The sequence below is a fragment of the Urtica dioica genome, chromosome 12, assembly GCF_054948205.1.
Source record: "Urtica dioica subsp. dioica isolate 48M chromosome 12, U.dioica_male_clone48M_v1_H2, whole genome shotgun sequence".
Taxonomy (NCBI): Eukaryota; Viridiplantae; Streptophyta; class Magnoliopsida; order Rosales; family Urticaceae; genus Urtica; species Urtica dioica.
The window spans coordinates 12958953-13031041 of record NC_142767.1 but is presented as its reverse complement, the minus strand read 5'-3'; the positions used below and the strand labels follow the sequence as shown (position 1 = coordinate 13031041).

The 72089-nt window shown below is 32.9% G+C and overlaps 3 protein-coding genes, 3 long non-coding RNA genes and 1 pseudogene across 6 annotated transcripts; 6 read left to right on the top strand and 1 right to left on the bottom strand.

Moving 5' to 3' along the window:
• The first annotated feature begins 4321 nt into the window (after positions 1-4321).
• On the top strand, positions 4322-10640 carry LOC149379256 (WAT1-related protein At2g39510-like). Its single transcript, XM_089603489.1, has 7 exons — positions 4322-4539; positions 4642-4704; positions 4823-4939; positions 8473-8713; positions 8801-8962; positions 9702-9850; positions 10103-10640. Exons 1-7 carry the CDS (start codon positions 4328-4330, stop codon positions 10245-10247), a joined length of 1089 nt encoding a protein of 362 aa, XP_089459615.1. The 5' UTR covers positions 4322-4327; the 3' UTR covers positions 10248-10640.
• Positions 10641-15316: 4676 nt separating this feature from the next.
• Positions 15317-16341, top strand: LOC149379255 (uncharacterized). The gene is made up of 3 exons (XR_016294053.1): positions 15317-15491; positions 15587-16016; positions 16093-16341. It is a non-coding gene; the product is annotated as an uncharacterized LOC149379255 (long non-coding RNA).
• Positions 16342-24477: 8136 nt separating this feature from the next.
• Positions 24478-25077, top strand: LOC149379254 (WAT1-related protein At5g13670 pseudogene; annotated as a pseudogene).
• A 12405-nt stretch (positions 25078-37482) lies between these two features.
• LOC149379253 (uncharacterized) lies at positions 37483-38132 on the top strand. The gene is made up of 3 exons (XR_016294192.1): positions 37483-37613; positions 37779-37878; positions 38070-38132. It is a non-coding gene; the product is annotated as an uncharacterized LOC149379253 (long non-coding RNA).
• A 3478-nt stretch (positions 38133-41610) lies between these two features.
• LOC149379252 (uncharacterized) lies at positions 41611-44198 on the top strand. The gene is made up of 3 exons (XR_016294193.1): positions 41611-41758; positions 42403-42463; positions 43340-44198. It is a non-coding gene; the product is annotated as an uncharacterized LOC149379252 (long non-coding RNA).
• A 5903-nt stretch (positions 44199-50101) lies between these two features.
• Positions 50102-53533, top strand: LOC149379251 (uncharacterized). The gene is made up of 5 exons (XM_089603979.1): positions 50102-50464; positions 50535-50627; positions 50699-50800; positions 50875-51346; positions 53487-53533. The coding sequence occupies exons 1-5, from the start codon at positions 50180-50182 to the stop codon at positions 53531-53533; spliced, it is 999 nt and encodes a 332-aa protein (XP_089460105.1). The 5' UTR covers positions 50102-50179.
• An 8371-nt stretch (positions 53534-61904) lies between these two features.
• On the bottom strand, positions 61905-65661 carry LOC149379250 (uncharacterized). Its single transcript, XM_089603263.1, has 6 exons — positions 65493-65661; positions 65191-65307; positions 62884-64281; positions 62702-62770; positions 62422-62620; positions 61905-62333 (listed from the first exon to the last, which is right to left on the bottom strand). Exons 2-6 carry the CDS (start codon positions 65191-65193, stop codon positions 62263-62265), a joined length of 1740 nt encoding a protein of 579 aa, XP_089459389.1. The 5' UTR covers positions 65194-65307; positions 65493-65661; the 3' UTR covers positions 61905-62262.
• Between the last annotated feature and the right edge of the window lie 6428 nt (positions 65662-72089).

Genomic DNA, 72089 nt, shown 5'->3' with positions numbered 1-72089 from the left:
GGTGCAAACCAATTAATAACGCGATTTTTTTTAATAATGACATTAATTTCCTATGCTTTGATACTCATATCTTATTTTTATACTTATTTTATATATTTTCCACCATAAGGTCCGCCATTTACATATATTTTTACACTAGAAATGGCACTAATTTAGATACCAATTTAAAATGATACATAGATACCTCTAGAAAATATACGGCAACCGTATCCAAATCCCACAATTATTACATATCTTAAAGAGAACATGTCGTTATATCTCCGTGTTTTTATCAAATATTGTGTTTTTATATAGTCGAGTATAAGTTTTCATGTTCTTATTGTTTAATGCTTAATAAATCCAGTGTAGTTCTTGTGAATAAATCCGAATTTTTTATTTCCTTCCACGACTATTCACGGAACCGGAAAATCCGCTCTGATGGTTAACATAACTGGAATTTCTAGTACCTTCCATTATTATTTATCCATTTTTTTTTATTTTGGATAATAGTATATATATATATATATATATATATATATATATATATTAGTTTTTTTTATTCCGTGAATAGTGGCGGAAATGACTGGAAGGAAGCTTCCAATTACGATAAACCGGAATTCTAGTCCATAATGATCTTAAGCCTTCCTTCTGTTAACTAATGACCAAAATTTTCTGTAATTAGAAATGGAACTTCCACTTCCAACTGATGCCTAGGATTATCCTTGGGAATAGGGGACTTAGAGTTGGAGTTCACTAATGATAAAACTCTAAATAGAGTTGGACTTCGTCAATGGTAAAACTCTAAAACTTTATAATTGGTATATTTTTTACACCAAATGAATAGTGTTGCAACAAATTTGGTGTAACAATATTACTTCAGTGTAATTTATTGTAAAAATTACATTAAATGTTTAAGCATTAATTTATTTTTATTACTTCATAATCCATACTTAAAATATATATTTAGTTAATCCAAGTTTAATTAATATGTTTCTAATTGTTTGAAACTTTATTTATACTCCGACTTATTTTCTTTAATACAAACTTAAATAATTTAGTATGCTTTATTGTTTTCATAGTAGTTATTTTTATTTGATTAATTCAATTAATAATAAGTAATTTTCATATTTATGTATTTTTTTTGCTTTTTAATGGGGTATTGTTGCGCGTTGTAGCGATCTGGCCAAATTAAAAAAAATAAGATTTGCAATCTATCCTTAGTTTGATTAATTTATGATAATTAGCGATAGCATGTTAGTCTTTTAGTCATATACCATTAATTGTCTATTTTATTTTAAGAAATTAAAAAATAAAAAAGCAAAGTAATTTGAGTCCCAAAAATTAAATAACTGCCTCCTTAATAATGCAATTAATTATTACTCAAATTTTAAAAAAAAATCGTGACTCTCCATTAACAAAAAAATCGAGAAGAAAAAAAAAATTGGTTGAAGAAGATGAAGACGTGAAGACGAATATTAACAACTATTAACGACTATTAACTGCGCAATTTTGAATAGAAACCTATTAACATTTATTAACGATTATTACCTACGCAATTTTAAAAGCAAACTCAAATACCCAGAAATCCATAACTCTATGAACAATTATTACCGATTATTAACTAAACACGATTTAGAAGAAAAAAAATTTGGACTTGTTATTGATGACCTTTGCGCCTATCTTCGAACTCTAACCCCATCCCTGATATTCGATTGTGAGTCCTACAACTAGCAACTAACGAAAAAAAAACAAAGAAATCAAAAGCCTTAAATTTGAAACCCTAAATCGGACACGATAGAGAAAATTTAGAGGTTTCCAACCTCGTGACGATATGAAACTCCGGCCACATCTTCAACGGAATCACAACATCTAAACCTTGCAGAGAACACAAAACTTGAAGTTGAACACAAAAAATTTAGACGAGATTGAAGAAGATGAACGAGGATTTAAGAAAAACAAAGAAGAAGAAGAAGAAGAAGAAGAAGAAGAAGAAGAAGAAGAAGAAGAAGAAGAAGAAGAAGAACGAAGGGGAGAGGCGAAAATCTTACCTCCACGCGTTATTCCGGTGACTTGAAGAACCACTCCGACAAAAACCTACCCTCGCGTGTCTCTCTTTCCCTTGCACATCTCTCTCTCTCTCTCTCTCTCTCTCTCTCTCTCTCTGCGATTTTCTCTATTATTTTTTTCCTTTTGTTTCACGCTTTGAGGGGGGTAGAGCAAATAACGTGAAAAGAGAGAGAGAGAGAGAGAGAGAGAGAGAGAGAGAGAGAGAGACGAAATAGAAAAATAGATCCTATTAATTAAGGGGATTTTATATAATTATTTAGGTATTTTTTTAATTTCGTAAATATTTTTTAATCCTAAATTAATAAGGGTAATACGGTTATAAAAACACCTGCCACGTCCACCTGATGGTTATACTTTTAAAGAAAACTAAATCATTGTTTTGGATAAAATCAACATGTTTCAAGTGGCTTACTTCATAACAATTCTCTTATTTATTCTGTTAAAAAAATGCAAAGTATTGATTTTAACTTTTTTTTTATAATAGTTATATTTTTATTTTTTATATAATTTTTATTAATTTGTAGTATATGCTACCCATAATTAATAGATAATAACAGATAACTGTATTATTATATATATATAATTAGGCATATAATTAATAATGAATGAATTTAAGAAACTTAATCTAGAAGAATATTCTTAAAATATTATTTTAAGTGCAAAATTTGATGTAGTATAATTGGAGCAAAATAAAATTCGGTGAAATATTACACCATATAATGTAAAAATCACACTAAAATAGTATTAAGAAATCACGTAATCTTGGTCAATAATACCACTTAAACCGCTTATATATCATGTAATCTAAACCAATAATGTCACTTCTCAATATACTCCCTCCTCCCACCCCCAAATATCAGTTTTTAAAAAATAGCCCGCCTCTAAAAAAAATTAAATCAACAAGCCGCCTGGTACTCTTATGAAGGCTCCTTCTCAGTATTACCTATGAATTGTACAAAGTATAGAACAACTATATATAATAGGTAAAGAAAAATAGCACAGTGTAACATTCTTCTATTCTTTAATTTAAACAAAAAGTTATTTTTAGAGATTTGTAAGTAATTAGACCACTTTAAACATGTGATTTTAGATCTAGCTTATGTTCGACAATTTTTAGGGATATAGCCAAATGGCTTATGTGGCAATAATTAAGATCTGATTTGCCCTTATTTATTAAAAAATTCGTCACTTTCTCTCTCTTATTTTTTTTTCAAATATTTTTTTTCGCATCAAAACTTCAAAAATTCGTATCTTTCTCTTACGAACTTGAAATTGAGTGATTTCAGATCCTACAAATTCGTGGCGTCGAGATCTTCAAAAATAGACCCATTGTGTTTGATGAAAAATTATGTTTAATGCATCATAGTTACGTTTTCATTTATTTTTTTGATAATTTCAAAAATTTCCAGTTATTTTCATATTTAAGTAGTAACGTGATTTTTCTACATCTATGGCTTTAAAAATGATTTTTCATCAAACACAATAGATCTATTTTTGAAGATCTCGGCGTCACGAATCCGTAGGATTTTGAATCACTCAATTTCGAGTTCATATGAGATAGATATGGTTTTTTGAAGTTTTTATGTAAAAAAAGTGTAAGAAAAAAGTAGGAGAGAGAAAGTGACGAATTTGTTAATAAATAAGGGTAAATCAGACCTTAATTATTGTCACATAAGTCTGTTGGCTATTTTCCTAAAAATTGTGAAACATATGCTAAAAACAAATTTCATAGTTTCATTTTGGTTATTTCGCTACACTGCCCATATTTTTATTGCATTTTAAAAGTTTTTCAACTCTACAAAACGTAATAAGCAGAAACTAAATTCTCTACTTTGTTGCTGCACACAAATAGAAAACAAGCTTAAACACATTGATCACAAAAAAGTTCATATAATTAATAAACTTTCGCCAACTAACATTATTAATAACTTGCTATATAATTCAATAATCTGTTTCAAAATACTAGCAGGCAATCACTAAGCTGTTGATGATTATATGGCAGTGCGATTTTTTTTTTCTAATATAATTTACTTCACAGTCCATTGTTGAAGAAATATGGAAATAACTTCTCTTTTGGGCAGTGTTCCATACGTTTACATAATATGAATTCTAGAATTAAACCAATGCCCCAACAAAATTGACTGGTATTTATATGAGCTTGACCCAAAAAAAAAAAAAATCAAATAAATTAAATACATCAGCCTATATATAAGTGGCACAGCTAGTATTGGATATCATAATAGTTTCAGAGCAAATTCTTTTTGAAAACTGTATAAGGAAAATGGAGATAGAGAAAATGGTGGGTGGTCTAAGCAACAAGTTTCAGCAAGTGAAGATTCTCCTAGCTGTGATCTTCGTTCAGAGCAGTTATGCCGGACTGTCTATCATCACAATGTTTGCTCTGAAAGATGGAATGAGTCACTATGTGTTCGTTGCGTATCGGATGGCCATTGCTACAGCGATCATCGCTCCGTTCGCCATTATTTTGGACAGGTTTTCTTTCTTCTTAATTTCATTTTCATTGACTCTTCAAAAAAAATGTACATTTTTATGTTTTATCACTATTTTTTTTTTCTTTTTTTTTTTTGTGGGCAGGAAAACAAGGCCTAAGATGACCTTTTCAACTTTATTAAAAATAAGTTTACTCAGCTTATTTGAGTAAGGATTCCCTTTTAAATAAAAATATTGAGTTTATGTATGTATTTTTTTTTTTAATTTTTATTCAACTAACAAAATAATTAAGCTCGAATTTCTGGGTTTTTTTTTTTTTTTGCAGCCCGGTTCTAGATCAGAATTTATACTACGTCGGAATGAAGTACACGACGGCGACTTTCACATCTGCTATGTGCAATATGCTTCCTGTTTTTGCCTTCATAATGGCTTGGATCTTCAAGTAAGATGAATGTATTTTGTACGCTGTGGAAAAAAATTGAAGTGTTATTTAACTTGTATAATAAACCAAATTACTTGATCTCGAACCCCTACGTGATACTTGGCCAAATAAATTTAGCCGTTATATATTTTCTATAGATGGTGATTATTATTTTTATTTCACTACTATTATCTTTTTCAAAAAAAAAAAAAAAACTCACTACTATAATCTGAATAATTTACTCTTTTTAAGAAAAAGAATTAAACATGATGTGTAATTTGGACTAGAAATTAACAGTGATATTTGGACAAAGACTAATAAGTAAAGTTCTAAAAAACTTAATCAGAAACAGTTAAAACACCGTTACTTTTGAGCATAAAGTCAGAATAAAACAAATTATATGGATTTCGTGATCTGTATACTGTGAAAATGATCCGACCTTTAAGTAGATGGTGTGATCACTTTTTGATTGATTGAGTTCTCACTTACTTACTAACAAAAGAAAAAAAAAACAAAAAACAAAACAAAAACAAAAACAAAACAAAACAAAAACAAAAACAAAAAAAAAAACAGTCCTATGTTATTTTATTTATTAAAGAAAAAAAATATGACTGAAGTTGTACAACAACAATAACAAAAACTAAACTGGCGTATGAGAAAAGCTTTTATGAAATGTAGGGATAAGAAAGTCGCTTTAATGTGGTCCTGAAATTCTATTTTTTTGAAAAACTCAAATATCGAAAACTTTTGTTTTATAGTCATTGTGTTTAAATTATCAAATTTCGTCGAATTTAAACCAAAAACTCGAGCTAGAAAAGTGATCTAAATGCAGATAAATAGTTTCTTCTTTTTAGTATTTTTTTTTTTTAATAATTTTCATATCAAATGTAACATTTTTTTAATGATCCATGTCTTCTGTTGTCACGTTATCTCATCTCTAAAGTTTGGGGTTGTCATTTCCCATCATATCTGCATCAAATGTAACATTCAAATCCTGTGTTGTAGTTAGTGTTCAAAATACTGCCAATATATCTTGCGATTCTTTGAATCTCGGTATATTATCGTGTCGTTTTATGTTTTCTCGAAAAAAATTGCAATAGTTTGCTTAAAACTGGTAACAACGAGATGATGAGCATGTTTGAAATTAAAAAATATCGCTTCTTACCCTCAAAATTAAAACTAAACTTGCACACACTATTAGCATGTAAAAAAAAAAAACAAATTATTATACTCAGAAACTATTTTAAAGTTTGAGATCACAAAATTAGCATGTCGCATAAGATTCTTCACTTTTTGTCGTGTACAAAAAAAAAACAAAAAACAAAAAACAACAAAATCAACTTCTTGTACAATGGACTCAAACCGCACCGAAATTAGGTTGGATGGAAGAAAAAAAGAGTACAGGAATATAAGGGTGTGTTTGGTTGGAGGTAATATTAATCACATTTTTGAGTATGTTAAAAATTATCTTGTTTGATGTGAATTAATGTTAAAAAAAATTTCATAAATGTGATTAACTAGGTAATGAGATTTTCTAAACCTGAGATAATCTTAATACCACAAAAAATGTGTTATTCAGATTACCATCTCACCGGAATCTTCTTTTTATTACTTTTTTTTATATACGTATATGTTTTTTATACGTACAATTTTTTCAAAGCCGTATATATATATATATATATATGAGAATTATTATATATTGTATACGTACTGTATACGTATATATTATATATGATATTATATATTATATACGTACATATATATATATATATTCTATAATATTATATATATAATGATATTATGTATGTATATATGAGAATTATTATATATTGTATACGTACTGTATACGTATATATTATATATGATATTATATATTATATACGTACACAGTGGCGGACCCACGTTGAAGGCCCAAGAGGCCTGGCCCCCCCCTCCCCCCCCCCCAAAAAAAAAAATTCAGGCTTAAATTTTTTTTTTTTTTTTTTTCCGGCCAAAATTCAGTTTTGGCCCCCCCGCCCCCCCCCACCGCCCCCCCCCCCCCCGCCTTCCGAGTCTGGATCCGCCACTGTACGTACATATACATACTATATATAATTCTATAATATTATGTATTATATATGTAGATATTCATATAATATATTATATTGTTAGTCAAAGTTCTATATGTCAATAATAATGATTAGTAAAATATAGTTTTTATATTAGTAATATAGGTCTTTGATAAATAAGTGTTATTATTATCTTTACTTTAAACATAAAATAAGTTTTTTAAAAAATAATTATGCAGGATAAAAATGTATGTTGATTGTCGTTTTGCTTTTGTGGTACATAATTCTATCATTTTGTCTCGTATTTATTACGTAAGGGGAGAAAATTTTCAATCACCCTAAATCTTAAGCAAAATAAAAAAGACATGGATTTGTTTTATACGTTAGCTAGCAAGTACAAATATAAATTTATTAATACGAAATTGAAAAAAATATCGGGCGATCAAAATTAGATAAGGTTTATATTTTTAATATTGTTTTATTTTTATTTTTTTCAGAATAATTTATTTTATTTTATGTTTGTCTATTTATTATTCATATTTTTTATTAGACATTACTTCACCTTGTCAAACCAAACACCGTAATGTCGTATTCTTATGAATCTGCTTAAAACATTAACTTTCATAACCAAACATTGTAATCTTACATTCTCGAGAAATGTGATTACATTGTACTAGTCCAACCAAACACACTCTTAAAGTATTCATGTTAATATCATACTTTAGAAAAAAAAAAAAAATCAGTTAATTAGAGAGAGAATTAAGGAGCTCAAAGCCAAATAGAATCTTAGTCGTAGGGATTATTGAAATACATTATTTTCAAAATTAATATTTGAATGGAATACATATTCAAGGTTACAATCAGGATTGAAATTTTGGCTGGAAAATGCCACGTAAGCGAAATTAGCTATATTGTTAAAAAAAAAAAAAAAAATATTGGTTTCAAGTGCCCTAATTCATATAATTTTTATAATAATATACGTGGCGATTTTAAACATGGGACTCTAAAAGTTATAGTTTGTCGCGTCGGCCCACACTAATTTTTCTGTGGAAGTTGCTTTTGATAGTCATTTTTTGTACTTTATTACGAAAATAGCATGTTTAAAGCTTTTATCACGAAGATAGTTTTTTTCTTGATTTAGATTTTTTTTTAATAAAAACTTGTTTACTGTTTTGGACTCTATTTAACTTTATTCAGTATTTACAATTTAATGTGAACAATTTTCCATTTGAAAAATAGCTATTTTTTAAAAGATTTGAAATAATAGCTATTTTAAAAATCCTACACTAAAAAAGTGTTACTTTTGCAATCTCTCCATATTTTTCACTGTCAACTGTGCTGTATACAATATTGAAACTTGGAAAAATATGATCATTAACACATGGTTAGTTTTTTTCTTGATAGTGTCAAACATTTGAAAAAGTTAAGAGTTATTAAAGAAAAATACCAATACATACCTATAATTTTATTATTAAAGTTATAACCCAAAAAATGGTATGGATACAGGTTTGAAAAGGTTAACTTTAGGAAAAAAGAAAGCGTCGCAAAAGTGTTAGGGACCGTGGTGACAGTCGGGGGAGCCATGTTAATGACTTTGCTCAAAGGACCTCTCATAGACTTGCCATGGACGAGAACCCAAAATAGTCGCTTTCAATCCCAAAATGGTGAAAACCAACACGACATTGTCAAAGGCGCGCTAGCAATCACAGTCTCTTGTTTCTGTTGGTCGTGTTTCATCACTCTACAGGTAACAAAAATAGACACAAAAAATTATTTTAAAATTGTGATCATATAATTCCTCGAGTAAGTGTTAAAATGTATGTTTGAAATGTAGGCTCATACGCTGAAAACGTATCCAACTCAACTCTCACTCACAGCCTTGATATCTTTCTCCGGGCTGATTGAGGGCACTATATTGGCTCTCGCAATGGAATGGAAGAATAATGCAGCGTGGTCAATACAGTTTGATTGGAAATTATTAGCAGCCGTTTACGGGGTAAGATTTGCTTTATAACAGTTTTAGCTGCTTTTGCTGTTAATTGTTAGTTTTCACTGTATTTGTTTACAATATACATGTGATTTTAAAAGCAGAGAGATATTTATTATAAATATAAATTAATATTTTTACATTTCTTTATAATAATTATTATTTATTTTATTTATTATTCTGAAAACAAGACATGTCCATTTTTTTCATTTATAATACTCATCAATTTTACCAAAGACTAAACCTCCTTCCGCTAAAATTAAATTAAAAACAGTTTACCAAACACTTTTTTTTTTCTTTGCATGGGTTTTTACTACTACAAAATCTAAGCGCAGCTATTTTCTTGGATTTTTTTTAACCAAAAATTAATCAAACTTATTTTTTCCCTCATTTAGCATAAAACTTGTCCCAAAATACTGGATTTCGTGTAAAAAATTATATCTTAAAATAAAAATAATTAGTTCCTGAATTTCACCAAAAAAAACAAAAAAAACAGCCTAGGGTTAAATAATTACTTATACCAAATCCCATTTCAGGTTTTTAGCCAAAACATAATCAAGACCATTAATTTCTAAATCAGGGCTTCATATCATTCAAAACGTACAAGATCAAAGTTGTAGAAATTAGCGTTCAACATTGTAGAAGTTGGGTAATAACAATGTATTACATCTGTTGTCTCTTCTATTTTTAGGAGTGATGTTATACTCTACATAGCATATGAATGTTATATTTCAACTATTTGAAACAGGGGATTCTCTCTGGAGTAGGGTATTACATAATCGGATTGGTCATAAAGTATAAAGGGCCAGTTTATTACACAGCGTTCAACCCTTTAACCACAATAATTGTTGCTGTCTTGGCTTCCATAGTTATAGCCGAGAGAATGTACATGGGAAGGTATGTCTACTCTTCCTTAGTCTCAACACACTATTTTAAACTATGCTTATCTGAAAATAAATAAAAAAATAAATAAATTATGCGTAACGCGAAAATTTGGTCCTTATATTATATCTTTGTAGTATGAATTAAATTTGATTGAGTAAACTTTACATATAATGCGTTGACTTTTGTTGTATGCCAATCAGCGTTTTGGTTTTAATAAATTAAAAACAAAAAGTGTTGACTAATAAAAATTACGGATTTTGACAGGGTTATTGGAGCAGTAATAATCGTGGGTGGTCTTTATATGGTTTTATGGGGAAAGAGCAAGGATAAAAAGCAAGCTTCTCTACCAGTTACTGAATCACACGCAACAAATGAGCAAAGTAAAGATGTACATGAAACAAGGATGTGAGAAAGATACACTCGACTATTTAGGACGCCCAGTAGATTTAATCACGAAATAAATATACTTAAGTTAGGTAGTTTTGCGATTTTCTCTTTTCTACACTTTCTTTCACACCACTTGTGTTCCTCTCACGAATCAGTTTAGACACCACTCATAATGCTCATATCCGACTTGGTGAATTTTGAGTGAAAACGGCCAAAACACATCGCTTTGCCATGATGTCGGACTTTTTTGGCCTTCATAACCGCACTTTTCTATTTTCTTGTAGTTTTTTTTCTTTCTGTTTTAGAGAAATTTATTATCTTAGCTTTTTATTTACGACTATATCATTGCTTTTTATTCGGGCTTTAACTTTTCATTTGTTTCCTTTTTTTAATTATAATTCCGGGTACCACGACTTTATAAATACAAAAATTTAGCGATATAAGACACATAAACATAAATGTTTGCGTTTTAGCCAACGTTTTGTAAATAGCCAAAAACTGTTAGAAATATTTCGTAAATAACCATGTTTACTAGAAATTTACTCTGCATTTTTTGTTATTTTTATAACGTAAATAGATTTATGTGACTATTTACAAACAAAATTAACGAAACGTTGGCTATTTCAAAATTCTAACCTTTCATATGGTTAGATAGCCACTGGACCCTTATAAATACCTTGCATCCTTTGAAGAAAATAAAATCAAGCACCAGAGTTAGTTTGTTTCTCTACTGTGTTTGTCGTTGTCCGTAGCCTACACTAGTCGATTTCTCTATTGCGTTTATCTTTTCTTTTTCTTCCGGAAAAATGACACATATATGCCATGCGTTTTATTGAAATATCGATCATTTTATTTTCAAAAATATCGAGTTCATATCATATCATATGTACATGGGAAGATATGCCTACTATTCCCTTAGTCTCAACACACTATTTTAAACTATGCTTAACTACCTTAAAAAAAAAAAAAAAAAAAAAAAAAAAAAAAAAAAAAAAAACACGCTTAATGGCGGTACAAAATTTTGGTCCCTATATTATATCTTTGTAGTATGAATTAAACTTGATTGAGTAAACTTTACACATAATACATTGACTTTTGTTGTAGCGTTTTGGTTTTAAATTAAAAACAAAAAGTGTTGGCTAATTAAATTTACGGATTTGACAGGGTTATTGGAGCAGTAATAATCGTGGGTGGTCTTTATATGGTTTTATGGGGAAAGAGCAAGGATAAAAAGCAAACTTCTCTACCAGTTACTGAATCACATACAACAAATGAGCAAAGTAAAGATGTACATGAAACAAGGATGTGAGAAAGATACACTCGACTATTTAGGACGCCCAGTAGATTTAATCATGAAATAAATATACTTAGGTAGTTTTGCGATTTTCTCTTTTCTACACTTTTTTTCACACCACTTGTGTTCCTCTCACGAATCAGTTAAGACTTAAGACACCACTCATAATGCTCATATCTGACTTGGTGAATTTTGAGTGAAAACGGCCAAAACAAATCGCTTTGCCTTGATGTCGGACTTTTTTGGCCTTCAAAACCGCACTTTTCTATTTTCTTGTAGTTTATTTTTTTTTTCTTTCTGTTTTAGAGAAATTTATTATGATAAATTACATAAATGCCCCCTGAACTTTTGACTATTTAACAACGTGGTCCCTACTTTTATTTTTCTTACAACGTCGCCCTTGAACTTTGACAATCTTACAAACTTAGTCCTTCCGTCAAATTTTGGGAGTATATTCCGTCTATTTTAACTTGTGTAATAACTTGAATATTTAAAATTACCTATATATCCTTTATTTAATTATTTTATATTTAAAATTAAAAAATTAAAATTTTTCATTTTGTTTGTTGTCTTTTTTTAATACTTTTTTTTTATACATTTCCATTATACTTTTTTTTACGATAATAGAAAATTAATAATAAATAATAATTCATTTTTATTAAAAATTCATATTTTACATAATTATTTTATTTTTATTTATTTTTTATATAATAAATAATAATTTTTAATAATATTAAATCATTATAAAATCAATATTTTTTGTTATTTTACAATTTTGTCCCTGTTTAAATAGTCACATGCCAATCACATGGGAAAAAATGGATGGATTGTTGAGAAAAATAGACGGAAGGACTAAGTTTGTAAGATTGTCAAAGTTAAAGGGTGACGCTGTAAGAAAAATAAAAGTAGGGACCACGTTGTTAAATGGTCAAAAGTTCAGGGGGCATTTATGTAATTTATCCAATTTATTATCTTAGCTTTTTATTTACGACTATATCATTGCTTTTTATTCGGGCTTTAACTTCTTTCACTTGTTTCCTTTTTTTTAAAAAAAATTTATAATTTCGGGTATCACGGCTTTATAAATACCTTGTATCCTTTAAAGAAAATAAAATCAAGCACCAGAGTCTAGTTTGTTTTTCTACTGTGTTTGTCGCTGTCCCTAGCCTACACGTTGGTTTCTCTATTGCATTTATCTTTTCTTTTTATTTCGGAACTGCGTTTTAGTGAAATATCGAATTTAACATTTTTTTTTTTAAAATGTCGAGTTCATTTTAACTAAAATGACGAAATTATATTTTAAAATAGATAACAGTGCCACAATTATCTTTTATTGACTTTTCATTGAAGTTGACTATAATATTTATATGTAAACACCAATTATCTTTATTCATTCGCACCATATATGTAATTTATTTAAAAACGAAAAGACAAACAACAGTCTCTGAATCGTGGAGAACACAGAAAAAAAAGGCAAGAGGTACAAATCGACAGTGATGGTCATCAAAATTACAGATTCGAACAGAGAATCCAGGATTCAGAGTTGCAATTCGAACACGGAATGAAGTTATCTCTTGTAAGATATGAGTTATTATTTAATTTTGATTTAAGGCTACTTTTTATTTCAAATTTGGGAATTTAAAAATTAGGGTACTCGTTTGGATTTGATTCGGTTTTTTTATATAAGAGTTAACATCAATGAAAGCGAGATTTGTAATACTGTTATCCATTTTAAAGTATAATTTCTTCATTTTAGTTCAACAGATGGAATGAACTCGATATTTTTGAAAATCAAAAGTTAAATCCGATATTTCATTAAAACATAGGGTATATATGTGTGTTTTTTTTTAAGAAACAAAATATCCAACAAATAAAATCTACCACGAGATTCCTTCTCACTGAGGTAGATTCACATCCTAGTATATTAGAACCCTGAAATTCAATTTTGAATAGGCTCTAAGCCCATTTTATATATATTAAAAGAGAAAATAGCGGCATAAATACCTAATATTTTCGTGGTGTTACACTTATATACTCATTGTTTAAAATTGATGGGATAAATACCTAACGTCAAGTATTTATGTCTACGTTGATACCAGGGTCGTCAGTTTGGATGTCAAAACACGTGGAAGACTGAGATGTGTTAAGATTTTGAAAACAATATTTCGGTAATAAAATGTTGGATTTTATTTAATATTTTGAATCGAAAACGTAAAATAAATGAGAAAATAAATAAAACATAAAACAATAACAGAAATGTAAAAACATTTCAAAACCAACTGACCCAAACGAACGAAAACCTAACCTTAACCTTCAAATTCGCCATGGAAGTAGAAGAGTTCGAACAATTGACTGAGCAAGAAGCGGATGAGGCGGGATTCGAACTACACTAATCGAAGTACGAAGACGACAGAGATGACGAAGAAATATCTTTTCCACAGCAATGGTGGTATGTCGTAAATGACATTTGCAATGAGGCTACAGTCGGTGATGACGGCTCTGATGGAGTTGGCGATGAGAGTGACCTCGACAGCATCTGTAGTGACGACGAAGACCAAAGCACGAGGAGGACCAGGAGAGAGTACAACACACGCAGAAATTCCACTGATTTCAGGTTCAATTTGGGTATGGAATTCCCTTCTATTGAGCACTTAATAGAAGTACTTACAGAAGAATTTATCAAGGGTGAACGAGAATTTCATTATGTGTTCAATGACAAGAGTAGACTAAGAGCAAAATTAGAGAGTCTTGGTTGCAAGTGGATCTTATATGCGAAGGTTAATGGTTCGGACAAGAAGACAGTGAGAGTGAACATATGGTTAGAGACATGCTTGAGAGATCTATGAAAGACCAATTTGTTGTGCTTGAGGATTATTGTAGGCAGTTGACAAGCAATAACCCAGGTATATTTATTGACATGTTGTTTAATTATAGGTATGTTTAAGAGGTTTTGGTGTATTTGAATTGGTGTCTTGGTGAATGAACATAACTGATTTTAGGTGTATTTGAATTTGGTTTTGGTGTATTTGAATTGGTGTCTTGGTGAATGACCAATTTATGCAGGTACCACGGCTGTACTAAAGACTTCTCTTATTGATGGTAAGAGAGTCTTTGAGAGAGTATACATATGCTTGAAAGCATGTAAAGACGGGTTCAATAAAGGGGTGCAGACCTGTGCTTGGCTTTGATGGATGCTTTCTGAAGGGATATTGTAAAGGCATGTTACTTGCTGCTATCGGTATTGATGCCAACAACTCCCAACATCATGTTGCCTTCGCAGTAGTGGAGAAGGAGAACACAGCCACTTGGACATGGTTTCTGTTGCTGCTTCATGAAGATCTTAATGTCCAGAACACAACAGGATTCACTATGATGAGTGACAGACAAAACGGACTAGTGATAACAGGGGCGGAGTCTAGGTTCTGTGTCAGGCATCTTCATTCCAATTTCAAGAAGCCGGATAACTGCTGAAAGCATCTAAGTAGTAAGCCCACCCCAAGATGAGTGCTCTCCTATTCCGACTTCCCCAGAGCCTCTGGTAGCACAGCCAAACACAGCGGGTTCGTTTTGAAACAAATTTTATGGGCGTGTGCACGTGCAACTACATAACCAGAGTTTGCCAAACGGATGAAGGAGCTTAAAGACGAAGACGAGACAGCACACGAGTGGTTGTTGCAAAAATAGCCATTGCAATGGACCAAGTCGCATTTCAGAGAGAGTGCGAAGTGTGACATGTTGTTGAATAACATGTGTGAGAGCTTCAATGCAGCGATAATGCCCGCTCGAGATAAGCCAATTGTGACCTTACTCGAGAGGATGAGATTCTAGCTAATGCGTCTTTTTGAAAGTAAAAGAAATGAAGTTCATAAATGGGTACATCCTGTTGGTTATAGGATTATGAAAATCATTGAGACTTACAAACGACCTGCAAAGCATTGTCAATCAACTGCAGCGGGTAATGCTAAATTCCAGGTATGTTGGTCATAGGATTATGAAAATCATTAAGATTATGTGCTTGTTTCATTTCTAATTATTGTCGACTCTAATACATTGGCAATTATGTTTAGGTCACATTTATGGGATCTGAAAGCTTTGTTGTCGACTTGAGATCCAAGGTATGTACATGTCGACTCTATCAATTGACGGAAATCCCTTGTCCACATGCGTTGACAAGTATTTGGTCTTTTGGTTTGGACCCGATGAACTATATTGATGACTGGTACAAGAAAGAGGCATATATTTCTTCCTACTCTAGAATAATTGAGCCAATGACGAGTCCAGATAAATGGCCACAACCGTGTTTGAACCCTATACTTCCACCACTTGAACAAACTCTGCCTGGACGTCCAAAAAAGAAAAAAATACCGATACAATGATGAAATACCTCCTGGATTTGAGCCAACAAAACATAGTAGAAAAGGTCAAGTCAATCGCTGCAACAACTGTAAACAAGTTGGCCATTTGAAGAGATCATGTTCCAATCAAGCAGTGGTTCAGGTATATTCTTCATTCAGACTCTATTAATTTCTTTATGCTATTTGGTAATAATATGTTCTATAATCTTATTTTGTAGGAGTCAGTCCCAAGAAAAAGAGGAAGGCCAGCAAAAGCTCACCCGACAAGTGAGACAGTCAAAAGAAGTGAAAGAAGGAAGAGACAACAAGAAAGGAATGCAGCAGCTGGATCATCACAACAAGCCACCTAAAGGACAAAAAATGCAGCTGTTTATTTGATGTTCACTGACAAGTATTATGTAGTGTTTTGTGGGATTATTATCAGCGTGCAAATTCAGTGGTTCAGTGTTCAAATTATCAGTGACAAATTCAGTGGTTCAGTGTTCAAATTATCAGTGTGCAAATTATCAAATGATCAGTGTTCAAATTATCACCAATTCAGTGTCAAATTATCACCAATTCAGTGTTCATTATCAGTGTCAAATTATCACCAATTCAGTGTTCATTATCAGTTATGTTCATTCACCAAAACACCAATTCAAATACACCATAAAACCAAATCAAGAAGCTCCAAAAATCAGTTATGTTCATTCACCAAGACACTAATTCAAATACACCAAAACCAAATTCAAATACACCAAGAAGCTGCAAAATACAAGCTATTACAGTCACCAAAACACCAATTCAAATACACTAAGAAGCTGCAAAAAAAAAGCTATTACAGTCACCAAAACAACCTAATACTTTCACAAAGACAAACCTATCAACAACATAACAGATAAAGCTATCATCACAATGACAAAAACAAAAAAAACAGATCTCCAATGGAAGCTGCGATATTCACTCATACGTTTAACTGATTCTTCTTCTTCATTCGCTATCCTATATTTTTCAATCTCTAATTCCAATTGATTTAATCTTCTCAGCAATCCTGGTATCACTTGCTTTGATCTCTCACACATTTCAGGGTCTATCGACTCTCAAACAGAGCACGCACCCTCATTCTATAAGTAGGAACATGAAAACAGAAATTAAATAACAATTCCAGCCGGGAAGAACAAAAATTAAAGAACACAGAGCTTATCTTTCCCTTGTAGCAGCTAACAAACATTCTCCCGGGATTCAAATCAGTCCACGACGTCTTCTCGACCACAGCTACGCCACAGAAACACCTTCGAACCCGGGACTACGAATCCTTGCTCTTCATTCGCCACCGTCGATTCATATTGCAACTACTCTTTCCAAAACACGAGTTCGCATCTTCCATTATTCAGAACAGGAAGAAGACGAAGAAGGAGAAGAAGAAGAAGAAGAAGAAGAAGAAGAATAAGAAGAAGAAGAAGAAGAAGAAGAAGATTGACGATTTCGTTATTCTGAAGTTAGGGATTTCGATTTTGGGGCTACGAAGATTTGTTTTATATTTTCGTTTGGGTCAGTTTTGATTTGTTTTATGTTTTATTTATTTTCTCATTTATTTTATGTTTTCGATTCGAAATATTAAATAAAATCCAACATTTTGTTATCGAAATATTGTTTTCAAAATCTTAACACATCTCAGTCTTCCACGTGTTTTGACATCCAAACTGACGACCCTGGTATCAACGGAGACACAAATACTTGACTTTAGGTATTTATCCCATCAATTTTAAACAATGAGTATATAAGTGTAACACCACGAAAACATTAGGTATTTATGTTGCTATTTTCTCATATTAAAACTTGGAACATTTATACAACACTAAAAAGAGAGTGAGAAAACATGCTCGTAATTTTATTTTCCATTGAACGAGTGACACGTTGCTCTTGACTTCTATTTTCTCAATGCGTAAATATCAAGGAAAAAAATACCGTTTTCGTTGCCGTTTCGAGGCTCCTGATTTACGGAAAATCGTCATGCCGATGGAAAATCGAACGGAAAAAATGTGGAAAAGGGCAAGTGAAATGCCGTTTTCAAATGCCGTTTTCCATGGAAAACCGACGTGCCGATGGAAAACCGAACGGAAAAAATGTGGTAAAATATATACATGTAATACATACATATATTTTTCAATTTTTAAACATATATAAAGAAAATACATTATGTATATAATCTTTTTTAATAGAAAATTGTATATATATAATATTTTATAAATGTGTGCTATTAATAATATTTAATATATATAATTTATAAATGTGTGATATTATCTATTAGAATTGTCTCATTGTATGTGTGATATTGTATATAATAGAATTGGATACTATATATAATTTTTAAATGTGTGATATTATATATTAGACTATGTGTGATATTATAATTTATAAATAGAGGTTATTATAAACACATATATAAGTGGACTTCTTTTGTGTGATATTAATATTGATATGTGATATCAAACCTGAATTCGTACCAACATGCAGTGTGACATTAAATGAAATGTCAGTTTTGAATCAGAAAAGAAAAAGTAACCTCATCTTTTACATACAAAAAAAATAAATAAATAAATAAAACTCCAAAGTTTTCTCTTTCTTCTTTGTACACCACGCCACCATGTCCACCACCATCTTCATTTCTTCTTCTTCTTCTTCAATACTCAGCCTATTTTAAAAACGAAAGTCGCCGAAATTCATCGCCGTTTCCTGGAAATTCGTTCGGCATAAAACGACGAAACGACACCTTAGCCTATCGTCGGCCGTTGACCCACCGGAAACGAATTTCCCGGCGAAAATCCGGAAAATTTGCCGGCATTTTATAAATATTCGGCCGACTGCACCTACAAGAAAGTAGTAAGGAATTTATTAAAAAAAATAGTAAGGAAAAATTATGGGGTCCACTTAGAATGTGATACGTTGTTTTTTTTTATATGCTCACTATCTAATAATATGAGTCATATGATATAGGGAACGAATTATACCATATTATATATATATATATATATATATATATATATATATATATATATATATAAGAGTACGATTTTACTATTTATCGATACTCAATTTACTATTTATTTTACAGTGTCATTTAGATTTATTTAAATTTCTAAAACTACAAAAAATACTATTACAACTTATAACACTTAAAACTTTTCAAAATTATAAAATTGTCATCTCACTGAAAGCAAATTATTATTATTATTATTATTATTATTATTATTATTATTATTAGAGGTTTGATCTTTTAGATACAAAAACAGCGTTTTTTCAATCAAAAAGAAAAAAGTGTCTCCAAAATATTTTACATTAATTTTTTTCGAACTTAGATATTTTTTAATATATCTCTAGATATTTTTTCCTCCATATTAAAATATATTAATTATTCCGCTGTAACGTGCAGAGCATACTGCTTGATGTTATATATTATTACCAAGGTTTGACTTTCCGCAGAAACCGGCCGAAAACCGCCTTATCGGAGAGGAGCGGAACCGGTTCACTAGTCACCGTCTCCATTCCAATTTACCAACGCTTTTCGGCGGTTTTTGGTGCTTTTCGGCGGTTTTTGGTGCTTTTCCGGTGCTTTCTTTGTCGCAGCCTTTTCTGTAACATTTCCTTGGTTTTCGGTAGGTAAGTTTCGGAGATTTCTCAAATTTTGGGGTTTTTTTTCATTTTTTTTACTTTAATCCATGATTTCAAGGGTTTGAGCAATGAATATGAGCTTATTGGTTGTTTTTTTTTTTTTTTTTTTATGATTTTCTATGTATTTTTAGGTTTAATCCAAATTAAAATATTGATTTTTAATCCGAATCTGTGTTTTTTGATGTTGTAGATGATGATTTTATGATGAATATGATGATTATGATGTTCTTGAGTGGATGTTCTTGAGATGAATATGATGCTTATAATGTTTAATAATGATGAATGATGTTTTTGAGTTGAATATGATGGTTTGATGATGAATATGGTAGTCTGTGATGATGAATTGATATCATGTATTCGTTGTACGAACTATGAAAAGTATGTTTATTTTTTAAAAATATTTTTTTGAATAGCATTCGGTTACATACATTTTTTCATGGTTTCCACTATAGTAAACAGTTTCTTGTCGGTACCGATTTTTTTTTATATTTGAATACTTATCGGTTTCTCTTTCGGTAACGGTTTACCATAAAAATTAAAGTCCCGGTACGATAACGGTGTGACATCCCGAAAATTTAATTATTATAAAATTTATTTATTTATAATTATATATGAAGTTTAGAGTTCAAAAATTTTATGCTAGTATAATATGTGTGTTTTTTTATTTATTTATATATATATATATATATTTTTGTGTATTGTTTGTGCGTACTTATTAAAATTGTGGGTATATAATATATATATATATATATATATATATATATATATTATAAGAGTAACGTAAGCAAGTATAGATAATATGTATATATATATAATTACTCTGGTAGTTATATATATATATATATATATATATATATATATATATATAATTAGTCTGGTAGTTGCGATAGATATGTGAATATACAAACTACATTTTTAGTTATGTAACAACACGTGGAATTCTATAAAAAAAAAAAAAGTCATGCAGCTAATAAGTTTTTACTTCGCTGTGAAGTAACTTATGTTCGGTAGAAGAAAAAAAAGAAAAAAGAAAAAAGAAAAAGACCTAATCTTCAGGCTACTTTTTGGCATGAGTTTTGGCGTGAACAAATCACAGAATAAAATAAAATCAATAAAGGACATATTCCGTTAATAGAATATGTGGGAGAATAGTATTTTTTATATTTAGTTGTGCATTAGGTTAAACACACTCACGCTCTTCCCTTTTTCCTCTCTATCCTTCTCTTCTCTCACAAATATAAACTCTAGCCACCAAATATTCTTAGATCTATCTTTATTCTACAGTCTAAAGCTTTTAATAAGCGTTTCTCTTCATCGTAATCAAGGTAAAACCGTGTACCTTCTTTAAATTGTATAGATAGTTATTGTTTTCTCTTTTTCTTATGAACAACAATTTTTTTTTAGTAGTTTCTGGTTCGGATTTAATCAAACACTGATTTTCATACGCTTACCTTGGCTTCAAAAATAATTATTTTTCATCGATTCTTTTTGGAAAAGTTAGGTTTATGTTTCTTCTATCTGAATCTTTAATCGAAAAATATTTTTATGAAATACAGAATATTTTCTGATTATATTCCAATCAGTGCGCGTACCAGTTTTACAGTTTTGATCAAATTTTAGAAATCGTTTTTCAGACGCTTAGTGTGAATTGCCCGTTAATTATTTTTATTCGAAAGTTTTTGCAATGGTTAGTACTATGTGCCGTTTTTCTAAATATGTAATTTATTTTAAGTTTCAATAAAAAAATTTTACGGTATAAGAATTTTGGAAACGATGCGCAGATTGATTTTTACAAGTTCCTTTTTTTAGCCAAATTGTTGCATCGTATTTTATTTTTAATAAATAGTTAAAAATTTATTTTGGCCGTGATGCCTTTACAAAAAGTGCTCAAATTATATTTTATACGTACTGGAATTTTTACAAAAGTTTTTCCAGAGTTTTAGTTTTCCCCGAAACCCTAATAGCCAAGGGTATTTTAGTAATTTCACTTCGGATCTCGTTTCTGAAAATTTCCAGAAACTAAGTCATGTATCAAATCCTTTTCTTACCTGATAAGTAATAGTCAACCTTTTCCGTTTAGGTTCCGAGTCATTAAGAGCGTCTTTTTCCTTCGACGATCTACGATCGTAACCTTCGATATCCAGGTGAGAATAATCTCACTGCAACACAGATTAGTTCAAAATAAATTTGATGAGTGTTTATTCATGATATGACTTGTTTATATATTTATATGTTTGAGTATGCGATTTGTTATTTGATTGCGTGACTAGTTGAAGTAGTTTGTGATTTATGTGTTGTATGCCATGTGGTGTTATGTTAAAGTATATTTGAGATATATGTTTTATTCTAGTCATGTTTTTGGTATGAGAATATATATAAAAGTTTTTATGCTCATCTCATATCAGTATGTAACGTAAGATTCAAAGTGAAAAGATAAAGTTAAGCAAGGGAGTCATACCGCCTCGAGCTACGGAGGTATTATGGAGAATTTCTCGGGCCGAGGCTCAAATGGGGAAATTTCTCGGGCCGAGGCCCTAATAAGTTAATTAGCTAGATAGAGCGAAGTGTGGGCTTTGCAACCCCATATCTTCGTCTCTAAAGTGATCACTGAAATAGGTATGACTACCCTAGGGGCACCCCGAGCTAAAAGTTGATAGAATCAAGAAAAGAAAGATCAAGTTACCGAGTAGTTTCAAAATACTAATAAACGGTTCATGCATTGCATTACTCTTTTTATTTTGTGAGCTTTATATTATTCTCGCTGAGCGTAAGCTCATCTCTTCGAAAAAAATATACGTCTGTGTTGTAGGTAAACAACTTGCAATGAACTGAGCAGGGTGGACTAGCGGCGTCGATAGCGAGAGGGCGGGTCATGGTTTCCATTCACGAAATAAGTCTTCCGCTACAAGTTATTAAGAAATAAATTTTAAGGTTTTTGTTTTCTTTATTAAGAAATAAGTCTTCCACTACAAGTTAAGATTTTCTAGTTCATTAAACTTATTTTATGGATTACATTTTATTTTTCTAGTATGTTGGTTTAATTTGAGTATCTCATAGTTTTCATATTTGGTTAAGTACTTCTCAAGATATTTTGAAATGCAATCTATATGTTTCTTTAATGCTTTTGTTTCTTTTCAAAATCTTTAAAATTTTGGTTCACCTTTGTACGATGTGTTTTAAAAAAAAAAAATTCCTCCAAGTTTTCTAAAGAATTTTCTAAGGTTTAAAAAGTAAGATAAGTAAGACGGTCCGAAAAGTCGGGTCGTCACAAACGGTAATGGTAAGGCGAACCTTGATTATTTCTAAAGATTTTATGCTATTTGTAATATAAGTACTTTCGGTTCATATGTTACAAACATATTTATACATATCGAAAACTTTTGTTTCATAGTCATTGTGTTTAAATTATCAAATTTCGTCGAATTTAAACCAAAGAGCTAGAAAAGTTATCTAAATGCAGATAAATAGTTTCTGCTTTTTAGTATTTTTTTAAAATAATTTTCATATCAAATGTAACATTTTTTTAATGATCCATGTCTTATGTTGTCACGTTATCTCATCTCTAAAGTTTCGGGTTGGGATTGCCCATCATATCTGCATCAAATGTAACTTTCAAATCCTGTGTTTTAGTTAGTGTTCAAAATACTGCCAATATATCTTGCGATTCTTTGAACTCGGTATATTATCGTGTCGTTTTATGTTTTCTCAAAAAAAAAATTGCAACAATTTGCTTAAAACCGGTAACAACGAGATGATGAGGGTATTTGAAATTATAAAATATCGCTTCTTACCCTCAAAATTAAACTAAACTTGCACACATTATTAGCATGTCAGAAAAACAAATCATTATCCTCAGAAATTATTTTAAAGTTTGAGATCACAAAGTTAGCATGTCGCATAAGATTCGTCACCGTTGGGACGTGTACCAAAAAAAAAAAAAAAAAAAACAACAACAACTTCTTGTACAATGGACTCAGATTGCACTGAAATTAGGTTGGATGGAAGAAAAAAAGAGTACAAGAATATAAGGGTGTGTTTGGTTTGAGATAATGTTAATTACATTTTTGAGAATGTTAAAAATTATCTTGTTTGATGTGAATTAATGTTAAAAAAAATTTCATAAATGTGATTAGCTAGGTAATGAAATTATCTAAAACTGAGATAATATTAATACCACAAAAAATGTGTTATTCAGATTACCATCTCACCGGAATCTTCTTTTTATTATTTTTTTTTGTTATTAAGTTATATAGCCACACGATCATAGTGAACTGAGATATAACTCACATTTAGTTAATTTCTTGTAAATAGCCAAATTAACTTATTAACAGATTAATAAAAGATTTATTTAACTCAGCCAAACATGTAAAAAAAGGTAGTTAATACGTTGCCACGTATGCAAGTTGACTATTTACAATGTATTTACCAAAGGTTGACTAATTTACAATTCATATAGTTTAGTTGGCTTATGTAGCCATTTTTTTGTTTATTTACATACGTATATATGTTTTTTTACGTACAATTTTTTCAAAGCCATATATATATGCATATATCTACACACGTAAGTAAATGTTACATTGCATTATATATATATATATATATATATATATATATATATATATATATATATATATATACGATATTATGTATGTATATATGAGAATTATTATATATTGTATACGCACTGTGTACTGTATACGTATATATTATATATGATATACGTACATATATATATTCTATAATATTATATATAATGATATTATGTATGTATATATGAGAATTATTATATATTGTATTCGTACTGTATACGTATATATTATATATGATCTTATATATTATATACGTATATATATATATATTCTATAATATTATGTATTATATAAGTGGCACAGCTAGTATTGGATATCATAATAGTTTCAGAGCAAATTCTTTTAGAAAGGTGTATAAGGAAAATGGAGATAGAGAAAATGATGGGTGGTCTAACCAACAAGTTTCAGCAAGTGAAGATTCTCCTAGCTGTGATCTTCGTTCAGAGCAGTTATGCCGGACTGTCTATCATCACAATGTTTGCGCTGAAAGATGGAATGAGTCACTATGTGTTCGTTGCGTATCGGATGGCCATTGCTACCGCGATCATCGCTCCGTTCGCCATTGTTTTGGACAGGTTTTCTTTCTTCTTAATTTCATTCTCATTAACTCTTCAAAAAAATGTACATTTTTATGTTGTATCACTAATTTTTTATTTTTTTATTTTTTTTTTGGGCAAGAAAACAAGGCCTAAGATGACCTTTTCAACTTTATTAAAAATAAGTTTACTCAGCTTATTTGAGTAAGGATTCCCTTTTAAATAAAAATATTGAGTTTATGTATATATTTTTTTATTTTATATTTATTTAACAAAATAATTAAGCTCGAATTTCGGGGTTTTTTTTTTTTTTTGCAGCCCGGTTCTAGATCAGAATTTTTACTACGTCGGAATGAAGTACACGACGGCGACTTTCACATCTGCTATGTGCAATATGCTTCCTGTAATGGCTTGGATCTTCAAGTAAGATAAATGTATTTTGTATGTTGTGGAAAAAAATTGAAGTGTTATTTAACTTGTATAATAAACCAAATTACTTGATCTCGAACCCCTACGTGATTCTTAGCCAAATAAATTTAGCCGATATATATTTTCTATAGATGGTGATTATTATTTTTATTTCACTACTATAATCTTTTTCAAAAAAAAAAAAATACTACAATAATCTGAATAATTTACTATTTGTAAGAAAAAGAATTAAACATGACGTGTAATTTGGACTAGAAATTAACAGTGATAAGACTAATAAGTAAAGTTCTAAGAAACTTAATCAGAAACAGTTAAAACGCCGTTACTTTTGAGCATAAAGTCAGAATAAAACAAATTATTTATGGATTTCCTGATCTGTATACTGTAAAAAAATAAAAATAAAAAATAAAAAAAAAAAGATCCCACCTTTAAGTAGATGGTGTGATCACTTTTTGCTTGATTGAGTTCTCATTTACTTACTAACAAAAGAAAAAACTAAAAACTAAAAACAGTTCTATGTTATTTTATTCATTAAAGAAAAAAAATATGACTGAAGTTGTACAACAACAATAACAAAAACTAAACTGGCTTATGAGAAAAGGTTTTATGAAGTGCAGGGGATAAGAAAGTCGCTTTAATGTGGTCCTGAAATTCAATTTTTTTTTTTAAACTCAAATATCGAAAACTTTTGTTTCATAGTCATTGTGTTTAAATTATCACATTTCGTCGAATATAAACCAAAAACTCGAGCTAGAAAAGTGATCTAAATGCAGATAAATAGTTTCTGCTTTTTAGTATTTTTTTTTATTTTTATAATTGTCATATCAAATGTAACATTTTTTTTAATGATCCATGTCTTCTGTTGTCACGTTATCTCATCTCTAAAGTTTGGGGTTGGGATTGCCCATCATATCTGCATCAAATGTAACATTCAAATCCTGTGTTTTAATTAGTGTTCAAAATACTGCCAATATATCTTGCGATTCTTTGAATCTCGGTATATTATCGTGTCGTTTTATGTTTTCTCGAAAAAAAATTGCAATAATTTGCTTAAAACCGGTAACAACGAGATGATGAGCGTATTTGAAATTAAAAAATATCTCTTCTTACCCTCAAAATTAAAACTAAAGTTGCTCACACTATTAGCATGTCAAAAAAACAAATTATTATACTCAGAAACTATTTTAAAGTTTGAGATCACAAAATTAGCATGTCGCATAAGATTCTTCACCTTTGTGACGTGCACAAAAAAAAAAAAACACACACACACACACACAACAACAACAACAACTTCTTGTACAATGAACTCAAACCGCACCGAAATTAGGTTGGATGGAAGAAAAAAAGAGTACAGGAATATAAGGGTGTGTTTGGTTGGAGGTAATGTTAATCACATTTTTGAGAATGTTAAAAATTATCTTGTTTGATGAGAATTAATGTTTAATTTTTTTTTCATAAATGTGATTAACTAGGTAATGAGATTATCTAAAACTGAGATAATCCTAATACCACAAAAAATGTGTTATTCAGATTACGTACATATAAAAAAAAGTTAGGAGAATCTTCACTTGCTGAAACTTGTTGCTTAGACCACCCATCATTAAAAAAAGTAATAAAAAGAAGATTCCGATGAGATGGTAATCTGAATAACATATTTTTGTGGTATTAGGATTATCTCAGTTTTAGATAATCTCATTACCTAGTTAATCACATTTATGAAATTTTTTTTAAACATTAATTCACATCAAACAAGATAATTTTTAACATTCTCAAAAATGTGATTAACATTACCTCCAACCAAACACACCCTTATATTCCTGTACTCTTTTTTTCTTCCATCCAACCTAATTTCGGTGCAGTTTGAGTTCATTGTACTAGAAGTTGTTGTTGTCGTTGTGTGTGTGTGCGTGTGTGTGTGTTTTTTTTTGTACACGTCACAAAGGTGAAGAATCTTATGCGACATGCTAATTTTGTGATCTCAAACTTTAAAATAGTTTCTGAGTATAATAATTTATTTTTTTGACATGCTAATAGTGTGAGCAACTTTAGTTTTAATTTTGAGGGTAAGAAGAGATACTTTTTAATTTCAAATACGCTCATCATCTCGTTGTTACCGGTTTTAAGCAAATTATTGCAATTTTTTTCGAGAAAACATAAAACGACACGATAATATACCGAGATTCAAAGAATCACAAGATATATTGGCAGTATTTTGAACTCTAACTAAAACACAGGATTTGAATGTTACATTTGATGCAGATATGATGGGCAATCCCAACCCCAAACTTTAGAGATGAGATAACGTGACAACAGAAAACATGGATCATTAAAAAAATGTTACATTTGATATGACAATAATAAAAAAAAAAATACTAAAAAGCAGAAACTATTTATCTGCATTTAGATCACTTTTCTAGCTCGAGTTTTTGGTTTAAATTCGACGAAATTTGATAACAAAAGTTTTCGATATTTGAGTTTAAAAAAAAAATGAATTTCAGGACCACATTAAAGCCACTTTCTTATCCCTGCATTTCATAAAAGCTTTTCTCATAAGCCAGTTTAGTTTTTGTTATTGTTGTTGTACAACTTCAGTCATATTTTTTTTCTTTAATAAATAAAATAACATAGAACTGTTTTTAGTTTTTTGTTTTTTCTTTTGTTAGTAAGTAAATGAGAGCTCAATCAAGCAAAAAGTGATCAAACCATTTACTTAAAGGTGGGATCATTTTTTTTTTTTTTTTTTACAGTATACAGATCAGGAAATCCAAATATAATTTGTTTTATTCTGACTTTATGCTCAAAAGTAACGGCGTTTTAACTGTTTCTGATTAAGTTTCTTAGAACTTTACTTATTAGTCTTATCACTGTTAATTTCTAGTCCAAATTACACGTCATGTTTAATTCTTTTTCTTACAAATAGTAAATTATTCAGATTATAGTAGTATTTTTTTTTTTGAAAAAGATTATAGTAGTGAAATAAAAATAATAATCACCATCTATAGAAAATATATATCGGCTAAATTTATTTGGCTAAGAATCGCGTAGGGGTTCGAGATCAAGTAATTTGGTTTATTATACAAGTTAAATAACACTTCAATTTGTTTCCACAACATATAAAATACATTTATCTTACTTGAAGATCCAAGCCATTATGAAGGCAAAAACAGGAAGCATATTGCACATAGCAGATGTGAAAGTCGCCGTCGTGTACTTCATTCCGACGTAGTATAAATTCTGATCTAGAACCGGGCTGCAAAAAAAAAAAAAAAAAAAAAAACCGAAATTCGAGCTTAATTATTTTGTTAAATAAATATAAAATAAAAAAAAATATATACATAAACTCAATATTTTTATTTTAAAGGGAATCCTTACTCAAATAAGCTGAGTAAACTTATTTTTAATAAAGTTGAAAAGGTCATCTTAGGCCTTGTTTTCCTGCCCAAAAAAAAAAAAAAAAAAAAAATTAGTGAGACAACATAAAAATGTACATTTTTTTGAAGAGTTAGTGAGAATGAAATTAAGAAGAAAGAAAACCTGTCCAAAACAATGGCGAACGGAGCGATGATCGCGGTAGCAATGGCCATCCGATACGCAACGAACACATAGTGACTCATTCCATCTTTCAGCGCAAACATTGTGATGATAGACAGTCCGGCATAACTGCTCTGAACGAAGATCACAGCTAGGAGAATCTTCACTTGCTGAAACTTGTTGGTTAGACCACCCATCATTTTCTCTATCTCCATTTTCCTTATACACCTTTCTAAAAGAATTTGCTCTGAAACTATTATGATATCCAATACTAGCTGTGCCACTTATATAATACATAATATTATAGAATATATATATATATACGTATATAATATATAAGATCATATATAATATATACGTATACAGTACGAATACAATATATAATAATTCTCATATATACATACATAATATCATTATATATATAAGATTATAGAATATATATATGTACGTATATCATATATAATATATACGTATACAGTACACAGTGCGTATACAATATATAATAATTCTCATATATACATACATAATATATATATATATATATATATATATATATATATATAATGCAATGTAACATTTACTTACGTGTGTAGATAATATACGGCTTTGAAAAAATTGTACGTAAAAAAAACATATATACGTATATAAAAAAAACAAAAAATTGGCTTCGTAAGCCACCTAAACTAAAGGAATTGTAAATTAGTCAACCTTTGGTAAATACATTGTAAATAGCCAACTTGCATACGTGACAACCTATTAACTACCTTTTTTACATGTTTGGCTGAGTTAAATAAATCTTTTATTAATCTATTAATAAGTTAACTTGACTATTTACAATAAATTAACTAAAGGTGGGTTATATCTCAGTTCACTATAATCGTGTGGCTATATAACTTAATAACAAAAAAAAAATAATAATAAAAAGAAGATTCCGGTGAGATGGTAATCTGAATAACACATTTTTTGTGGTATTAGGATTATCTTAGTTTTAGATCATTTCATTACCTAGTTAATCACATTTATGAAATTTTTTTTAACATTAATTCACATCAAACAAGATAATTTTAATTACATTCTCAAAAATGTAATTAAAATTATCTCCAACCAAACACACCCTTATATTCCTGTACTCTTTTTTTCTTCCACCAAACCTAATTAATTTCGGTGCAATCTTAGTCCAATATTGTACAAGAAGTTGTTGTTGTTGTTTTTTTTTTTTTTTTGGTACACGTCACAAAGGTGACGAATTTTATGCGACATGCTAACTTTGTGATCTCAAACTTTAAAATAATTTATGAGGATAATGATTTGTTTTTCTGACATGCTAATAGTGTGTGCAAGTTTAGTTTTAATTTTGAGGGTAAGAAGCGATATTTTATAATTTCAAATACACTCATCATCTCGTTGTTACCGGTTTTAAGCAAATTGTTGCAATTTTTTTCGAGAAAACATAAAACGACACGATAATATACCGAGTTCAAAGAATCGCAAGATGTATTGGAAGTATTTTGAACACTAAATAAAACACAGGATTTGAATGTTACATTTGATGAAGATATGATGGGCAATCCCAGCCCCAAACTTTAGAGATAAGATAACGTGACAACAGAAGACATGGATCATTAAAAAAATGTTACATTTGATATGAAAATTATTAAAAAAAAAAAAATACTAAAAAGCAGAAACTATTTATCTGCATTTAGATCACTTTTCTAGGTCTTTGGTTTAAATTCGACGAAATTTGATAATTTAAACACAATGACTATGAAACAAAAGTTTTTGATATGTATAAATATGTTTGTAACATATGAACCGAAAGTACTTATATTAAAAATAGCATAAAATCTTTAGAAATAATCAAGGTTCGCCTTACCATTATCGTTATCGTACCGGGACTTTAATTTCTGTGGTAAACCTGTGACGACCCGACTTTTCGGACCGTCATACTTATCTTAATTCTCTTACTTTAAAAAAAATAGTGGATAATTTTTTTTTAAACATCGCTTCATAAATTTATAAAGTTTAGATTTTAAAATAAAAACAACTTTGAAATAACCAACATTTGAAATCTTACAAAAACATTATTTGAAAATATGAGAAATTCCAAACTAAAGTAGATGGTTGGAATATTCAACGAAAATAAAACCATAAAAATTCAACTTCAGTTTTGCAAAAATAATTAAATTTGGAAAGTATCTTAAGCATAAAAATCTCAAACCGAGTGTTTAGAAAATTTCGTAGCGGAAGTCTTTTAAATAAGTGAGCGGAACCACAACCCAACCCCTTAGTCATCGAACGCCGTTGATCCACCCTCCTCATTTATATATTTGTTGCTTACCTACAATACGGACGAATACACATAATATGAGCTAACGCTCAGCGAGAATAACTATAACTCACAAAAAGATGAGTAATGCGATGCATGATCCGGTTATTAGTGTTTTAAATTCTAATAGTGTCATGGTCTTTCGTATCATAAGTCTTATCATATTTTATTCGGGGTGCCCCTAGAGTAGTCGTACCAATTTCAGTGTACACTTTGGAAACGAACTACGGGGCTGCGACCTCCCATAGTTCGCACCATCTAATAACATATCATATGAGAAAACTCCCTTTATGAGCCCGTAGGTCGGCTCGAGAGAATTCTCTTAATACCTCCGTAGCTCGAGGCGGTACGACTCTCTTACTTATCTTATCACTTGATTATTTGTGTTACATATAAAGATGACATATGACGTAAACATGAATAAAACATGCTAGTAAATAGAACATGTTATGCCAAAGTTGTACTAAACTCATACATAAAGTCATCATAACAAGACATAACATAATAATCACAATTCACTCAATAACATATACACACACATAAGAAATATCATACAATCAATCATATAACACATATTAACCAATTCAGATCACACACTCATCGTAATTAATTTTTAACTAATCCGTATTGTAGTGAGATTATTCTCACCTTATTGTGTCGGGGAAAAGTTCTTAGACTCTCGAACGATTGGAAAAACTATTCGGCTCGGTACCTATTCGAACGGATAGGAATTAGGTTCCTAGAAGACACTTCTAGACATAACAAAGTTTCTGGAAAAAAAATCAGAGAAGGAACAGGGACGTCAAAAGACGAAAATACCCTTCGTCCTCGGGTTCCGGGAAAAAAAAATTTATTTCAGAGAGATAAATTCTGGAAAAATTCCAGAGACTATAAAATATAAATTTGAACATATTAGTCTTCAGTGATAAGACCAAAATCGGGCTTCAATATGAAGAAATCTAATTAAAACATATATTGTCTAAAAATTGGGTTTTAAACGGGACAGATCTGCGCACTTGTTAAAAAAATACTAACAAAAATACTTCCCGTAATTTAAACCTCATACTTATTTTTCTATGTAACAACAACATATATAGGTATCTCGTATACAAAATTCCACCCAAAATACGATTTGCAAGTATTTTTAAAAAAAATATAAAACCTCGCTGTTTGAAACAGGAATAAAACTTCGCGCAATAATTTTAATTTATTTTTATAAATTAAATAGTTAATCCAAAAATTACAAGATTTTTAAGACATACTAAAAACATGTTGAATATTCTAGTATAAAAAATTTCAAATACAAATTCGTTTTGTAGCTGTTTTATTAAAATCAAAACAGGCTGTTTGGATCATTAAAAAGAAAGTTCTACTTACAGATGGTAAAAGATTTTTAGAATAAAAACGGTTTATCCAAAATTCATGAAATTCGAAATACATGCCGTAAACATCTTTAATATTTATGTATAAAAATTTCAGCTCAAAATAATATTCATAGCTATATAAAACATTGCGCTTTCTACAATACACAAGAATTATTCTCAGCCAGAAAAAAATTATCCTTTGATGTTCATAAGAAAATAAATACAAAAAAAAAAAAAAAAAACAGTATGAAAGTACCTTGATAAGGCTGTATAGGATTGCTTATTAAGATTTTCAGGGGCAAAAAGGATGTGATGGCTTTGATTTATTATTTTTTTTCTTTGTGGGAGAGAAAGATCGGGAGAGATAATATAAAAGAGATATGTATGAGAGGGACAAAAAAATTCTGACTTCAAAAAAATTATAAAACCTCTCGTCTCCTCATTTGATATAATTTACGTTACAAATTTTAATGTAACAATTGTCAATCAGAGAGCAATTAAAGTCTCACTAAAGGACGTATAAAATCAACATTCATGACACAAACTGTGATTGAATATTCTGATATTATATTACCATTACATTTCTTTACGTAACTTGCATAAAATATAACATCCTCTTTTGACTTTTCAAAACTTGTGATTCATATATATATATATATATATATATATATAAATATACTTGTCAAATATATATATATATATATATATATATATATATATATTCTATACTTGTCAAATTCATTATTTTGTCTTTATACTCATTAAAGCTATACAAAAATACTTCACAAATAAATAAATAAAACTTTCTACGGGGATATATATATATATATATATATATATATATATATATATATAATATTATACATGTGCATATATGGTTGATTAAAAAAACAAAATTATAATACACAAAGAAAAGGAAAAAAAATAGTTTACATTATAAATTAAAAAGAATTTTACACAAAGAATCAATAAAAGTACATACGTCTTCTTTATGTCCAGTTGCACATTACACACCCATAAAAGAAAAAGTTAGAGAAAAAAATTATTACCTAATCTAATGTACATAATATATACATACACACACGTAATTAAAATTTTATATCACATACTTTCATCTTAATAAGAAATTACATTTCAAAGAAATTTTATCTATAAGAAATTCTCATAATGTCTAACTTAAAATTTTAATTTTCCATCACACAATTTAAATTTTCACATAGCTAAATTTTGGGGTTTCACAAAACCGTTACCGAAAGAGAAACCGATGAGTATTCAGATAAAAAAAAATCGGTACCGACAAGAAACTGCTTACTGTAGAGGAAATCATGAAAAAATGTATGAAACCGAATGCTATTCAAAAAATATTTTGCAAAAATAAACATACTTTTCATAGTTCGTACAACGAATACATGATATCAATTCATCATCACAGACTACCATATTCATCATCAAACCATCATATTCAACTCAAAAACATCATTCATCATTATTAAACATTATAAGCATCATATTCATCTCAAGAACATCCACTCAAGAACATCATAATCATCATATTCATCATCAAATCATCATCTACAACATCAAAAAACACAGATTCGGATTAAAAATCAATACTTTAATTTGGATTAAACCTAAAAATACATAGAAAATCATTAAAAAAAAAAAAACAACCAATAAGCTCATATTCATTGCTCAAACCCTTGAAATCATGGATTAAAGTAAAAAAAAAAATGAAAAAAACCCCAAAATTTGAGAAATCTCCGAAACTTACCTACCGAAAACCAAGGAAAGGTTACAGAAAAGGCTGCGACAAAGAAAGCACCGGAAAAGCACCAAAAACTGCCGAAAAGCGCTGGTAAATTGGAACGGAAACGGTGACTAGTGAATCGGCACTACCAGAAATATGGGATACAACTACAATTTTTTTTTTAACTCCAGTTTAGCCTTTTAATGGAGTCTTTGAATACAGACTACGGTCACCTTTTTTTAGGTCTATATTAGACTCCAGTCGAATACAAAGCTGTAGATAATGGTCTATTTTTCTCTACAGCTAATATAAAAAAGTAGTGGTAATACTCAAAAAATGAAAAATGATCAAAATTTCACCATTTTTAAATGGAGGGAAATTTCCCACAAAATTTTGGCACATTTACACTACAGTCAAATGTAAAGAAGGAGTTGTAATACTTAAAATATAAAAAATTAACAAAACTTTACTATTTGAGTGTTGGAGGGAAATTTCCCACTCACAAATTTGATTAAGTATTGGAAATTTTCATATTCCCACCAATATGAAAATAAAGTAAAAACGACTTAAGTATTGGAAATACTCTAATATTTCACACGTATACTTCAAAAAGTTCTATCTCCCTCAAATATTACTCGGAGACAGACTTCAAAAAAAAGTTCGACGCCTCTCTCTCGCCGTCGCTTAGCTCTTCCTCGACCACCGCCGATCCACGACGACTTTCACCACGGCTTCTACCTTCTTCACCTTCGACCTCGATGCTTCTTTTTCTTCTTCGTTATCCGTGCGCGACCTCTCCACCACCGCCGACCAAGACCTTCAACCTCGATTTTCTAGGTTAGCCTCTCTCCTTCTCTATTTGTATCTCCAGGCCTCAAGTATTCCTCTTCATTCTTTTTCTCGAATTTGTCGCTAGAAATTTCTTTGGTTCGTTCATGAATAAGAGGTAGGAGTTTCTATTTGAAAATTTCTTCTTTCTTTTAGTTCGATTTAGCTTTAGAAAATAGGGGTTTTTTATTTCTCTTGCTTGTTCTGTGATTTTCCGTGGTATATGGATTGGATTGGGTTCGGTTTGTTGTTGTTCTTGATCTGAAATTCTTTGAGTTAGGGTTCCTGAATTTTAATTGATTTTTTGGCCGAAAATTTGTAAAGAAATTGGGTTTTTTCTATGTTGTTTAGCTTGAACATGTTAATTGATTTTGGGTCTTGGTTTTGAGAGTTGAATTGGAGTTTTTGCTTGGTCAATTTCGGATTTTATGTTAATTGGGATTTGATTTAGTCTCTTACATTTGACGTGTGCAAGGAATAGGTCGGCTGAAAAATAGAGGGTTCTCGCCGGAGAAGATTCAAGGTCGCTGGACATCATTCAAGGTGAAGGACATCATTCAAGGTCTAGGGATTTGAATTTCAAATTGATTTGGGGGTTTTTGAGGTATTAGGATTCTAGAGTGTTGATCTATGTGCGATGATGATTCTCGTACTTTGGCTGATTGTTTGGATATTGGATTCGCTGTTGTTTTTCTCTCGCTTCTGACCTCTGTTTGTCTGATTTTTGTAACTTGGAATATCATATTTTTGGCCGTGCTTTTAGGTCTGAGATTGAGATTGAATTATGATATTAAGTAATGCTATTGTGTTCTCTCAGTTTGATTTCGTCTTAAATGTAGTGGAGTTTGGTTTACTTGTTAAGGCTTTAGCATAAGAAGATTTGCAAAGATATAAGTCAAGTAATTATAGGCACGTTCAAAGAAGTTACGATATAGAAGTAAAATATAAAGGTACTGCAAAAAATATTTTTTGAAAAATTATTTATTGATCGGCACAAATTCTACAGCTACTCTCAAAATCATGTTAAAGCTCTTGTACACTAATCCATTCATGTGTCGCAGCGTTCTGTGCTCGCAAAGCTCTGGAAATGGAAGCGCAGGGAAATGAACGATGCTGCACGATATGTACGAGTTCTCAACCTCTCCGCTCCGCCTCCGAATCTGATAGCCGGAGCTCTATCATTCTCTGCCGCCTTTGCAAAGGAAGCTTTGCCGACTCTGTTCTCTGGTCGCGATTGTGTTCTTCACGCTCAGGTCTAGATTATCGTTGATATTTCAAAGCTGATATGGTTCTCTTTATCTCTCACATTTGTTTTTTCCATTTTTCCTTTCTGATATTCATCATGTTTTCTCTATTCGATGTGACAGTCTTGTTGTATCAAAGTAAGATTTATGTTTCTAATTTTAATATTCCACACTTGATTTAATGGACGCTTTCATTAATATATTTATGAACTCACGTAACATGTTAATCTTATTAGAGAAACTAATTATTAAAAGATTCTGATTGAGAAGCTTTCCTTGATAATACAGTTGGGCTTTTAACAATTTGTCTATAATGTGTGTGCAGAGCTTCCACAGCTGAGGGGTACAACATCAGCGGAGTTAGGCTGTGATCCCCGAGGATTTTCTCGTTCTGGAATCGACACTTCTACATGGTACTGTGCCATTGTTGCAGGAAGACAGGGCCCATAACTCAGTAAAATGCGTGAAGTAGTATTTCTCTTACATTATATTCTTTTTTTACTCTCGGCATGCTTTCATCAAAACTTGCAAAGCCAAATGAAATGACAACATAGTATGTGTTCTTTTCCCGACTTTTACACGGCCAGCACTGTAAGAAATATCGTGAATAGTAGACCATCAAGTAGAACGCATAACATTTAGCTATCGATCGATGACCTGTGCCTTAAGTTTTATGATACTTCGAAGACAAAAAATCTAATCTCGTGTTCTTTTCTAAATTTTGGTGTTGTTTCTTGGTTTTGGACAGATCAAAACATAAACTCTTCACAACATGAAAGAAGAAGATCCAAAGAGCCGCAAATGCAGAGAACCAGTTTTGGAGAGAGCTTGACAGTCTTGGCATTGCTCATCCACTTGAACATAGTGAATGAAAATGAAAGAGTACATTTCTGGAACAATGCAGATCGGAGTCTGAATCAGACTATAACATTTATGCTAATCTCAATTTTTACTCGTCCAGTGTTGCATCGACCAGCGTCCCCAGCTGCCCCGCCCTCGAAAATATATGCCCCAAGGTACATTTAGAAATCGTTTATCATGTGTTTTTCTTTAGTGGCCGAAATATTAAGAAAAATTGAGATCCGTTACAAAATGAATTAGAGTTTTCATGGTTTTCAAACTTCTACTCTTGATTGGTCCAGAAGAGTAAAACGTGTATTTAAGCTCATGATATGTTACTGATTTAGTGGCAACTATTGGATATTGCGCATTTGTCTATGAAACGAATGCTGTAAGACTGTTTATTGTCTGTTAAACAATTAATAACTCTTCGTCAACTGTTTTCGCGTCCAGATTCGAGTTATGGAAACATTGTCGGTTAACTCTTCGTCAATAATTAATAACTATCGAATCCTCGTTTTTTCTTTGGATTATTAATTAAAAGTATAATATGTGAACATCACTACGATCAAAGAACTCGCACACAGCCTCACATCCCTACCTCCTTATGAAGTTCCAATAGCAAGCATCGAGATCAAACACCTCTACTGCCAGGTACTTATAATAGCTCAATTAAGGGTTTCTTATTATTATTATTTTTTTTTTTCATAATATACATGTGTAAGATGAGAGTTTCACATTTCATCTCTTTTGAAATGAAATTTTAAAGGTAATTTCCCATGTCTCTGTTCTTACTTTTATGACTTTTTACCATCGCAGGTTCCGAAGTCCGAAGTTTTCCACAGTTTGAATGCAAGCATAGTAGGATTGGCTGTTAGCTCAGAAGGGTCCGGAAATTCACGTTGGTGTGTTGGTCTTGGTGGGTTTACTTTTCCTATTTCTTCCTTTAATGTTGATTATTATCTATCTCCTGTTTATGTTTTAAACCCTTGATGATTTTATCTATACTTACCCAGCTTCTTAAAGCACTCATTTATAAAGCTCAAGAACTAATTGTTTTTTTTTTCTTCTTCTTCTTTCTTTTCAATCTCTTGGCTTGTTGTAACCCAGGGATTGTGAGAGGCATCGACACATCTAAAGGCTTGTTTTATGTCATCACCCCAGTTCCACTGAATATTATTATTATGTGTTTTTTTATAGTAATGTCATATTTATGTAAATGATATTTATTATTGATTGAATGAAATATGAGATTTTTGGATATTATTATTATGTGTTTTATTGGATATTTATATATTATAAATGTATTTAAATATATATTTTTATTAAAAAAAATGCTCTACAGAAATAAGATGTAGTCTATATTGTAAAAATATAATTTCATAAATATAAACTACAGCTAAACAATGTAGTCTTGAACAGAAAAGAATGGAGTTATAGACAAAGAGATAAGACTCCAGTGCAATAGATACCACAAAAACGCCGTAGTCTGTCCAACTCAATTAATTATAACTACTCTTTAAAGCTGTAGTGTTTATTGACTCAAAATTTGAACAACTACATTATAAAAATGTAGTCTTCAACAGAAAACACTGGAGTCATAGGCAAAAAATAAGACTCCAGTGCAATAGATGCCACAAAAACGCCGTAGTCTGTCTAATTGACTCAATTAAGACTACTTGTTAAAACTGTAGTTTTTTTATCTTATGTAATTGAGTTCTATATAACTACAGCATAACGTTGTAGTAATTATAGATGCCACTAGTAAGACTACATCTAAACAATGTAGTTATATATTTTAACTACAGTCTTATAAAACAGATACACTACGGCCAAACACTGGAGTCATAATAAAAGAGATAAGACTCCAGTGCAATATATGACAGTCAGTAAACTGTAGTGGATTTAAAATGACTACAGCGTTCGGCAGTAGTTAGAGGCCAAATTTCTGGTAGTGCGGTTCCGCTCCTCTCCGATAAGGCAGTTTTTGGCCGGTTTCTGCGGAAAGTCAAACCTTGGTAATACTATATAACATCAAGCAGTATGCTCTGCACGTTACAGAGGAATAATTAATATATTTTAATATGGAGGAAAAAATATCTAGAGATATATTAAAAAAATATCTAAGTTCGAAAAAAATTAATGTAAAGTATTTTGGAGACACTTTTTTGTTTTTGATTAAAAAAACGCTGTTTTTGTATCTAAAAGATCAAACCTCTAATAATAATAATAATAATAATAATAATAATAATAATAATTTGCTTTCAGTGAGATGACAATTTTATAATTTTGAAAAGTTTTAAGTGTTATAAGTTGTAATAGTATTTTTTATAGTTTTAGGAATTTAAATAAATCTAAATTACACTGTAAAATAAATAGTAAATTGAGTATCGATAAATAGTAAAATCGTGCGTATAATTCGTTCCCTATATCATATGACTCATATTATTAGATAGTGAGCATATAAAAAAAACAACGTATCACATTATAAGTGGACCCCATAATTTTTCCTTACTATTTTTTTTTAAATTCCTTACTACTTTCTTGTAGGTGCAGTCGGCCGAATATTTACGCATTGAGAAAAAGAGAAGTCAAGAGCAACGTGTCACTCGTTCAATGGAAAATAAAATTACGAGCATGTTTTCTCACTCTCTTTTTAGTGTTGTGTAAATGTTCCAAGTTTTAATATGAGAAAATAGCGGCATAAATACCTAATATTTTCGTGGTGTTACACTTATATACTCATTGTTTAAAGTTGATGGGATAAATACCTAACGTTAAGTATTTATGTCTACGTTGATACCAGGGTCGTCAGTTTGGATGTCAAAACACGTGGAAGACTGATATGTGTTAAGATTTTGAAAACAATATTTCGGTAATAAAATGTTGGATTTATTTAATATTTTGAATCGAAAACGTAAAATAAATGAGAAAATAAATAAAACATAAAACAATAACTTAAATGTAAAAACATTTCAAAACCAACTGACCCAAACGAACGAAAACCTAACCTTAACCTTCAAATTCGCCATGGAAGTAGAAGAGTTCGAACAATTGATTGAGCAAGAAGCGGATGATGCGGGATTCGAACTACACTAATCGAAGTACGAAGACGACAGAGATGACGAAGAAATATCTTTTCCACATCAATGGTGGTCTGTCGTAAATGACATTGGCAATGAGGCTACAGTCGGTGATGACGGCTCTGATGGAGTTGGCGATGAGAGTGACCTCGACAGCATCTGTAGTGACGACGAAGACCAAAGCACGAGGAGGACCAGGAGAGAGTACAACACACGCAGAAATTCCACTGATTTCAGGTTCAAATTGGGTATGGAATTCCCTTCTATTGAGCACTTAATAGAAGTACTTAGAGAAGAATTTATCAAGGGTGAACGAGAATTTCATTATGTGTTTAATGACAAGAGTAGACTAAGAGCAAAATTAGAATTTCATTATGGAAATTTCAGCCCATATATGTTGCTCCCTTTGAGATCATGAAAAGAATATGGAAGGTATCCTAATGTCCAGTTCTTAATCCCAGTTCTTAATGTGTTTCACGTCTCAATGCTTGGAATGCGTCTCAATGCTTACAATGCATTGCCCGATCAAACACAAATTAATCTAATAGCCAATAAAGGTACATGAAGACCTCACCTATGAGGAAAAATAGCTCAAACTATTTACCGTAAAGAAAAACTTATGAAGAACAAAGTGATTTAAGTTAATCATATATACTTTGGCAAAATTATAAGATCGAAGATATCACTTGAGCGTGAGGATGATATGAGATCACAATATCCCGATATTTCCTAGAAGTCATTAATTTTAACTATATATATTTGTCTGAAGTCATTAAAACTGCCTTATGATCACAAGTAGGGGAGATTGTGAAATCCCAAAATACGGTCTAGTTAGATATTTATAAATTTTGCGTTTAGATATATATTTTCAAATTTATTTTATTTTTTTATTTGTATTTCCGTTCAAAATGTACACGTACATTATTTAAGGGATATATATACAATTGTTGAATATATAAAGAATTATACTTACAGTTAAGGACCTCTTTAAAAGAAATATATTATATATATATATATATATATATATATATATATATGTTCATATAAAAGGAAGTATACGTTTCAGATCATAAAATATACTTCAATTAGATTACATATATATTTATATATATATATATATATATATATTATATATATATATATAAGTATACGAAAAGTTTATGTGATATATGTATACGTTTCACAGCCTTGTCTTAGCACTTATTTTGTTATTTATGTGTTATATATATATATATATATATATATATATATATATATATATATATATATATATATATATATATATATATATGCCGGATGTTTTAATGAGTAATGAGATAACTTTGATATAAAAGTATTCAATGTATATGTGGAAGTTATTTGTAAAAAAAAAAGGGTACTAGAATCAGATCCTTTACCCATTAAAGTTTTGTAACCGTTCGGAAAGTATTTTGATGGTAACCGAAATGTGATGTTTGAGATTACATGTTTTCCTAATATATCATTACAGCTGATTTTAGGAGATTCGTAATAATAAAGGTTTTTTATTTGATTTGTTCTCTCCTTCTCTCTAATATCCCTCACTCTATCACTCATTTCTATCTCATGTCCACTGATCATCTTTCCCACTCATTCATCTCCTTCATCTCGATAAGAAATACCCTAGCCCCAAAAGACATTAATATCCCTTAAGTGCTAATTTTTTTAGGAGGAGTAAAGAGTTGCAAGATGATCAAGGTATTTTCATGGTTCCTCAAGATACTTTGATAATATGTTTATAGTTGTCATGTTTTATTTTTTTTTTATCAATCAAGTATAAAAATATTTTACTGTTCTACACATGTTATGGGTATGTGATGTTATCAAATTCTTTTTCCGACACGAATTTTTTTTGTGTTACAATTGTTTTGAAATTCATCTGTCCATGATTTTATTTTTTTTAAAAGATACAAAGTTATATATGTGATTAAAGATTCTTTTTTTTCCTACCTTTTTGTAAAATCTTCTACAACAGAACCGATAGAGCTTTACAATTAAACTTTAGCTTATTTTTAATATGATGTTCCAATTTTGAGCATACAAAAGAATATAATTATTTGATTTTTTATTAATATCTTATGTATATGAATTTTAAGAAATTGTGAAACGTTGTTTTTGACCGTGTCACTTTAGGAAAAACTGTTCAAAATCTTATTTTACATTTTCTGGAATTTTTCCAGAATTTATTTCAACAGGTTTATTTTCTCGATATTTCATATCTAAGGGCATTTTAGTATTTTCACTTAACGATGGATTCTGGATTTTTCCAATAGCCTAGTATTGTCCAGAATATAGATTTTTAACTATGAACTAAAATCTCAATTATTAATTCTTCCGGTTAGGTTTCGAATCAACTCGAGCGTTTAAATCGTTCCCGATCAAAGACCGTAATTTCCACTTTAGGTGAGAACAATCTCACTACAACACATATTAGTCTTAAATAAAATTATGATGAGTTTTGTGATTCATGACTTGGTTTGTTAGATAGTATTATATGGTTTTGTTTATAGTTATAAGCCAAGTGATACATGATACGATATGCTCAAGTACGATGATATGATATATGAGTCGTTATCTATTATGTGATGATTACATGTCTACGTTTATGCATTTTACCTTATGATATGTTATGATATGATAAATGATGATGATGGAGTATTAATGACATATTTTTAAATTTATATGACATTATGTATGTTGATGTTTGCGCATGTCTTTATGCTAAGTAAATTTATGTATAATGTATGAGATGCTAGTTAACGTTTTCTAGTTGAGATATGTTATGTATCATATGCATTGATAAACTATGTCATGTTATTTTTTTAAGTTATAATCATGTCACGTTTGATGCTATGTATGATGGTTATGTATATTGCATGTCATATTTGCATGTCACCTAAATAATAAAGTGAAAAGATAAGTAAGAGAGTCGTACCGCCTCGAGTTACGGAGGTCTCAAGGAGAATTTCCCGAGCCGACTTACGGGTCCAAATGGGGAAATTTCTCATATGTTATAAGTTTATAAGACGGAGCAAAGTATGGGACCTTGCAACCCCATATCTTTGTCTCCAAAGTGTACAATGAAATTGGTACGACTAATCTAGGGGAGCCTCGAATAAAATATGATAAGATTTATGCTAAGAAAGATCATTTCACATTTACAATGAAAATACTAATAACCGGTTCATGCATTGCATTACTCATCTTGTTTTGTGAGTTTTATATTGTTTTCGCTGAGCGATAGCTCATTTCCACGAAAATTTTACGTATGTGCTGTAGGTAAACAACTTACTGCTAAGTGATGAGTATGGACCAGCGGCATCGATAGCAAGAGGGTCGGGTTATGGTTGCAACTACGTAAGAGAGACTTTCGCTAAGCATAATTAGATAAATTAGATTTAATATAATTTCTAAAATAACTTTTTTAATATAGATTAAGTTGTATGTTATAGTTTTGTATCATTTTATCCTTCGATTAACAAATTTATTATAATTTATTTTCTATTAAGTTGGTATTAAAAATAATAGTTTTCAAGTAAAGGTCAAATATTTTCAAGTCAAAGATTTACCCTGATCAAAGCTTAAAGTTTAGTTTTTATTTTTTATTTGTTATACTTCTGACCAAATTATTTTGACAAGGACTAGTATGATTTTATTGTTTTATGGTATTTGAGAATGTATGTATTAAAAAAAACGCAAATTTCCAGATTACGGTTTCGTAAAGGTATTATACGATAGAAAATAAAATCCTCATTTTTTTAATACATAATTTTGATAAGTAAAATAAACAAGTAAAGTAAGATGATCCGAAAAGTCGGGTCGTCACATTGACTTTCTGCGGAAACCGACCGGAAACTGGCCGAAAACTGCCTACCGGAGAGGAGCGGTACCGGTTCGCTTGTCACTGTTTCCATTCCAATTTACCGGCACTTTTCGATGGTTTTCGGTGCTTTTCATTCGTCGCAGCCTTTTTTTGTCAACTTTCCTTGGTTTTCGGTAGGTAAGTTTCAGGGATTTTTCAAATTTTGGGATTTTTTAATTTATTGATAATTATTTTACTTTAATCCATGATTTCAAGGGTTTGAACAATGAATATGAGCTTATTGGTTATGTTGTATGATTTTCTATTTATTTTTATATTTAATCCGAATTAAAATATTGATTTTTAATCCGAATATGAGTTTTTTTTTTATGTTGTAGATGATGATTTGATGATGTATATGATTATTATGATGTTCTTGAGTGGTTGTTTATGAGATGAATATGATGCTTATAATGTTTAATAATGATTAATTTAATAATGATGAATGATGTTTTTGAGTTGAATATGTTGATGAATATGATGGTCTGTGATGATGAATTGATATCATGTATTCATTGTATGAACTATGAAAAGTAAGTTTATTTTTGCAAAATATATGCCTGAATGGCCTTTAGTTTTATACATTTGTTGTCAGTTTCCTCTACAGTTAACGGTTTCTTGTCAATACCGATTTTTTTTTATCTGAATACCCCTCGATTTCTCTTTCGGTAAACAGTTTACCACAAAAATTAAAGTCTCAGTACGATAACGGTAATGGTAAAGCGAACCTTGATTATTACTAAAGATTTTAGGCTATTTGTAATATAAATACTTTCAGTTCATATGTTACGAACATATTTATACATAAAGGTTCAAATTATGATTTTGTTACATAAATATAGAAGATGATAAGGCTTAGTATTGTAAGTGAAATTAATTAAAGAGATAATAATATTATACATCGATTTATTTTCTTCTATAAAGAAGTTTACGATAAAATTATATAGTTAAAATAATAAGTAAATAGATTAATAATTACGATGTTAAACTTTATGCATATATCAAATAGACTATGAATATGTTTATTAATTCATATTGTATATAGTTCTCTATAATCCCTACAATTTCAAGTAGTATATGATAATTTATTTTATTCTACACATATTTAAAAAGGTTCATTAAGAAAATAACTAATTTAAACATTTGATATTGTTAAATAGTCAGCGTTTAGTAAATATTAGGTAAATAGTCAATTTCATATATTAAATCACGTCATCATTTATGACTATTTATTTAAGATTTATCAAACGTTGGTTATTTAGCAATATCAAACGTTTAAATTAACTATTTTCCTAATTTTTTGTATTTAAAATCTATAACTCAACATTATGATTTTTAATTGAAGGGTAGATACGAGACATAAACAATGAATATATCTATGTATTAAAAATATAATTAATATATATGATTTGCATAATATTTATCGATTTTAATAAAACTCACTGTTATTATATTTTTAATTTTTTTAAACATTTCTTAATGTGGTTAGATATTTTTCATTTAACCCCAGCTACGCGAGGCCAAATTAACTCGTTATTACTATAGGAAGCCTGATAACCAATCACTACAACTCTCTTTCTATAAACAATTATTTTTAAAGTTGAAATACGATTTTGTCTTTTACTTTTTTATTTCTCTCTTTTTTTTTTGTAAGGGTTATTTTGTCTATTGATATATCATATGGGGCAGATAAATATGTATCATATTTTTTTTTTTTTTTTTTGAGGGAGGATTTTATAAGTAGCCAATGATACAAGATCGGATATTTACAAACACTACTACAAATTTGGTTTTCTGATGCGCATGACTATCCGGTGCGACTAGTCGCACCTAAAAGTCGCATCTAAATGGATTTCGGGTGCGACTTGTCGCACCGGATTGTCAACCCGAAGTGATAAAAATTTCGCTAAATTTGTTGTTTGCTTTTGAGTATCAGGTGCGACCAGTCGCACCTGATAGTTTCAAAATTTTAAGCGGGCCAACTCTCCCCCCTCATTATTTCATTCGAGATTGACGTGGCATTCTGGAATTTTTGTTATTATCAGGTGCGACTAGTCGCACCTGAAAGTTAGGTTTTTCTATAAAACAAAATCGTCTGCACTTCGTCTTCCTCATTTCGAAACCGCCGCTCCAAACAGAAAAAAAAACCTCTCTCTCTCTCTGCCACCTCCGCCGCGCTCCGCCCTGTCCACCACCTCCGCCGCTTCTCTCTCTCTGCCTCACTTGCGTCACCAGTTGACGCCGCCCATTTTAAAAAAAAAAAACCTCTCTCCGGCCTCTGTAACTCAGCCGCGCGCGCTCCACACCCTCCGCCGTGCTCCGCCGCCGCTTCTCTCTCTCTCTTCTCCTTCTCGGTTGCGCTCGGCCAGCAGCTCCTCCACCAAGCCGCGCGCACCACCTCCGCCGCACTCCGACGCGCTCCGCCGTCAGGAACGCTCTCACCGACTCACCGACGCGCTCCGCCGTCAGGTACGATTCTCTCTGCCTCGCTCCCTCTCTGCCTCGCTCTCTCTCTCTCTCAATGTTTAAACTCTCTCTCTGCCTCGCTCTCTCTCTCTCTCAATTAGTCGTGCGCTCAGCCCCGGCCCCGGCCGCTGCCTCCGACGCACTGCGCCGCTGTAGCTCCGCCGCGCTCCGCCGTCTTCTCCGCCTCGCTCAACCCCTCTCTGCCTCGCTCGCTCTCTGCCTCGCTCTCTCTCTGCCTCACCGTGCGCTCACAGCCTCCAGGTTAGTATATTTTTTTTCTGTTTAGGTATTATATATTAGTTTATATATTATATGTAAATATATATTGTATAGATTTAATTTATTGTTTATTGTATATTGTATATGTGTAAATATATATTGTAATTTGTATATGTTGTTAAGAATTAATTAGATTAAGTTTATGTGTTAGGAATTAATTTGTATATGTGTAAATATATATTGTATATTGTATATGTTGTAATTTTAATTAGATTAAGTTTATGTGTTAGGAATTAATTTGTATATATATGTGTAGTTTAATTAGTATTAATTTGATATAGTATAGGTTAGTGTTTTTTGACATAGTTTGTGATATAGTATAGGTTAGTGTTTAGTTTAAATTTGTTTTGTTTTAATTAGTTTTGATTTATTGTAATTTATCAATTAGGAATTGTAATTAGTCTAATAATTACATGAATAGGTTGTTTAGTTTAAAATTATTTAATGAAATTAAAATTGTAATTGTAACATGCTACTTTGAAATTGATTAGTAAATGTAATTGATAATGTCACATGTTTAATAATTTGATTACTTTAGGTTAAATCTAAGTTTTATTTGTGTTTTGTGACATGTTTTGATGTTTTGTGACATGTTTAGTATAAAATGAAGTTTAAGTTAAAATGAAGTTTAAGTTAAAATGAAGTTAATGAATTTGTGATTAGTTTCATTTGATTTAACATGAAATGAAATTGTAAGTTTAAATAAGAAAAATAGTTTGTGACATGTTTTGATAGTTTGTGATATTTTGTTTATTTCGATTTTTCATTTATAAATGTTGTGATCGAACCACGGAGGTTCGGTTTAGGGCTGAGATAATTTATAGGATAGTTCTGGATGGTTTGTGTACGTTTTTAAATAATTTTGCAGGTTTTTGGTTTGTCATTATAATAGGGGAAACTCTGCCGAAATTTCGGTAGAGTTTCGAATGAATTAGTTTAAAAACTCCCAACTTATTCAATCCGAGCTCAAAATAATTAACATAGAATTCATAATCTCTCTTTCATTGTGTTCTCCGTCGTCCTTTATCAATAACTCTTCCAAACTTTCATTTCTCGCTCTCATTCAGCGAAATGTCCAATCCAAGTAGAGATTGGATCACGGAGAATAATCGGGTGACATTGCAGTACAAAACCGGTGTTAACGAGTTTATTCGCGCTGCAAGAAGATTCCCTAACGAAAATGGCAAATATCGGTGTCCTTGCAAACCTTGTAACAACGTGAGATGGCACGATATCGGGGTTGTCAGGAACCATTTGCTGAACAAGGGGTTTACCCCAGGCTACACAAAATGGTATCATCACGGCGAGCTCGAGCGTGCCGTCCTTCCTCATGAAGAAGATTCCATAGGAGGAACAGATCAGAGAGGAATAGGAGGATTGCACGGTGCTGTGGAGGATATCAGGGATCACGAGGATTTCGACGATGCTACGGAGCCGACCCAGAGCGAGGTGCGTGCAGAGGAGCAAGTGGAAGACCTCTTCGCCGAGTTGGAAGCAGAATTGTACCCTGGATGCAAAGAGTTTTCTTCTTTGTCGTTCTTGGTTTCGTTGATGCACCTCAAAGTCACGAACCATTGGACGAACAAGTCGTTTACAGAACTCTTGCAGCTCTTGAAGAAGTCTCATCCAGCTGGTAATCGAATTCCGGAGAAGCATTACGAGGCAAAGGCGAAGCTGAAGCGTTTTGGCATGGGATACGAGATGATCGATGCGTGTATTAACGATTGTGTCCTATTTCGAAAAGAACTCGCGGAAGTCGATGTGTGCCCAGTATGCAACGAGAGCAGATGGAAGCCAACTGGGAAAATGATACCGCAAAAGATTTTGCGATATTTTCCCCTGAAAGATCGATTGAAGCGGTTGTACGCGTCTCGACACACGTCGCTTTTGATGCAGTGGCACGAAAGAGATCGCGTCAGGGAAGTAGGTGTTCTACGACATCCTGCGGATGGTACGACGTGGAAAAACCTGGACGAGAGATACCCAGGCTTTGCTGCAGAGCCTCGAAACGTGCGGCTTGGACTAGCTGCGGATGGATTCAATCCGTTCGGAGAAATGAGTTTATCGTACAGCATGTGGCCTGTGGTACTAACTGCGTACAACTTGCCGCCTTGGTTATGCATGAAGAAAGAGTACTTGATGCTGACGCTTTTGATCCCGGGGCCTCACTCACCAGGAAAGGACATGGACGTGTTTTTGCAGCCAATTGTCGAAGAGTTGAAAGAACTGTGGGAGACCGGATTCCGCGTTCGAGATGGCGCCAACGATGAAGTGTTTCGATTGCGTGCCGCGCTACTTTGGACGATTAACGATTTTCCAGCTCGATCCTATTTATCGGGATGGAGTGGCCAAGGGTATCTCGCTTGCCCGACGTGCAACCTTGACACGCCGTCTTTGAAAGTCAGAAAAAGGATCGTCTACTACGACCATCGTCGATTCTTGCGTATGCGTCACCGATTGAGAAAAAGCACCGATCACTACAAGGATCGCCACGAGAAACGCAGTAAACCCGAGAAGTTGACTCCGCAAGACATACTCGCTCAGCTGGCTAGTGTCTCTTGCACGACAACTGGCAAACATGCTGGCTCTGTGGGCAGAAAACGAAAGCGAGCCGAGTGCGAACTAAATTGGGCCAAGAAAAGCATCTTTTACGAGTTGCCGTACTGGTCAGATTTGGAGTTGAAGCATAACATGGACTTCATGCACATAGAGAAGAACGTGTGCGAGAATCTTCTCGGAACCTTGCTCAGCTTAGAAAAGAAGAACTACGACACAGATAAGGCGAGGTTTGATTTGATGGACTTGGGCATCAAGACCGCTCTCCACTTGAAAAAACAAGGGGATTCGTGGTACAAACCGCGAGCATCTTACACCTTAACCCTTGTTCAGAGGCAGCGATTTACCGAGTTCCTCCAATCTGTCAAATTTCCAGATGGGGTTGCTGGGAATTTGAAGAAAAATGTGACTGCTGATGGAAAACTCACAGGTTTGAAGTCGCATGATTGCCACGTGATCTTGCAGAGGTTGTTGGCTGTATAATGTAATAAAATCACAGGTTTACTATATAATGTAACCACGGTTTTCCTCCGCCATATGTGAGGTTTGTTAATAATAAAATCCGTGGTGCCGTCCACGTTTTTTTTAAACAGAAAACTAATATTTATTTACTAATATTGTTCACATCTTACAGGATGTCAGATGCAGGTGGAGCAGGTGGAGATGAGTCTCCGCTACACCGTTCAGGAGCAGGTGGAGATGAGTCTCCGCTAGAGACACCGGGTTCCCAAGGTCCTAAGAAAACAAGGGGACCAACAACCGGGTCTACTTCGGCAAAAGCAGCGCATGGGGTACCCGGTGCGAAAGTTGTTAGGTACGACCCAATCAACCAAACTTTCTACCAGGACGTAAGAAAAACAATAAAAAAGGTAGGAGTATTCAACAACCGCGTCGGCGCTTTGGTGAAAGTCCATATCCCGGTCACACTTCGTGATTGGAACGAAGTGACGCCCCAGATGTTGGGCAATATTCTGAGCGCACTTCATTCCGAGTACACTTTCGTGTACAAGGATGATGAGACCGATGAGCTGCTTCCGGCGGATTGCTATCGTCATCAGATTGACCAGACTATCATTCGCGATGCAAAGCGTATGAGGCGCAACCAAAAGTCTAGATTATCAGGGACTTTCTTAGGAAAATGTTGTGGGCAAATGAATGTCGCCAAGAAAGAAATCCCAAAAGGATATCAAAAAGACGATTGGGAGAAGGTGATAGAGGAGTTCGCAACTGACGATTGGAAGGTAATGTATAATTCTAAAAATTATGTTATCTTCTATGAAATCGAATTATAACGCAATTTAATATGTGCAGAAAAAGTCTACTCGCAACAGAGACAATTCCAAGAACAAGAAAACGAAGTCCACACAAGGGTCGATTTCTTTTTTGGCTCATCGACATTTGAACGTAAGTTTATTCTAATTTTGTAATTTTTTTTTGCAATAAATACATTACTCATATTTTCATAAGAACTGCAGAGTAGGGAAGATGGGACTTTGGCCTCGGCGTTAAACACGTGGGAGAAAAAACATCAAGACGATCAAGGCAATTGGACGACAGCTTGGGCGCAACAAGCATTTGTAAGTTACTTGTGTTAATTACTTAATAATCAAGTTTCGATAATCTTAATAATTTTTTTAACATATGTTTGAAGGCGCGAATTATGACTCAAGTCGAGGATATGCAGCGACAAGCAGCGGAGTCAGGCCAAATGTTTGACATAGACCAGGCGGAGCAGTTTGCGATGGATACTGTTCTCGGGCAACGTCGAGATTGGTATGTCGGGATAGGTCCCTCGATCCCGAGATCCTCGTATCTCTTGGCTCAGGCTCAGGACGACAGCTCGTCCTCAGGTTCTTCATCGACGCGCGTTCCAGATCCAGTGATTAGCGAGCTACAAGCAGCGTTGGCCGCACAACAAGCTCAGATGGAGGCGTTTCAGCGACAGTTCTTTGCCTACACACAGCAGCATCCGTCTCCCATGCAGACATCCCCCGCGATGATGCACCCTGCCACGACGCCGCCATCAGCTTCAATGCCGAATGTTCAGACGCCGGCATCCGCTTCAATGCTGAATGTTCAGACGCCGCCATCCGCTTCCATGCCAAATGCTGATCAGACGCCAGGTTCGGTAGAATTTCAGCGACATCGTTCGAGCGGCAGCGCATCAGGCCGCCAAGGCGCACGAGCAAGATCTGGCGGAAGAGGAGGCCGTGCATTCCAGAATTGGCAGATTTCGAATGAAAAAAGGGAAACAAAAAGAATAAATTGTAATTTTTTTAATTTATTGAATGTAAATTATCAAATTTTATGAATTTAATATTATTATTTATATACTTATTCTAATTAATATTATTCAAATTATTTATTTAATATAACAAAAAAAATTATTTAATTAATTTTTTAAATTTTAATTTTTATATATTTAAATGGCTGATTCTAATAGAATCAGCATTTTAAAAAAAATAACTACAGACAATCAGATGCGACTAGTCGCATCTGATACTTCCGCAGGAAGAGTATCGGATGCGACTAGTCGCATCGGATTGTACTAACACCCGCCAAATATTTCGCGGGGAATTACTATCGGATGCGACTAGTCGCATCTGATACTCTTCCCGCGAAAGTATCAGATGCGACTAGTCGCATCTGATACTATAATTCACGCTTTAATTTCTTATTTTGAGGGATATTTAGGTGCGACGTTTGGTGCGACTTGTCGCACCTAAAATGTCGCACCTGATAGTGATGACTTTCAGGTGCGACTAGTCGCACCTAATATCATCAGGTGCGCACTTTCAGATGCGACTATGTCGCATCTAAAGTCGCACCTGATGATACTTTCAGGTGCGACATTTATGCTTTCAGGTGCGACTTTTGTCGCACCTGATGCTATCAATTGTACTAGTGAAATATGGGGGGTTGGACAAATATAAGTATCTATTTCTAGAACCACACAAACACACCTCAGAAATAATTAAATGTGGGCATTGCGCCCGCCGGAATTCGATCCCGCGTCCTCCCCTTGGGAGGAGAGTGGTGTTACCACTTGGCCCAAGCAAGCTTGGGTAAATATGTATCATATTTATCTCCAGGTTACCACATATATTACTCTTATATTTGTCTACGTGACTCTGCCATTGTATATATAATATAATATATATGTTAACTTATATGTATGGGTTATATATATTTATAATAGTTGTATATATATAAATTAACTGTTAAAGTTACAGTATGCCCAAGTCATCCTGGGCACCGCAATCGAAAGATATAAAAAATTACGGTTCCGATATGTAAGCTAATGCCACCGGAAATACCGTTCCGGTGGCAAGCGGTATCGGAAGGTAAGCTTCCGATAGATTGAACCGGAAGTGTACCCACGGAAACGATGCCTCTTGGATTTTTTATTTTTTAATTTATTAATCTGGGCTGTTGGATTTAAAATCCAACGGCCCATATTGCGTCTAAATCCAACGGCCCATATTGCGTCTGTCATTACTGATACTGTAACAAGCTCGGCCCTCGTTGTTAAGAGGTTTTGGGCCGGTTTGACCATTTATGAAAAAGGATCGAGCCAAACCAAGCCAGTTGAAGGGCCTGGGCTAGACCTGAGGTATAGGCCCTTACAAAGTCCAACACGAGCCCTAATTAGGTCCAGTTCGGGTCCGACCTTTTTTTAACGAAAAAAAAAATATTTTTAAAAAACTTATATTTTTATGTATAAAAGGTGTTTTTGATACAAAAATTAAAATTTATTATTAATGATATAATTTTTATGATACAAAAAGTGTTTTGGACCTTTTGAGCCATAGTTTAGGCCTTTTTCAAGCCCGACTCTAGCCCTCAACCCCAAGTATCGAGGGTTTGTTCCTGGGTTGGACCTAAAGTCTTATTCATTAGGCCCGACATAGCTCTCTAATAAAGACCAAGGCATCTCTAAGGCTTCAAAATAAGAACTTTTACTCCGTTCAATTTGCTTACCAACTAAAACTGTTTGCAGATGGCAATATTGAACGTTTGAACGTCATATATTAGTTTTTAAATATTTTTCTTAAGATTTTTCAATTTACTAAGAATCATCGATTTCACTCCAAAATTGGTGAAAACAAGAATGACTTCGTCAATGTGCTGGGAATCACATTCTCGTGTTGGTTTTGGGTATGCTTCTTCACTTTGCAAGTAAGAAAAATAGACACAAAATTTAATTCAAATATAATTCATGTAAGTGTTAAATTATCTCAATGTCATTTTTTTGGACTGCAGGCTCATATACTGAAAAGTATCCAACCCAACTTTCACTTACCGAATAGAGCATCATGGTCGATACACTTCGATTGGAGACTATCAGCAGTCATTTACCGAGTAAGATTTATTTTGTAAGGGTGTCAGAAATTGACTCGGGTTTAGTTAATTTTCAGTGGCACGGTCATATAAAGGCTGGAAAAAGATGATGTGAGGCTACAATGATTGCGAGGGCCAATATAGTGCCCTCAATTAGCCTGGAAAATGGTACCAATGATATGAATGAGAAATGAGTTGGATATATTTTTAGCGTATGAGCTTATGCAGTTCAAACATATGACATTTAGATACATTTTCACACATCTAGATGAACTAGTTTCTATAATGTGCTAAGCACGAGAAACAAAAATTGAAATTACAGATGAAAAAAATTGAAATTACAGATGAAAAAAGGTTGTTGATTGTAAACATAAATACTCAGATATTACTTAAATACAAAACACCAATATTTCATTTATTAAGTCCACCTTTCCTTTTCCGTTTAAAAGTTTTTTTTTTTTTTTTAATTAAATCATCTTCTTAACTCACAGAATAAAGGTATTTTGTATGTTTTAGAAAGATGTATTTGATATTTAAAAACTTAAATGTAGGATGGAAGGTGAATTTAATGGTTAAATATTAAAATGACACTCACTTCGATTAGTAATACATTACCACTGCCGGCCTTGGGCTAAGGCGGGTTAGGCCCAGGCCTAGGGCCCCATATGTGGATGGGTCCCCAAAAATTTACACTTTTTGCTTATTTTTAAGAAAATTTATATTTTTTACCCTAAAAATTTACACTTTTGGTCAATTTTCTAAAAAATTTACATTTTTTACCCTGAAAATTTAAATTTTTATTAGTATTATAGGGCCCCAAAATATTGAATCGCCTAGAGCCCCCGGTGAGTTTGGGCCGGACCTGTACATTACACAAAAAAGAAAAAAGAAAAACAATTAATTGCCATAGTTTAGTGCGAAATACGCACATATATTTTGGTATTACAAGTAATTTAAATAATTAATTAATGTGTTTTATGTTTTTCTTTCAAAATAATGTGAAGACTTTACTAATTATAATACTCTATATATAAAGAGAGAAGGTGGGTCCTGACCTGGAGAAGAGAGTAAATCTGGGCTTATGCCACGGAAGATCGTCGTAATTCCTCTTTCTTTTGGCTGTGACTAGCGCATGGAAGGATTCCTTCGTGTCGAGCAGAGTGAACGGTGGGAACCGTTCCGGTGGGCGAGCTGGAAGAGACGGAATCACGCGGAAGCTATTCCTTCCGTCTCTTCGGTCTGTCTGGTGATGTCTTTCAAAAAAAAAAGTAACTAACTGTTAGATATCTGTAAGAAAGGGAAATCCAATGTGTGTCAATAGTCAAGATATCTGACAGCTGTCTGCGTTAATTTTGTATTTGTGTTGTTTGGCTGTTTTTTTTTTAATCTGGACCGTTGGATTTGTAACCATTGCGAATCCAATGGCCCAAACTAAATGCAAATTGTAACGTTGGAGGACTGTTTTGCAACGGTTATAAATTGTAATTTGGGCCGATTTCATTCTCTCATATAATTTTAACCCCAATTTTTCATTCTCTTATAAATATCAACCTTCTTCACAGCATTTCTTCACACTCACACTCCAATCTTCTCACACTCTCTCTTACTACTCAAAATCTCATAAATTCTTCTCAAATATTTTTATTATATAGTTTTCATATATAATTTTCTTATGTAGTTTTCATATATTTTTTAGTATATAGTTTTAATTAAAAAAATGTATGAATCTCATCATCAAAGCTCTTCTCATCAAAGTTCTTCTCGTCGAAGTTCCTCACGAGCAAGTTCTTCAAACACACCACCGCCCAAAAATTCACAACCAACTCATGAGTCTCCCGTGAATCAATATCCTCAAAATTGGCTCGGTTTATCACAATTTCCAAATTACGAAAGCCAGTTCGACCCAATAATTCCATATATTCCGAACAATCTACCACCATATTATCCATATACCTATTATACACAACCTCAACATCCACCACAACCTTATTATCCACAACAACAACCTTATTATTCTAAACCCCAACCACAATATCAAGATCCATACCAAGTGTACCGGGAGCAATTACAAAATTATGAAAATCAAATCGACAAAAAAGAGGAGGATGAGGAACACTCACCTTCACCACCATAACCGCCACCGCCACCACCATCATCGCCACCACCACAACATGAGGAGGAAGAAGACCTACCTCCACAACATGAAGGAGACCCGCCACACCCCAAAAAACGATCGAGAACTAAGATGTGGCAATACTTTGAAGAAATTGGTAAAAGGGAGGATAAAGTTGGGAAATGTGGAAGATTAGTGAAAACTAGCAACAGCAAACACATGCCTTCATCGTTAATACATCACTACAAGAAGTGCATTTCATCCGAAGTTCACTAGGTAACTTCTCACGATCTCGTCGAGTTTAGGAGAGAACTTGTTAATGACACTATGTCCACAGACCAATCATTTAGTCATGTAGAATCCGAGGGATTTCTTAGATTCATATATTACTTAGTCCCTGGTATTCAAATGATTTAGAGGACTCAATTACGAAGAGACATACTTTAATTTTTTCGCGAAGAAACTAAAAAAATGAAAGCCATATTTGTGTCGGGATCGTTTAGTGTAGCTTTAACCTCAGACATATGGTCGGGCAATAGTAAGATGGATTTCATGAGTGTGGTAGTTCAAAACATAGACGACTCTTGGAATTTATGCAAAAGAATCATAGATTTTAGGAGAATTGAGTGAGGCCACACGGCCGATAGCATCCTACAAATCCTACTTCGAGTGATGGAAGAATGACGTATAGGTGATAGAATAATATCCATAACTTTAGACAATGCCACAAGTAACAACGCAATGGTTAGAGGCTTAAGACGAGAGATACCTTGTGAGGACAACATTCTACATCAAAGGTGTGCAACCCATATTATAAACCTCATAGTTAAAACCGATTCCAAAACCTATGACCCTTGCATTGCCAAAATTAGGGATGCCATTGCATAGGTCAATAGTTCCAACCCTAGAGTAGATGAGTTGAAGAGACGTTTATTTTACTAAATAGCCTAAATGAGAGCACTTTCCATCTTGACGATAGAAATTGGGTGGAATTCAACGTACTTAATGTTAAGGAACTTCTTTTCTCCGGGTTATTACGAGGTCATAGTACTATTTGTCAAACATACGGGTAATGCTAATATAACCGAGGACGACATTGCTATGGCTAAATTTTTTTGTGAGTTCCTTCACCTTTTCTATGATGACACTTGTGCATTATCTGCTGTGTATACACCTACTTCGCATTTAGCAATTCATAGCATAACAAAAATAGCACAACATCTTCATGATGTGAACCATTTTCCACTTTATCAACCATGCATTATAGCCATGAAAGCAAAGTATAACAAATATTGGGGTCCAAGAAAAATTCATTTTCCATACGGCTTTGGGTGCATTTTAGACCCCACGAATCAAATTTGAAAGATATAGGCACTTTTTTCAATATTTAGGTGGATATGATTGGTGAAAATTACATTTTAAGCGATCACTCCAGAGTCGTGGAAGGTTTTTATTCTCTTTTCAGGACATATCAATCAAAGAGTGGACCACAACCCGAGCCGATTCCACCACGCAACCAATCCCCAAGCACGTGGATGTTTCAACATCTATATCAACACGCACGAGGTGTGCATAGATCTCCAAGTTCATTGCCATCTTCCTCAAGAACATCTCAAGATTCGACCAGCAACGAGGAAATTACACTATACAACACGTCCCGATTTTTTTTCATGCAACAAGATACATGTGACGTCCTAGCGTGGTGGAGGCAATGCGAAAACATGTTTCATCCAAGGCCGCATTCAATAGATCGTGACGTACTCTCGCTACTTGTCTCGACTGTTTCATCCGAGGTCACATTCAGTAGCTCTGGTCACATTATCGATGATGAAAGATTTAGTCTAGCTCCTGAAATGGTGGAGACATTAACTGTTGGAAAAGATTGGCTTCTACATGATAGACGAGCTCAAGAGACGTTTGTTAACTTTCACCTCGTGGATGATTTCGATTTCGATCTTTCAAGTTTGAACATTGATGATTAGATTTATATTTCTAACTTTCAATAATTATGAATATAAATAAATGTACTATTTGCTCTACCGACCCTCGAAGAGATTTCAAGAAAGTTTTAAATGCCATTTTCGATGTCGTTTCGAGCTTCCTGATTTACGAAAAATCGACACGTCGACGGAAAACCGAACGGAAAAATTGTGGAAAAGTACAAATGAAATGTCGTTTTTAAATGCCATTTTCGATGGAAAACCGACATGCTGATAGAAAACCGAACATAAATAATATTCCAAAATAAATACAAAATATATACATAGATATACTACATAGATATATGTTTCAAATTTTAAATTGTAAAATATATGATATTGAAGTATATATTTATAGATTTAATATGTAGTATATATTACTTTGATATTTTTTATCTTTATAATAATATGATTAAAATATATATGTTTTATTTATTTGGGTAACAAATATTTGTTTTCAATCCTATTAATTGACCTATGACGTACAACTGGCCCAAAAGATCATGAAGAAGCAAACCCAAGTCAATACTATCTTACTGTTTATGATTTGTGATAAAATTGTGATAAGAATTGTGATTCATCACAGTAGTCTGGATTAGCATAGGATTCCTTATTCATTTGAAAGAGAGCCATCAAGATTGTAAAACTTGTAAAGCTCTTTTTGACGACACATAGTAACTTATGGAGCTATTATTCAATACAGAAAATAACGGTTTTATCTTACTCTATTTGCATTTACCCTTCTGACTCTATCTCTATCTCCACCTTTCTTTTCGCATTCTTCCTCTACTGAACATAATCTATGTATTTTTTTTTTTAAAGAAAACCCTTATTCAAGTAGGTAATCGTCCAAAGTCGCCGGCTACTTTACGATCTTCAACACCAGCGAGCCGAAAGGAGGACGATGGAGCCGATTGTCGCCGAGATTCGCCGGCGTCAAGGAAGGCCTAAATACACTTTTGGCAGTCCCCGAGAATCGCCATGGGGTTTTGTTTCGGGAAAGGCTTTTTGTTTCCTTCGAATTTTCAGAAAATGTGACGATTTTTTAAGCTTTTAAAACGTCACTGTAAATGAAAACGGGAGAATGTCGTTTGGCAAAACGATTTGTCGTTTCGGAGAAACTCGAGCGAATTACAACGACAAAACGAAAAAAAAACGTGTTCGCCGGCCGCTAGATCACCGGCAGCGCCGGCGCCGGCGAAAGTCGACGAATTTCGCCGGCATTTGATACCTTGGTTTTAAGGAGGCCGTTTTCAATACATTATTTTTTATTTCTCACTTTTACATTTTAGTCCTTATTTAAAAAAAATACATTTTAATTCTTTGAAATTGTATTGATTTTAATTATTTTTTTAATGTATGGAAGTGGAAATTTTCGCCTATGAAATAGAAATTTCCGTACTATTGCCAGTGGAATTCCTATCAGTACTGAAAATAATAATTCATTCCAGTCAAAACCGGAATTTCGTGCCTAATTGTAATGTATTTTCATTTTCTACCAAATGCCTAGGTTTAAAAGAGAGCAAAGAGAGTCAGTGGGTTTCTAACTCTGAGAAGAGAGATGATGACCATGGTAGGAGAAGTTTGCGAGAGAAAGTATTAAAACAAAGGGTAATTAATGATTAAAAAGATGAGAGAATAGGAGAGATAAAGAGAATTATTTGTCTCACTCCTTAACGCGCCACGAGAATGTGATTGCTAGCTCGCCTTTGGCGATATCGTTCGTGGCAAGTGTATGAAAGGCCTTCAAGCAAAGTCTATAATATTGCACCCCCAATTGTCACCACGGACCCCAACACTTAAAGCCAAGCCTTCTTTCTTCCTAAAATTAGCATCCATTACTATTTTTTCGGTTGATAATAATAATAATAATATAAACAGTGAGAAATTTGATAAAGGACCGGGCCTAATAAGGGTCTACGCCAGGCCCGAGTTGATCCTTTCTAAGGACCCGTCCTTTTTAAAAAAAAAAAAAATTGAGCCGGGCCAAAAACTCTAAAAAGTGAAAATTCACGTGGTCTTAATTTTTTTTATCTCACTACTTTAACTATTTTTTTCACCTGGCTTGGACATTCAAGTAAGCTTTCAATATAAGTGGAAAAAGTTGAAGTGTTAAATAACTTATAATAAACCAAATTACATAATCACAAACCCCTCCGTGCTACCTAGTTATAAATTGATCTGCTTTATGTATTTTTTTTTTTTTTTTTTTTTTTTTTTTTTTTTTTTTTATAGATGGTCTAATTTTTTTGTAACTCGCTACTATAATCTGAAATAATTCACTATTTTAACTTTTAACCAGATTACTTGATCACAAGCCCCTCCGTGCTAGTAAAATAAAATAAATAAGTTTTATATTAGTCATTTTTTTTAAAGAAATTTGTAACTTATTAGGTCATTAATCCAACAATAATGATATTTGACACGATTCACGAGTCTCACGACTCCCCAACAAAAGTGATAAAGCCAAAAAACTATTTAAAATTGCTCCACTTGTCACACAGTGTGTGGATCGTTCATAATCGGGCTCGTGACAAATAGCAGTTCTCTTAATCCATACATCTCGTTTGAAATATAGCCAACGTTTAGAAACTTTTAGGAAAATAGTCAAACAGATGAGATGACACTTGAATAAACTAGTCAAATTTTCTATTTTGTCCTTCTAGCCGTTTTTTTTTTCTACAGTGATTCGTCATTTTCTCTCTCATACAGTTTTTTTTCTCATCAAAACTTCAAAAATCAATATCTTCCTCATATGAACTCGAAATTGAGTGATTCCAAATCCTACGGATTCGTAGCGAGAAGAGCTTCATATCCATTGTGTTGGATGAAAAATCTTGTCTACTAATGTAGAATTCTTCCGGAGTTTACCAGTGGTACATTAATTGTCATTAATTATCGAATTTTTAAATTATTTACATTTTTTTGTTAATTATAACATGTTTAATATAAGGATATTTCAGTCAAATATAATTGTCATTAGCTATTTTCTTAAAAGTGGTTACATCTCAATTTTATAGTTTAGTTTTGGCTACAAATCTACAACGCCTTTTTTTTAACCCACTACTTTACTCTGGATAATTTACTATTTGGAAGAAATGAATCATTATGTTCGATTTGAGATTGAATTATAACCGTGATATTGGACAAAGACTGAAAAATAAATAATCAAACACTGTTGCTTTTGAGCAGAGTCATAATAACATTGTCTTAGACTGTTTTTTGTATGAAATTTTTTTTAATACCAAAACTCAATCAAAATAGTTTTTTTTTTCATGTAAAATCATCTATTAAACAGCAATAAACAGTTGAATGCTATTTGTAAAACAGGGCATGCTCTCGGGAGTTGGCTACTACTATTACTATATCATAGGACTGGTCGTCAAGCACAAAGGGCCAGTTTATTATACGGCGTTCAACCCCTTACCCGCAGTAATTGTTGCTGTCTTGGCTTCGATCGTTCTAGCCGAGAAAATATTTACCGGAAGGTATGTGTTCATGTAACAAATAACTGGTACTTTTTTTTGTGTCAAATAATATATTATATTTGTAATGTTAATTAAATTTGATTGAACAACTGATACTTCTGGTTTTACATTTACAACAATAAATTCTCAAGCGATGCTTCTGGTTTTACATTTACTGATTTGACAGGAAGAATCTCTACCCATCGCTGAGTCACAAGCAGCAAGTGAGCAAAGTGGAGATGTACAAGAGACAGACCAGGGCTTAGATCTTGAGTGATAACGATGTATAATCGATATGAACGACAGCTGTGTTAGAACCTATGGTATTGAGTACTAGAATAATTAGTTACAAGTTAGGGGTTGATAATATAGAATAGTAAGAAATTAGTTGGTATCAGTACGTATTAGGGATGCCTGTCTTCACCGCCTCAGCCCACTTAGCGTTTCTCACCAACGTGCGATGAATTCTGAACAAGTCTTCCAATCAGAGAGGCTCCGAAGGAAGTTGAAATCCCAGCCTCTTTCCGACATGTTCTGAAGAGAACATAAGCGTCTTAGACTAGGAAATCTGACAGCCAATGGCTCTCTTCCCAGAATCTGACACCGAGTCTCGCTTCTTATCCCCGTCGAAACCTTCTCACAGGAAATCTCACATTAGCTTTTCCAAACCTTCAGTTACTCTGATCATCTTCTTGGATTCACTCAACCTCACCGAATACATGCTCGTGTCGTGTAATAGAATGATATGTGTGTTTGTAATACAATGGAATATGCTGATTGGTTATATGGAAGAAAGAGAAGAATTATTGATTGTGACCTAACCGGCCATTGAAGTACAAACGGAACACGGGATAGTCACCGAGACATTCGCGAGGTCTCGTCTCTCCTAAAAACAAACTAAAATCAATTACAATATTTTCCGAGATAAAACTCCAAACAAAAAGGGAAAGGCTTAAGTAGTCTCGCCATGTCACCCATCCGATAGGTGGTTCCTACCGGAGGCCTAACAAATCACAAGAGACAAATTCAGGCTAATCTATATCAAAATGAACTCCCAAATCAAGTCTATAATTTACTATCAACTGAGTACCGCGCTCTATTTACAACTCCCACCAACGATCCAAAGGGAGAGTCTCGTCTCAAGATGAGAAGGTCATTTCATCCTTCCCGTATATACGTTGAAGTTCCCGAGTGGCAGCTTGATATGATGCTGAGAAAAAGCATGTAAGAAAAACAACATTATGTGAAAGAGATGTCTTTATCGATTGCCGGGGGAAATTAAATGTGTGTTTTATTACCTTTCCATATGCGGAAATTCTTTTGATTTACAGGAGACCCCGTAACATTTTGAATCGCATCGAAAAGTGTTTCCTGAGAAGTATTCTTCAGCTCTTGAACTACAGCATATATGGTCTTTCCGTTCTCAAAATAAATGTGATTGTTGGGGTGTTTAGTCTTGCAACCAGCATGGCGTTCGTATTCATACGCATTGAGAGACTGTATTACATAATTCAATTCTTCAGCAATAAATTAAAAAAGAATTAGATCTTTCTTTTCTGAGTCGTTGAATTGTCTTACCTTGGAGTGGTTGCATTCGGCACAAGAGCATAGATACCCAGTCCCTTTTATAATTCCTTTAAGATTTTTCTGCCAAAAAGAATATTTTAGTTTTACATTAAAAAGACTGGGCAAGCCGAAGCTTGTATGACCATATAATCAAATTAGTTTATTAATTTTTTAAAAAGGGAAAGAAAACTTACATCTCTCGACCATGAAACATATTTCACAGGAATCCCATCAAACATACCAGTGGACAACAAACTTTTTACATTTGAAGGGAAATTGTTAGTTGGTGGCTTCTTAGCAGTCTTGGGCTCTTTGTTCTTTGGACCATTATCGGCTTTTGAGATGCTATTTAAAACCGGGTCCAGATTAGACCCCACTGAATTTTTCTGCTCCGATACCTCTAAAGATTGAGAGGAATTCTGATTACTCATCAGCAAATCATAACCACTAATGATTCCACCGGAGGTTATAGTCTCGGATTCTTCATGGAAACCTCCGAACGAGATGGTGGTGCTTTCATTCTTGTTGTAACTCTGGCCCCTCATCGATAGATTTCTGGATTCTCCTTTATCGTAGCTGGAACTCATTTGTACGACACTGGCTTCAGCCTTGTAACTTGGAGCCATTGATATGATGTTTTCATTTCCCTTGAGGTAGCACGGAGCCATTTGAACGAAGCTTTCATTTGACTTGCCATAGCTAGAACCAATGGAAATAAAATCTTCATGACCCTTGTTGTAAGAGGTGCTTAAAGACATCATATTACCATCTCCTTTCTCATATGACTGACCCACCGAGATGAAGTTCCTTCCTCCCTTGTCATAGTGCTGACCCATAGAGAGCATACCATTGTTACCGTTGCTATAGCTGTGGCCTATTGATATGAAATCTCCGTCGCCTTTGTTGAAGGTGTTACCCGCCGAAATGTAGCTCTCATCTGTCTTGGGATAGGAAGAGACCATCGATACCGAACTCTCTCCTCCACTGTTGTAACTCGGACCCACAGAAATGTTGTTATTATTATTATTGTCACTCTTATCATAGGAACTCCCGATATCGATGGAGCCATTATCCACCCTGCAGTAAGAGTGTTCCATTGGCGCGGTCATGATGTGCTCAGAGTCCCTAACTTGATTCACTTTAACTTTCCTGATTCCACCGAAACTAAGACCGGATGAGGGATCTTCTTCAATCGTGTGCGACATTGACAACCCTACCGAAGGATTGCTTCCGAATAGACTCTCATAACCCTTTCTTCCCATATTCATGTTTCCGCTGCATTGAATATGTCTTTCAACCAGATTATCAGCCCGCATCGGTTCAGATCCGAAGAGCCGCTCGTTGCATTGCACTGGGACTGACTGAAAACCAGATGTGGTGTCCCACGGAGCAGGAGGAACGTTCATCTGCGGAACGGGTCTACCATTGACAGCCTCTATTGCATGCTTCTTGTTGAATGATTGTGGTCCATCGGGTTCCATAAACCACTGACCACGCTTCGGCTCAATCCTCGATGAACTATCGTAGCTCATCTCTCCATCAGTCAAACACCCGGCATCTCTTGGCATCCAAATGCTCTTCGGTTGTAACGACTGAAATATAGTTTTTAAGCGCGTTTTACGTTTGATAATGAAAAAGAAATCAGGGCTACATGCATAGCACGGACTAAGATTGCAAAAGGAACAAGAAGAAATTAAAATCAATACAGCAGATGGATAGATATCAACAGATGCAGCAAAACAAATATTTTATTTATTCTATTTCGCAAGATACGGGGTATAGGGGTTTCTGTCCATCCTGTTTTTCCTTTTCGATCCCGGGGTTATTTTATAACAAAATTGTTAGGGAGTCTTTTAAAACGCTTAAAGAATCCAAAATCGGAAATCGAATAATCAATGTGTTCCATTCTAAAACAAACGCTTTTGTTCAGTGTATGTTTGACCTAACAGGTCTCCATCCTCGTGCACAATTACGTAAAGAATTAAACTGTGCATATTTGGTATTTTCAATAACTCTCAGAAATAAAATAACCATTCCAAAGAACTTTTCAAAATTATATTCACATATATGCTTGAAATGAACTAAATAATAATTTGTTTAGGAAGAAAAATGAAGCAATGTTACTGCTATCAGAAAAGGGTTAAAGATTACAACTACTCTTCCATCGCGGTATGAACTCATATCTAAAATATCACCAAAAAGATAATAAATTGGTTAAAGTGGGATTACCATGTAGACTCAAATGATACATTAGCACTACCAAACAAGTCTTGAACGCGAGCAAAAAAAAAAAAACAAGTCCTGAAGAATTGTTCGAGCCATGTATTGTCTAACAAAAATAGCTAACTGAGAAAATTTAGATAATGACGGTGGGCTAGGACTGAATTTGACCAAAAATAAACCAACAAAATTCAATAACAAAATATGATACCCCTAACACAAAAGAGCAGAATTTGCATGCATTGTAACTAAGGGCTAGAAATTCAGAGTTCACAGCTCACCATTTTATGAGCTTTATTTCTAATTGCCTCAGTGGCTGCTCTTGGGAATTGGGATACACAGTAAACTCCGTCGTATTTCCTTAACCCCGTAGCTTCAACACCGTGTCTCCACCAAATCTATAAATAAATCATGGAGATCCAAATCCATCATAATCAACTCGCAAAAAGAGAAAGATACCTACGAATATGATCCTCGATCGTGAAATTGGACAAAGAGAAAGATCTACAGCGCCCAAAAAAAAACACACACACACACACACAAACACGGTTGTTCCGAAAGTAAATGAATGGAGATAGAATACCTCGCCGGAGCGATCGATCTCGAGGGAGATTTACCGGCGCCGGAGAAGAAGCTCAAACCTTTCTTCTACTTCTATTTATTTTTAAAAAAAAATTATTTTCTAATTTTATGAGAAAAATAGTTCTCTGTGTGAGTGTTGGCTAGACATGGGAAACTGAGCTTTGGGGCTGTCCTTCGATAAATGATTCTCTGCGGAACTATGTAATGTAAGAATTATCTTCTCCAATTAGGTGGGCTCGGGTAAATAATCTACACCGTTCATTTTGAACTAAACGCTTTTGAGTTGCGTAGCTTGAGAAGCACTGGATTTAGGCCCATAGAAAGCGAAGGTATTTTTTGGAACGTGGCGCACTTTCATTGGATTTACACATTCGGGCACAAGAAACTTCAGTGAGCTGTAAATTAAATCAAATGCGACGTTCCTAGCCAAATAAATAAATACGACGTGAGTTTCTTGAAGACAGAGGCAATGAAATTTGGTCACGTAAGCATCTGTGAAATTCCCTACCTTATTTCACAAAATCAACTGTGAGCAGATAATTTTCAAAAAAAGTTATAGCAAACTAGTCAAATAAAAATTTATTGTATATAAAGTTATAAACTAGTCAACGTTTAGTATATTTTGCTATATAGAAATGATCGATGGCTGAATATGGAAGAATCGATGCTTGCATGCAAACATAGAAAACGGTGATTGGTTTTACATAGTTTACATATTCGAATTGGGGATTAATTGCTTTGAATTTGAATCTCCATAATTTGATTCATCCGTACACTATTCGAAATTTATATTTATTTTTGTATATAATGGTTTATTGTATTTAATTTTTTTTTATTTCAATTAGATTTGGAGGTCCAAATTTATAATAAATGACATAATATTAGTATTTATTTGTGTAAATATCGTATGTAAATATTTGTTTGATTGAGTTTTACATAAATAACGTATATGTTTATGGTTTACAATCTTTTTAATTTTAGCTAATCACCAATAGTTATAGCTATTTTCATTGAATCCGATAATTTTAAGAGACAATTATGCCAGTAGTCCAATAACTCACATATCTTATTAAAAAATAGCAAAAATTTACTCTTTAGTTAATTAATTTACTACGGACTCGGTAGACTATTTTTTTAATAAAATGAAACTTTAGTTAGATATCTAGAATAAACTAGAAGATCAACTATTGTAACAAATTCTTCAAATTTTAATGCATTCAAATATGTTTGATATATCGGCTTATGATTATTTTCTATGTGTAAGCATTTGTTTGATTTAGTGATTTTAATATTGTCAAATATGTATAATTTTGTTAATTTTATGTGATGTTGACAATAAATTTGTTATGAAACAACATGAAAACACGATCAAGCGCCATGAAGAAGACATTTCAACTAAGTGGGATTTGTTGCTATAAACAATAAATGAGGATTTAAATTCAAGATCAAATAAAAAATTCTATGAATAAATCCAAGATCTAGTTTTTAATATTCTTAAACGAAAAATAGGTTAAAACGAGAATAAAATAACCAACTGCTAGTTACATCATTAATTCGTGTAATTTTTATTAAAAAAATCATGAGCATACTATATATATATATATATATATATATATATATATATATATATATATATATTATGAGCAGATAAAAAATTTACCTACTATACAAAATACAAATTAACCAGTTAATATAGAATTTATGAAAAATATTATATAAATTCTCATTTTGTGTTTGTGTAGTTCAACTTCAGTCTAAATTGGGCCAAGACTCATCTTAATTGGGCCTTCAACAAAACATAGTGCAAAGGGAGGTGGACATACTTATAAGTAAATTTTCGCAAATGTTTTTTTTTTTTTTTTTTTTTTTTTTTTTTGTCTATAAAAATAAAAAGGATACATCGATATATAATCACTTTTGTGACAATATTATCATAAAATTGAATTCTTTATGGTCAAATGTTCTCATAAAGTACTCAGTTTTGTGACTATGTAGTGATCATATAAGTGTCTTTTTTTTATAAAAGACATTTGCATAAATTTGCTCATAAATACAGCCATTTCCATAGTGCAAAACATATTATTTTGGGAAATGGCATATCTGTGAGTAAATTTACACACAATATTGTCATAATATTATCTGTTTCTGTGAGAACATTGTCACAAAATGATCATAGAATGACGCAAAGAGATCACAGAATTGAAGGAAAAAAACCTCGTCGTTTTAGTCCTATACATATATATATATATATATATATATATATATATATATATATATATATTCCTATTATTTATATCTACAATTTTTTTTTCTCAAAATATATATAGTGTTTTTCAAGTTACAAATAACCATTTTTCTTGAGGTTGACTTATTTTTTTTTTATTAAACTCATTTAATATTACGGATTCTATTTAGTTTTGTTTATTGTTTACAGTTTCATTTATAAGAAAATAATCCAATTTTAAAAACATGATTTTTTGAATGATTTAAAGGGGCCTTGATTAAAAAAAGGTTGCACTCTAAAGCAGCCATTATTCCTATAGTTTTGTCTAACTTTTTTGCATGCTACGTTTATGTTATCTCAGGTGATCTAAGTTAAGAACCTAGCTAATGAAGTTAGAGAAAATTACCGTAATAGTGTATTAACACTGCAAGTTTTTTTTTTTTTTTTTTTTAGTTGAAACTGCAAGATTTCCTAAGCAGTGGATGATTCAAATTCTTTAAAACTAGTAGCTTCTCAAACTATATATTAACAATTATTTTAGAATACTTTCCATAAAAATTTAAATATAAACAATAAACAAGATTAGTAGAGAAAAAGATTATTGTTTACAACTTTAAAAATACTACTTTGATGATAAATTTCAAAAAATACTATCACATACAACTACTATGGTATGCCATGTATGAGTTAATAATATGAAACCAGGCTTTTATTGACTGCACAAACGTTTATCATAATCGACAACACTGAAACACTACACTACGAGATCAAAATATATATCTTGTTGCACGAGATTTATTACCGCTCGATTGAGTGTTCATATATGTGAAACAACGTAATGCCGTTCTCATCAAGGATGTTTTCTTTAAATCCGTTTGATGAAAAATATCATCAAAGGTAAAAAATAATAATAATAATAATTTGAAATGAAGATAAGAGTCTGCCATATAGGCTAAAACATAAGACCCGTGTCAAACTAGAGAAATTTCATTAATTGGACTTAATAAGCCATTAAATATCAAGAGTAGACTCTAATGTTTAAAAATATCTAAATATGGACTTTTGACCCAAAATCGGACAAAAATACCCCTCTGAACCCTATACATCTCTCACACTTCATTTTTATCATTTCAATCACACTCAAATCCACTCAAATCTTCTCTACTTCAGCGGGTTTCAAAAGAATCATGGGTAAGATTACTAACTTAATCATTTTTACAAAGTTTATGATTGTATATGATAGAATGTAGCAAAAAAAAATCGATCAGATCTGAAAACAAAGTCCAAAATCTGGGTTTATCTTGTTTGTACGATGGTATACGATGATGTACGATGAGATTTAACTTTTTGTACGCAGAAATTTAGAAAAAAAATTGCGTTATGTACGATGATGTACGATGCTGTACGATGCATCTCTGTACGATGTTGTACGATACTGTACGATATAGAAGCTTATTTTGCATAGTTTGACTGTTTTTTGCAGTTTTTGTCATGATTAACGGCACTTGGGAGAAGGAAGGACACCAATGAGTTTTCACCAATGCAGAATTTCGTGCATTCGTATTTCCGAAAGAGGTAACGTACACGGAGTTAGTAGATTTGTTATACGAGAAGTTCGAGTTAGACAGATTCGCGTTCGACTTAAAACTCGAAGTCCCATACACAGTCGGTACAATTCCGCTGGGTCCTGCCGTATTGAAGGACAATGGTGATGTTTCGCATTTTATGAAGCACAAATATCGTAATAGATTTCCACTTTGTGTAAGTTTGGTACCGAAACAGATCATTGCACCTATTGCATATCGAGGAGTATGTAAAGAGAAAGATGTGGAAGTTGGAATGATGTCTCGCAATGAACCGAAGAAGAGACGGAATACTCTTGTTATCGAGGATCGACAAAATGATCCTATAATTGACGGTGGGATGACTTGTTTAACGAGTACAAGGGTGCCGAAAACGGTGACGAAGTATACAGGCGTGATAGAGATTGTAATCACAACGGTGACGAATATGATAGACACAATGGTGATGAAAACGAAGGTGGCGAAGGTGATGAAAACGAAGGTGGCGAAGGTGATGAAAACGAAGGTGGCGATGGTGATGAAGAGAATAGTGACGGATATGACGGAGATAACAATGGTAGAGGTGAAGAATTTGAAGAATTCGCCAATCCCGAAGAATATGAAGAATTTGTGGAAACGTTTACAGTACCAACGGGTCATTGTGAACCATCTGGTCAATGTCAGCGTGAGCCTCCGATGATCGGATCACCTATCGTTCCTTATTCATGGAAAGCACCCGAGTTCACCGCCGATAATGTTGTGAAGGAAAACCCGAGTCATTATCCAAGTCATTCTTCTACAGGTAATTTAAGTGGATTCAAATGAGATTCAAGTATAATATGAAACCACCTATTGTTTAACTAACCTTTGAAACTAACAGGTAGCACAGAAGAAATATATATTTGGCAGCAATTTGAAAACAAGCATGAACTGAAGAAACATATTCACTTGTACGCGTTGAAACATAATTTCGAATTTAGAGTGAAATCTTCTTCGAAAAAGAGATGGTATGTTATATGCAAAGACGAGAGATGCACATGGAAGTTGAGGGGTGTCGTGCAGTGGTCTGAGATGTGGGAGATTACGTCGTACGAGGGTAAACACTCATGTGGGCGTGTTGTTCGAACATAGGGCCATCGAGGAGCGGCACCATGGGTCATCGGTCACGTATTTAAAGACAAGTACTCAATTAACTCTATGGCGGAGTATTCGGCGCATAACGTCAGGGAAGAAGTGAAGACAAGATGGGGTGTGAATATATCGTATTTGAAAGCTTGGAGATCCAGGGAGAAAACTATTGGGTACGTGCAGGGTACGCCGGAACAATCGTACCAGAAGTTACCGTCTTGGATGTACATGTTGAAGCAAAAGAATCATGGGACGTTAACAGACTTTGTGCAAGATGGTGACAAATTCAAGTATGCTTTCTTTTCCATTGGGGTGTGTCGTAGAGGCTTCAAAGCATGTCGGCCGGTCATAGCATTGGACGGTGCATTTCTGAAGACAAAATACGGGGGACAGTTGTTTTGCGCAATTGCAATGGATGCGAATTCACAATTATATCCACTTGCATTTGGAGTTGTAGATAGCGAGTGTCATGCTTCTTGGATTTGGTTTTTGAGAAGATTGCGAGAAGCTATCGGTGAAGACGTACCTAATTTGGCGTTCATATCCGATCGCCACGTTAGCATCATACATGGTGTCGAGATTGTGTTTCCTGGTACCCCTCACGGAGCATGTTACCATCATTTACAACTGAATGTCCAACACAAGTTCAAGAAAGACCATTGTCGCTTTGAACTTTACGATGCGGCTTACGCCTTCAGTAAAACAGCATTCGAAGCTAATTTTAGACAGTTGAGACGTAAGGATGTCGAGATGGCAAAGTATCTCGAAGAAGTTGGTGTCGATCGGTGGGCCAGAGCTTTCTTTCCTGGAAAACGGTAAAAGTCTAAAACTTCTTTTGTACTGAATTTTTAATGCCGTTGATTATATAAATCAAGTATGTTTTATATACCAGGAGTGTCTGACACGTGTCGTCGTCGGAGTCTCCGACGATGACATCTTCTGCAACAGTCGCGACTCAATCTATTTCTTCTTCAATATCTCGCGGCTCTGTCGCATCTTCTCCCTCGACGTCTATGGGATACAGACATTTGCTCGTCTGTGTCTCGAGGAGAGTGAAAAATTATTTCTCCGCTGCCCTTGGTCTCAGCATTTGAAGAACACCCACCTACAATACATTAATAAACGTTACCAATATTCCAAAATAATGTAAAATACATTAATAAACGTTAAATAATAAAAAGTTACCATTTTTTTATTCAAGACGGCCTCGATGTCTTTGCCCATTATGACCACATTACTAGACCACGAGTGCATCCTGGGCACACGAATCCCCTGGTTTGACCCGAACCTCATCCCGATCTCTGGGATAGCCTCGTACGCCCAGTAATGAAGGGTATGGAGATTACCCGTCGATGTGTACTTGGCCTCTTTCTGTGCCACGTCCGGCTTCTCCTTCAGCTTCTTTTGCAGCGTCTCGTGATAACGCCTTAGGTTCACCGAGAGGCTGGAATACGTCTCCGCCCAACTCAAATTTCCACAAGACATCTTGAAGAAGAAGGGGAGGTCTTCAGCGATGTATAGAAATTTTTGCCACCTTTCCTCGATGGCTTTGTTGGCCGGCTGCCCCAGAAGATATCTATAGACGAATACGAGCAGCCCGAGCTTGAACGCATCGTCATGGCTCTTACATATGGTGAACACGTTGATCAACGCGTTGAACTTACATCCGACGACGCCGTTCAAG

What these genes read in the sequence shown, in the direction of transcription:
- LOC149379256 (XM_089603489.1), top strand. Translation starts at nt 4,328, where the DNA reads ATGGAGATAGAGAAAATGGTGGGTGGTCTAAGCAACAAGTTTCAGCAA. An exon ending in CGTGTTTCATCACTCTACAG is followed by an intron (nt 8,714 to 8,800) that starts GTAACAAAAATA and finishes TTTGAAATGTAG; the next exon opens with GCTCATACGCTGAAAACGTA. An exon ending in GAGAGAATGTACATGGGAAG is followed by an intron (nt 9,851 to 10,102) that starts GTATGTCTACTC and finishes GGATTTTGACAG; the next exon opens with GGTTATTGGAGCAGTAATAA.
- LOC149379251 (XM_089603979.1), top strand. Translation starts at nt 50,180, where the DNA reads ATGTTGGGCAATATTCTGAGCGCACTTCATTCCGAGTACACTTTCGTG. An exon ending in TGGCTCATCGACATTTGAAC is followed by an intron (nt 50,628 to 50,698) that starts GTAAGTTTATTC and finishes TAAGAACTGCAG; the next exon opens with AGTAGGGAAGATGGGACTTT. An exon ending in CTTGGGCGCAACAAGCATTT is followed by an intron (nt 50,801 to 50,874) that starts GTAAGTTACTTG and finishes ATATGTTTGAAG; the next exon opens with GCGCGAATTATGACTCAAGT.
- LOC149379250 (XM_089603263.1), bottom strand. An exon ending in ATGTTTCATGGTCGAGAGAT is followed by an intron (nt 62,771 to 62,883) that starts GTAAGTTTTCTT and finishes TCTTTTTGGCAG; the next exon opens with AAAAATCTTAAAGGAATTAT. An exon ending in CCGAATGCAACCACTCCAAG is followed by an intron (nt 62,621 to 62,701) that starts GTAAGACAATTC and finishes TATGTAATACAG; the next exon opens with TCTCTCAATGCGTATGAATA.